General features: G+C 50.2%; 3 protein-coding genes across 5 annotated transcripts in view; 2 read left to right on the top strand and 1 right to left on the bottom strand.

The window, feature by feature from the left end:
- The window catches only part of DENND11 (DENN domain containing 11), an 18018-nt gene extending 7050 nt beyond the window's left edge, over nt 1-10968 (bottom strand). For both annotated transcript variants that reach the window (XM_038753264.1, XM_038753265.1), the window contains exons 1-5: nt 10732-10968; nt 4057-4156; nt 3430-3588; nt 2214-2367; nt 742-880 (exon numbers count right to left, since the gene is read on the bottom strand). In XM_038753264.1, the coding sequence (XP_038609192.1) occupies nt 742-880; nt 2214-2367; nt 3430-3588; nt 4057-4156; nt 10732-10957 (778 nt within the window). In that variant the 5' untranslated portion in view covers nt 10958-10968. The remainder of the gene's footprint in view (nt 1-741; nt 881-2213; nt 2368-3429; nt 3589-4056; nt 4157-10731) is intronic.
- A 7323-nt stretch (nt 10969-18291) lies between these two features.
- On the top strand, nt 18292-46407 carry WEE2 (WEE2 oocyte meiosis inhibiting kinase). The gene is made up of 11 exons (XM_038753083.1): nt 18292-18665; nt 19813-20009; nt 20890-20929; nt 24648-24820; nt 32231-32352; nt 34649-34795; nt 40682-40789; nt 41820-41905; nt 43004-43174; nt 44094-44236; nt 46134-46407. Exons 1-11 carry the CDS (start codon nt 18333-18335, stop codon nt 46297-46299), a joined length of 1686 nt encoding a protein of 561 aa, XP_038609011.1. The 5' UTR covers nt 18292-18332; the 3' UTR covers nt 46300-46407.
- A 4167-nt stretch (nt 46408-50574) lies between these two features.
- SSBP1 (single stranded DNA binding protein 1) lies at nt 50575-68413 on the top strand. 2 transcript variants are annotated; one of them, XM_038752950.1, is made up of 7 exons: nt 50575-50686; nt 58801-58868; nt 61179-61239; nt 63053-63193; nt 65667-65754; nt 67378-67466; nt 68237-68413. In XM_038752950.1, exons 2-7 carry the CDS (start codon nt 58845-58847, stop codon nt 68278-68280), a joined length of 447 nt encoding a protein of 148 aa, XP_038608878.1. In that variant the 5' UTR covers nt 50575-50686; nt 58801-58844; the 3' UTR covers nt 68281-68413. The 2 variants fall into 2 exon arrangements, with proteins under 2 accessions (XP_038608878.1, XP_038608879.1); XM_038752951.1 differs by lacking the exon at nt 50575-50686 and adding an exon at nt 52774-52859.
- Nucleotides 68414-69986: the final 1573 nt, after the last annotated feature.

Raw genomic sequence — 69986 nt, 5'->3', positions numbered from 1 at the left:
CTTAACAAATGCCATCATTATTATTATTATAGATGTCGCAGAATCCCCAGGGCTCAGATTCCCATGGACCATCGACCTTTAGCAGTCCAGGGAGGTATAAGAGGTCAGGGGCAATGATAATAATAATAATAATGGCATTTATTAAGCGCTTACTATGTGCAAAGCACCGTTCTAAGCGCTGGGGAGGTTACAAGGTGCTCAGGTTGTCCCACGGTGGGGTCACAGTCTTAGTCCCCATTTTCCAGATGAGGGAAATGAGGCCTAGAGAAGCGAAGCGACTTCCCCAAAGTCACACAGCTGACAGTTGGCGGAGCCGGGACTGAACCCATGACCTCTGACTCCAAAGCCCGGGCTCTTTCCACCGAGCCACACTGCTTCTCAGCGTGGGAGGGGGTAGAGGCGGGAGGGGGCAAGGAAGGGAAGGGTGGTTTGTGGAGCTATTCCCACCCCCTCCCGCATTTAGCTGGCACATTCCGGGCGTGCTCCGAGCCCGGATTCCCCACTCAGAGCCGGGGGAGCCCAGAAAGGCGGTGGCCCTCAGTGCCAGGAACGGAGTCTCAGGCGTCTAGCCTGGCAGTCCAGAGCTCCTGGCACCAGCCTCAACTTCCTCACCAGCTGCTGCTGCTGCTGCAGAGGCCCGGTTCCCCCTCCTCTTGGCCAGGGCCCCTGGGCTCTCCCCAGATGCCCCGTCCGGTCCCTCCCTCCCTCCCTCCCTCTGTCCGTCCAGCCGGCGGCAATCACCTCGGTAGCACACCACTCCCACGGGTGGGGGCGAGAAGATGAGGATGCGTTTGCGGAGCAGGGCAAACTTCCAGAGGACCAGGATCTGCTCCCCGAAGAACTTGATGAACTGGGACATGCAGCCGGCCGGGTGGGTGATCTGGCCAGGTAGAGGAGATTCATTCATTCATTCATTCTTATTGAGCGCTTACTGTCGGCAGAGCGCTGTACTAAGCGCTTGGGAAGTCCAAGTTGGCAACATATAGAGACGGTCCCTACCTAACAACGGGCTCATAGTCTAGAAGACGCAGGGCATCGAGCTGGGAGATCCTGCAGACTCTCCTCCAGCCCCTGCACCTCCTCCCCCCAAACCCAACACCCCCTACGCCCCACTTTGTTCTAGGCTCGGATGCACACGAGGCCGGCCGGGGCAGAAAGGTGAGCGAGAGAGCCTCAACCATCTATTTGCGGCCTACCAGCGCTTAGAACAGTGCTCTGCACGTAGTAAACACTTAGCAAATGCTATCAGTATTATTATTATGATTAGTGGAAGGAGCCTGGGCATCAGGGGACCTGGGTTCTCATCCCAGCTCCACCACTTCCCTGCGGCATGACCTCAGGCAAGTCACTTGGCTGCTCTGGGCCTCAGTACTCCCATCTATAAAATGGGAATTCGATACCTCTTCTCCCTCCCCCTTAGAACGTGAACCACATGTGGGACAGGGACTGTGTCCATCCTGATGATTTTGGATCTACCCTAGGGCTTAGAAGAGTGCTTGGCACCTAGTAAGCACCTCTCCCCCTCATCCCCCTCTCCATCCCCCCACATCTAACCTCCTTCCCTTCCCCACAGCACCTATATGTATATATGTTTGTACATATTTATTACTCTATTTATTTATTTATTTTACTTGTACATATCTATTCTATTTATTTTATTTTGTTAGTATGTTTGGTTTTGTTCTCTCTCTCCCCCTTTTAGACTGTGAGCCCACTGTTGGGTAGGGACTGTCTCTATATGTTGCCAACTTGTACTTCCCAAGCGCTTAGTACAGTGCTCTGCACACAGTAAGCGCTCAATAAATACGATTGATTGATTGATTAACAAATAGCACCACTGCTATTACTACGCTGATCCAGTCTGGTTCACGACAGACCCCAGAGGGCGGAGATAACAATAATAATAATACTAATGATGATGGCATTTGTTAAGCGCTTACTATTCGCAAGGCACTGTTCTAAGGGCTGGGGGGATACAAGGTGATCACGTTGTCCCACGTGGGGGCTCACAGTCTTAATCCCCATTTTTTACAGGTGAGGGAACTGAGGCCCAGACAAGTGAAGTGACTTGCCCGAAGTCACACAGCTGACAATTGGTGGAACCGGGATTTGAACCCACGAGCTCTGACTCCGAAGCCCGGGCTCTTTCCACTGAGCCACGCTGGAGCCTCCCCAACAGACATTCCCGGGGGCAGTGGTGACGGGACCCTCACCTTCATCTCTGGGTACATGTATCTGTGGATGGAGGGGAGCCAGTGGACGGGTTGCCGGGAGTTCAGGGCGTCCTTGCCCACGGGGAGCACGCCTTTCTTGTCTTCGTAGAAAGCGGCCAGGTGAGAGTAGTATCCGGGCGTCTCCAGCTGGTGTCTGCACAGCATACAAGGTGACAACCCCTGCCCCCGCCCCAGCCGGCCCAGTGGCCACCAGCGATCTCCGGGGCAGGGTGGGAGGCGTCCCCGGGTTCGCCCCAGGCCCTCACGGCTCTTTGGGAAGGCCGAGCCTCCTTTTTCCTGACAGTCACTGCTGGCAGGGGCAGGAGCCTGCCCAGTGGACCGTCTCTATATGTTGCCAACTTGTACTTCCCAAGCGCTTAGGACAGTGCTCTGCACACAGTAAGTGCTCAATAAATACGATTGAATGAATCAATGAAAATTGGCAGAGGGGGCAGGGGTGAAGCTTGCAGCCACCATCCTTCCCAGAAGTAACTCTGGACCTCTCAGGGGGGATGGGGACTGTGACTGTGAACCCATTGTTGGGAAGGGACCGTCTCTATATGTTGCCAACTTGTACTTCCCAAGTGCTTAGTACAGTGCTCTGCACACAGTAAGCGTTCAATTAATATGAATGAATGAATGAACGAATGGGGGCACGGACACGGATTAGCCTCACTCCTGCCAAGACCATCCCTTCCCTTCCCAGACCGGATGCTTTGGCGAGTTACCACTGCCCTAAAGCACTTAGAACGCTTAGAACAGTGCTTTGCACGCTTAATAAATGCCATCATTATTATTAAAGGACCTCCTGAAATCATCAAAACCCTGGGATGGGCAAATACCATTATTACCATTATTGCTATTATAATTATCATCATCAATAAAGACTTTCTAGCAAGTTCATGTGTCTTAAGGGACAAAGAGACCAATGGCCCCATCCCTGCCCTCAGAAGATGCCATTCCCGGGAAGAGGCCATGCCCCAATGCCCTGGGCCCAAGGGTCAGCACGGGGAGGGCTGGGCTAGCTCAAAGTGCCCTCCCAGCTGGCGACGGGAAGGGGCACCCTCAGAAACCGGAGTGGGGAGGGTGGTGGGAGACAGAGAGAGAAAGAATATCTAGAATCTGGGGAGGTGGTGACCCCAGGATGGACAAGGGGTGTCAGGTGGAGGATGGATGTGTGCCCCTGTTACACGCACAAATGCGCGAGGCTGCTTACCGAACTTGGTTCTCCAAGAAGTGCATGTAACGGTAGAGCAGGGTGTAGGAAGGAGACAGAACGCCCACAGACTTCATGCGGGCACCGCGCTCCAGCTCGCTCTCCACGGGCATGTTGGCGAAGCAGGCCAGGCCGAAGAAGGCCCCTTTTCGGAAGTATCTGGGGACCGAACCGCGGATGGTCACGAGGGGCGGGACCGTGGGATAGTCGTCGGGCCGGACACGGGGATGGGCCGGAGGAGAAGCCCCAGACAGGTGGAGGCAAGCTTCCGCAGTGGGAACGCCTCCCGGGGGCGGGAGGAAACTGCTTCCAGGGTTGCCCTGGATTGACTTCTGGCATCCCCCTGCCCCGTCTTGTCTGCCTTGAGGCCGCAGCAATTGTCCCTCCAGCACGAACTTCTGATCCAGTGCGTGGAGGAGAGGAGCAAGAGACAAGGAACAGCCCACCTCCGGCTGAAACTCCCTCTCTTCGGGACCCCCGCTTCCTCAGGTGCCCAAACCATCCCAGGGAGGTTGGCGGGGACCGGATGGGTGAAGGGCTCGGCCTTCCTTTATTCCAAGAGAATGGGAGGACATGGGGGTGGGGGAAGGGAAGAGGGGGAGCAGAGGGAGCTGAATACGTACTCACATGAAATCTGACTGGATTTTGTGGGACCCGCTGGCCATGGATTTGAACTCGACTCCTTCCAAGTCAATATCTTGGGGCAAGCACCACTCCACCATGTTGCCTGGGGGGGGAGAAGGGCCCGGCTCAGGTGGGGCCACCGTTCCCCGGGGCAGCCAGCCTGGAAAGGCCCAGGCGACGGGGGTCGGAGCGACTCCCCTGCCCCCGGTTGCCCTGGGCACGCGGTGTGGGAAGCCAAGGTGGGCAGGAGGCGGGGGCAGGTCTCTATAGCAACAGATGCTCACTGGCCGCCACAAATGGACACATGCCAGGAAAACCACAAGCCACAGCTGATGAGTCACGGGGAGCGGCGGGCAGCTGTGGCCACTGCAGTGACTGCCGCTGACCCCTCGCTGCCCCCCTCCCTGCTGCCAGCTTCACCTGCATCAGACTGCCGCTCTCCCCACCTTCAAAGCCCTCCTGAAAGGCCATCTCCTCCAGAAAGCCTTCCCTGACTAATCTCTTACTAAGTATAAGGATCTGTAATTAAGTGCTGTGTGGCTATCAGTGTCCTTGGGGGTATGGACTTAAATGCATGGGTGATGCAGAAGGGAAGGAGAGCTACTGGGAGCTCACCTCCTCCAGGAGGCTTTCCCAGACTGAGCCCCCTCCTTCCTCTCCCCCTCCCCACCCCCCAGCCCTACCTCCTTCCCCTCCCCACAGCACCTGTATATATGTTTGGGCAGATTTATTACTCTATTTTACTTGTACATATTTACTATTCTATTTATTTCATTAATAAGTTTTGTGGTCTGTTTCCCCCTTCTAGACTGTGAGCCCACTGTTGGGTAGGGACTGTCTCTATATGTTGCCAACTTGTACTTCCCAAGCGCTTAGTACAGTGCCCTGCACACAGTAAGCACTCAATAAATGATTGATTGATTGATTACTCTATTTTACTTGTACATATTTACTATTCTATTTATTTTATTAATATCTTTTGTTTTGTGGTCTGTCTCCCCCTTCTAGACTGTGAGCCTGCTGTTGGGTAGCGACCATCCCTATGTGTTGCCAACTTGTACTTCCCAAGCGCTTAGTACAGTGCTCTGCACACAGTAAGCGCTCAATAAATACGATTGATTACTCTATTTTACTTATACATATTTACTATTCTATTTATTTTATTAATATCTTTTGTGGTTTTTCTCCCCCTTCTAGACTGTGAGCCCGCTGTTGGGTAGCGACCATCCCTATGTGTTGCCAACTTGTACTTCCCAAGCGCTTAGTCCAGTGCTCTGCACACAGTAAGCGCTCAATAAATACGGTTGAATGAATGAGGGAGAACTCGGTGGGGAGGTGAGAGATTACTCACGGAAGGCTTTCTGGAGGAGAGGGCAGGTAAGTAGGGCTTTGCAGATGGGAGAATGGAGTCTGTTAGATATGAAGGGGAAGGTCGTGAGCACGGGATCGACAATAAGAGGCGAGATGGAGACATGGGGAGTAGGTTGGTATGAGAGGAGTGAAGTTTGTGGGCTGGTTTGGATGGGGAAAAGAGGCTAAGGAGGAGGGAGGAAGAGCTGATTGAATGAGAAGCAGTGCGGCCTAGTGGAAAGAGCACAAGCCTGGGGGTCAGAGGACTTAGGTTCTAATCTCTGCTTTGCCAACTGTTAACTGGCTGACCTTGGGTAAGTCACTTTTAACTTCTCTGTGCCTCAGTTACCTCACCTGTAAAACAGGAATTAAGACTGAGAGCCCTATGTAAGACAGGGACTCTGTCCATCCTGATTATCTTATATCCCCCTTCTAGACTGTGAGCCCACTGTGGGGAGGGCCCATCTCTATATGTTGCCAACTTGTACTTCCCAAGCGCTTAGTATAGTGCTCTGCACACAGTAAGTGCTCAATAAATGATTGAATGAATGAATATCTACCCCAGTGCTTACTACAGTGCCTGACACATAATAAGCGCTCGACAAATAACATAGAAAACGATGCCTCACAGCTGACGGTAAGGAGTTTCCGCTGGACGCGGAGATGGGTGTACAGCCATTGAAGGTTTTTCAGAAGCAGGGAGAAGCGGACTAAACTTTTTTTTTTATAAAAACGATTTGGGCAGCCGAGTAAAATATGGACTGGAGATGGGGAGGGCCTGGAGGCAAGGAGGCTTGATGAAGTAGTCAAGTAGACTTCTACACTGTGAGCCTGCTGTTGCGTAGGGACCGTCTCTATATGTTGCCAACTTGTACTTCCCAAGCGCTCAGTACAGTGCTCTGCACACAGTAAGTGCTCAATAAATATGAATGAATGAATGAATGAATGAATGAATGAATGAAAGAGCCCAGGCTTTGGAGTCAGAGGTCAGGGATTCAAATCCCAGCTCCGTCAACCGTCACCTGTGTGACTTTGGGCAAGTCACCTTCTCTGGGCCTCAGTGACCTCATCTGTAAAATGGGGATTAAGACTGTGAGCCCCACCGGGGACAACCTGATCACCTTGTAACCTCCCCAGCGCTTAGAACAGTGCTTTGCACATAGTAAGCGCTTAATAAATGCCATCCTCATCATCATCAAGGCTGGATATGACAGACACTCGGACTGGAGAGGAAGCAGTTGGATGGAGAAGGTCAGAGTCTGAGATGTAGTGAAGACAGAACCTACAGGATTGGGCCACTGACTTAAATATAACCTTGATTTAGGGTTCATCCTCGATTCCTCACTGCCCTTTCGCTCTCACATCCCTTTTACTGCTACGCCCTACTGGTTCTTCCTCTACAACATTCCCCACTTTCGCCCCTTCCTCACCACCCAAACAGTCACCGCTCAAGTCCGAGCTCCTGTCACACTGATTTGGCCTCCTCGCTGGTCTCCCTGCCTCCAGCCTCGTCCCGCTTCAAGCTACAGTCCCCCCTGCTCCACAAATCACCTTCGTTCAAACTACAATCTCTCCCCACCTCTCCCGTTTTGCCCCATGGCATCAGTGACCCGGATTTCAGCTCCTGGTTCCTTTGTTTATTTAATTCAAGATAAACACGGCATTCAGGTAAAGTCAAGCGACAGTTCTGGCAACCAAGTCCCCCCTAGAAAACTCTTAGCTATAAGGGGGCGGGGGTGTGTGTGGCTTTCCTGTCTGTATCAGTAGTCACAGTATTGATTATGCGCTTACTGTGGGCAAAGCGCTGTTCTAAGCGCTAGGAAAAAGTACATGGGTGTGGGATTCAGGTACCCCAAGAGGTTCGCTGTCAAAGAATAAAGGGGGAGCTTCACGGCCTCCCTCGGCCACGTGAGCATGAGCTAGTCCAGTCCTTGGGATGTTCTCCTAAATGTCTAGCCTCAACTTGTGCCCAGGCTCCAAATAAATCTGTCGGTATGTCCTGAATATATAAGCTAGTCGATTTATACGCTCCCCAGCTCAGGCTGAGACGCCCTGACTCACTTAGCGACTCCGGGGCTAGAGTCCCTCCCTCCGGGGCTCCGACTGGGGCTCCCAGTCCGGCGAGTTCAGTGGAATCCATTCATTCATTCAATAATATTTATTGAGCACTTACTGTGTGCAGAGCACTGTACTAAGCGCTTGGTAAGTCCAAGTTGGCAACATATAGATGGTCCCTACCCAACAGTGGGCTCACAGGCTAGAATCCACCGGCTCAGAGTCCGGCTGGAGCCCAGGGAAAGTGTCGCCACGCCCGAGAGACACCTGACGGGAAATAAAGTGGTGAAAGGAGAGGGCCTTGAGCAATCCAGTCATCGGGCCTTCTGGCTTCAACACTTTCAAGTAAACATCCTCATAGCCCGTCCCCTCCTCCGGACCGGGGCGGGGACCACACCGATCCTGGGGATGGGCTGGCCCCTCTGCACCTGGGAGCTCTGGTCCTGTATTATCCAACTTGTACTTCCCAAGCGCTGAGTCCAGTGCTCTGCACACAGTAAGCACTCAATACGACTGATTGATTGATTGAGAGCGGGGCGTTCTGGGAGAGATGTGTCAGTGGTGTCGCTACGGTGTCGACCGCACGAGACAACAACAACCGTGTGCAGAAGTATCATAAAACAGAGTTCTCTGTCCACAAGGAGCTTTCATGCGAGAGGGGAAGGCAGACGGCAAAATAACTTATGCATAGGTATAAAAGTGACGTGGGGCGGAGGGTGGGCTGAGTGTCAAGCGCTTAAATGGTACCCGGCTCCGCCGACTGTCAGGTGTGTGACTTTGGGCAAGTCACTTGACTTCTCTGGGCCTCAGTTACCTCATCTGGGAGATGGGGATGAAGACTGTGAGCCCCCCGTGGGACAACCTGATCACCTTGTAACCTCCCCAGCGCTTAGACCAGTGCTTTGCACATAGTAAGCGCTTAATAAATGCCATTATTATTATTATTATTATTATTATTATTATTATTCTCTGGGCCTCAAGTTACCTCATCTGTAAAAATGGGGATTGAGACTCTGAGCCCCGCATGGGACAGAGACTTAATTTGCGTGTATCCACCCCAGCGTTTAGTACAGTGCCTGGCACATAGTACGTGCTTAACAAATACCATTATTATTATTACGCCGGGGCCATCTTCCCGCTCGCTAATGAGAGCTCACATCAGTGATCTTGTCTAGCAGTCTCCCTTGGAGACCCTCAAAACCGAGTGGTTTTTTTTTTTGTTTAGTGGGGCTGATCAAGGAGACACTAAAGACCTCGGTTCTGATGGGCTGTGAGCCCGTTGTTGGGTAGGGACCGTCTCTATATGTTGCCGACTTGTACTTCCCAAGCGCTTAGTCCAGTGCTCTGCACACAGTAAGCGCTCCATAAATACGATGGAATAAATGGATGAATGAATGGCCCTGCTTTTTCTTTCTTCCCTACCCTGGGGGCTCTGGGGCTCAGAGGCCACCTGGCCTCGGTTTAGCTCCACCCAAGAGTGGGCACCCTCAGGGAGTCAACAAGCGGGCCACGCTGGGATTGGGCTCGGCCTCCCTGCTCCTGCCGGAGCCCCCCAGTCTCGGCCCAAGGGGCAGGAATGAAACTGGGAAAGGCCCTGGACTGGGTTGGAAGTCAAAGATTTGGGATTTCCCGGGGGGCAGTCTGGTTCAGGGGGCAGGAACCCGCGGGGCTGCCTGTCTGGAAGGAAGAACTTGTAGCCATGCCGAAACTTGGCGGGTGCCACTGTCTCTGTTCCGGTAATAATAATAATAATGGCATTTATTAAGCGCTTACTATGTGCAAAGCACTGTTCTAAGCGCTGGGGAGGTTACAAGGCGATCAGGTTGTCCCACAGGGGGCTCACAGTCTTCATCCCCATTTTATAGATGAGGTAACTGAGGCCCAGAGAAGTGAAGTGACTTGCCCAAAGTCACACAGCTGACAATTGGCGGAGCTGGGATTCGAACCCGTGACCTCGGACTCCAAAGCCCGGGCTCTTTCCACTGAGTCACGCTGCTTCTCTAAGGTCTGTCCGTCCCTCTTCCTGAAGCCTCCAGCCTGGGCACCGGTGGGCACGGTGAGCGCACTGGGGAGGGCAAAGGCGATGAGGAGCGGGGCCGGGCTGCTGAGAGCGATGGGATTCATTCAGTCGTATTTACTGAGCGCTTACTGTGTGCAGAGCACTGTACTAAGCGCTTGGGACGTACAAGTCGGCAACATATAGAGACGGTCCCTACCTAACAAAGGGCTCGTAACTGAATGGCCGGCCCTGGCCACCCCGGAGGGCTCACTTACACCAGACCTGCAGGGGCATTGTCCAGCCAGATCATTCATTCTTTCGATCGTATTTATTGAGCGCTTACTGTGTGCAGAGCACTGTACTAAGCGCTTGGGAAGTCCAAGTCGGCAACATAGAGAGACGGCCCCTACCCAACAACGGGCTCACAGTCTAGAAGGGGGAGACAGACAACAAAACAAAACATGTGGACAGGTGTCAAGTTGTAACTGAATGGCCGGCCCTGCCACTTACACCAGACCTGCGGGGGCATCGTCCAGCCAGATCATTCATTCATTCGATCATATTTATTGAGCACTTACTGTGTGCAGAGCACTGTACTAAGCGCTTGGGAAGTACAAGTTGGCAACATATGGGGATGGTTCCTACCCAACAGCGGGCAGTGTGCAGAGTGCTGTACTAAGTGCTTGGAAAGCAGCAGGGAGCAAAAGAGGGGCAATCCCTGCCCACACTGAGCTTACACTCTAGATGGGAGAGGGGAGACTGGCATCAAAACAAGTCAACAGGCGTCAATATAAATAAGTAGAATTACAGATCCGTAGATGGGGACCGTGACTGTGAGCCCGCTGTTGCGTAGGGACCTTCTCTATATGTTGCCAACTTGTACTTCCCAAGCGCTTAGTCCAGTGCTCTGCACACAGTAAGCGCTCAATAAATACGATTGAATGAATGGGGATGGACCCTGGCAGGCCAGCGGCCTGCGGGGCCCTAGGGGTCAGGGGGAAACAAGTGTGGCTGAGTGGAAAGAGCCCAGGCTTTGGAGTCAGAGGTCATGGGTTCGAATTCCGGCTCCGCCACCTGTCAGCTGTGTGACTTGGGGCAAGTCACTTCACTTCTCTGGGCCTCAGTGACTTCATCTGTCTGTGAGCCCCATGTGGGTCAACCTGATCACTTTGTAAGCTCCCCGGCGCCTAGAACAGTGCTTTGCACATAGTAAGCGCTGAATAGCTGCCCTCATTCTTCTGATTAGGGGTCGCTTGCGGCCGGCAGGGGCTTACCGGTGCGGGGATCGAAGGTGACGACGAAGACGGCGACGATGTGGTCCTCCTCCTCCTCGTCCTCCTGGTCCCCCCGGTCCCCCTGCTCGTCCTCCTGCTGCTCCGGGCGGCCCTCCCGGTTGCCGTGCTGGGGCTGTGCGGCACGCTGCGCGACACGCTGCGGCGGGGACACGGCGGGGCCCTCGGCCCAGCAAAGCAGCGGAGCCTCGTCTCCCTGCTCCACCATGGCGACAGAAGGCCACGGACACCAGGGACCGGGCCAGGGAGCGGGCCAGGGCCAGGCCGGCCTGCCTGCCTTCCTGCCTTCCTTTTCGGCCCCCGCACCTTCCTCCTCCGCCTTTCCCGTCCCACCTCCCTCCTTTCTCTGCCCCTTCTCCCCCGCCCCCTTCTCTCCCTTCCTCCCTTCCTCCCTCCCGCTTCCCCTTTCCCCGCCCCCGTCTTTCCTCCCTCCCTCTTCTCTTTTCTCCTCCTCCTCCAGCCCTCTTCCTCTCCGCCTTCCCCCTCCGTTAGCCCCCTTCCTCCCTCTTCTCCTTCCCCCTCCTCCTCTAGCCCCCTTCCTCCCTCCCTCTTCTTTCTCCTCCTCCTCTAGCCCTATTCCTCTGTTCCTCTCCTCCTTCCCCCTCCTCCTCTAGCCCCCTTCCCCCCCCTCCTCTAGTCCCCTTCCTCCCTCCCTCTTCTTTCTCCTCCTCCTCTAGCCCTTTTCCTCTGTTCCTCTCCTCCTTCCCCCTCCTCCTCCAGCCCCCTTCCTCCCTCTCCTCCTTCCCCCTCCTCCTCCAGCCCCCTTCCTCCCTCTTCTCCTTTCTCCTCCTCCTCTAGCCCACTTCCTCTCTTCCTCTCCTCCTTCTCCCTCCTCTAGCCTCCTTCATCTCTCCCTCTTCTCCTACCCCCTCTTCTAGCTCCCTTCCTCCCTTCCTCTCCTCCTTCTCCCTCCTCTAGCCCCCTTCCACCCTCCCTCTTCTCCTTCCCTCTCTAGCCCCCTTCCTTCCTCCCTCCCTCTTCTCCTTTCTCCTCCTCCTCTAGCCCTCTTCCTCTCCTCCTTCCCCCTCCTCTAGTCCCCTTCCTCCCTCTTCCCCTTCCCCTCCTCCTCTAGTCCCCTTCCTCCCTCTTCTCCTTCCCCCTCCTCCTCTAGCCCACTTTCTCTCTTCCTCTCCTCCTTCTCCCTCCTCTAGCCCCCTTCCTCCCTGTTCTAGCCCCCTTCATCTCTCCCTCTTCTCCTTCCCCCTCTTCTAGCTCCCTTCATCTCTCCCTCTTCTCCTTCCCCTTCCTCTAGCCCCCTTCCTCCCCCTTCCTCCTCCTCTAGCCCTCTTCCTCTTCTCCTTCCCCCACCCCTTCCTCCCTCCCTCTTCTTCCCCCTCTTCCAGCCCCCTTCATCTCTCCCTCTTCTCCTTCCCCTTCCTCTAGCCCCCTTCCTCCCCCTTCCTCCTCCTCTAGCCCTCTTCCTCTTCTCCTTCCCCCACCCCTTCCTCCCTCCCTCTTCTTCCCCCTCTTCCAGCCCCCTTCATCTCTCCCTCTTCTCCTTCCCCTACCTCTAGCCCCCTTCCACCCTCCCTCTTCTCCTTCCCCTACCTCTAGCCCCCTTCCACCCTCCCTCTTCTCCTTCCCCTTCCTCTAGCCGCCTTCCATCCTCCCTCTTCTCCTTTCCCCCCTCCAGCCCCCTTCTTCTCCCTCTTCCCCTTCCCCTAATCTGTGTTATCACTCCTCCCCTTCCCTCCCTCCCTTCATTCAGTCAATCGAGTAATGGAATCTATTGAGCGCTTACTGTGTGCAGATCACTGGACTAAACCCTGAGAGGGAACTTCTCTTTTCCCTCCCTCCCCCTTACCCATCCCCGTCCCCCAGCCAACCACCTTCCCCAGTGCCCCCTCCCCTTGCCAGGCAGGGCTGCACATCGGGAGAAACCCTAGCTGCCCAAGGTGGGGGGCATCAGGCTGGCCCTCTCTCCCCCCAAAATCCTATGTCTCCTTCCTGTCCTCGAAGGGCTGAGGGCAAATGAAATCCTCTCCAAACTGCAATCTCCAGAACCAGCCTGTCTCTAGCCCCTCCCCAATCGGATGCTGATTATTACAATTATTGTGTTATTTGTCAAGCGCTTACTAATTGATAATGTGGCAGATACATGATACGCAGACCCTGAGAGAAGCAGCGTGGCCTAGTGGGTAGAGCCTGGGCTTGGGAGTCAGAAGGACCTGGGTTCTAATCCTGCCTCTGCCACCTGTCTGCTGTGTGACCTTTGCCAAGGCACTTCGCCTCTCTGGGCCTCAGTTGCCTCATCTGTAAAATGGGGATTAAGGCTGTGAGCCCCATGAGTGACATGTTATATGTTGCCAACTTGTACTTCCCAAGCGCTTAGTACAGTGCTCTGCACACAGTAAGCGCTCAATGAATATGATTGAATGAATGAATAAATACAATTGAATGAATGAACGAATGAACATGGACTGTGTCCAACCCGATTACCTTGTATCTATTCCAGCGCTTAGCACAGTGCCTGGCACATAGTAAACACTTATCAAATACCATTAAAAAATTTTAAAAAGCCCATGAACCCCATGTGGGACAGGATCTCTGTCCAACCTGATGATCTTGCAGTGTGGCTCAGTGGAAAGAACATCGGCTTTGGAGTCAGAGGTCATGGGTTCAAATCCTGGCTCCGCCACTTAGCTGTGTGACTTTGGGCAAGTCACTTCACTTCTCTGTGCCTCAGTTACCTCATCTGGAAATTGGGATGAAGACTGTGAGCAACCCCGTGGGTCAACCTGATCACCTTGTATCCTCTCCAGCACCTAGAACAGTGCTTTTCACATGGTAAACACTATGCCATTATATATAATAAATACCATTATTATTATATTATATATAATAAATGCCATTATATTTATATATACTCCAGTACATAATTAATATAGTGCCTAGCACATAGTAGGTGCTTAAGAAATGTTGTTGTTGTCTTAAACTATCGAGTCATTTCCGACCCATAGTGACTCCACAGACACACCTCTCCCAGAACACGCCATCTCCATCTGCAATTGTTCCGGTAGTGTATCCGCGGAGTTTTCTTGCTAAAAATACAGAAGTGGTTCACCGTTGCCTTCTTCCGCTGAGTAAACTTGAATCTCCACCTTCTTTTCTCTCCCACGCCGCTGCTGCCCAGCATAGGTGAGTTTTGACTTGTAGATTGCCTTCCTTTTCATTCATTCATTCAATCGTATTTATTGAGCGCTTACTGTGTGCAGAGCACTGTACTAGGCGCTTGGGAAGTACAAGTTGGCAACATAGAGAGACGGTCTCTCGCCAGCTATTTCCCAAGCTAGGAAAATGGAATGAGCATGCCTCTACTTGACTCTTCCTCCCATAGCCGAGTGCATATAGCTCTAATTCTGTTTATTCTGACGGTTTTGACACCTGTCTACGTGTTTTGTTGTCTGTCTCCCCCTTCTAGACTGTGAGCCCGTTTTTGGGTAGGGACCGTCTCTGTATGTTGCTGACTTGTACTTCCCAAGCGCTTAGTACAGTGCTCTGCACACAGTAAGCGCTCAATAAATACGATTGAATGAATGAATGAATGGTCCCGGAAACTCTCCAGGTGCGATCCCGGGAAGGGGCTTAACAAATACCATAAGAAAATGGGACTTGAAGTCAAAGAAGAGAGAACAGGGATCGAATCCCCTTAATAATAATAATGGTATTTGTTAAGCGCTTACTATGTGCAAAGCACCGTTCTAAACGCTGGGGAGGTTACAAGGTGATCAGGTTGTCCCACGTGGGGGCTCACAGTTTTCATCCCCACTTTACAGATGAGGTCACTGAGGCCCAGAGAAGTGAAGTGACTTGCCCAAAGTCACACAGCTGACAGTTGGTGGAGCAGGGATTTGAACCCATGACCTCTGACTCCAAAGCCCGGGCTCTTTCCACTGAGCCACGCAGTCACACAACAGGCGAATCGTAGAGGGAGGATTAGAACCCAGGTCCTCTAACCCCCCCACCTGTGTTCTTTCCACTAGACCACGCTGCGATCTATGTGAGTTGCGGCTTCTTGAGAATGCAAATTCTTGAGCCTGGCCTCGTGAAACTCCTGCCCCCTATTAATTCCAGTAACTGGTTTATCTGTCAAGCAGCCTGGAAACAGAAGGTGGTGGATTGAGTGCTCATCATTATTAAATGCATTATTAATATTAGCCCTACGTGGGTTGTGGTGAGACTTTAATTAATGCATGTTTCTCCAGCCCTCTAGGGATGTTGGGAGGGGAGGCTGTGGGAAAAAGAAGAATAGTGTTATTTGTGAGCACTTACTATGTGCCAAGCACTCTACTAAGCACTAGGGGAGTTACTAATAATAATAATCATAATAATAGCATTTATTAAGCGCTTACTATGTGCAAAGCACTGTTCTAAGCGCTGGAGAGGTTACAAGGTGATGAGGTTGTCCCACGGAGGGCTCACAGTCTTCATCCCCATTTTACAGATGAGGGAACTGAGGCCCAGAGAAGTTAAGTAACATGCCCAAAGTCACCCAGCTGACAAGGGGTGGAGCCGGGATTTGAACCCATGACTTCCGACTCCAAAGCCCGGGCTCTTTCCACTGAGCCACGCTGCTTCTCTAAGCACTAGGGGAGTTAGGAGGCCTTCCCACACTGAGCCCCCTCCTTCCTCTCCCCCTCCTCCCCCTCTCCGTCCCCCCCGCCTTACCTCCTTCCCCTCCCCACAGCACCTGTATATATGTATATATGTTTGTACGGATTTATTAATCTATGTATTTATTTTATCTGTACATATCTATTCTATTTATTTTATTTTGTTAATACGTTTTGTTTTGTTCTCTGTCTCTTTTGTTCTCTGTCTCCCCCTTCTAGACCATGAGCCCGCTGTGGGGTAGGGACCGTCTCTAGATGTTGCCAACCTGGACTTCCCGAGCGCTCAGTCCAGTGCTCTGCACACAGTAAGCGCTCAATAAATACGATTGAATGAATGAATAGAAGATAAGCAGATGGGGCCCAGTCCCCATCCCACACAGGGCTGGCTGGACTGGAGAGTGGCAGCAGCTGTTTCCTCCCATAAACTAGAAAGTAATGATCCTTTTAGACTGTGAGCCCAATGTTGGGTAGGGACTGTCTCTATATGTTGCCAATTTGTACTTCCCAAGCGCTTAGTACAGTGCTCTGCACATAGTAAGCGCTCAATAAATATGATGGATTGATTGATTAATGATCACGTGAGCGAGAAGGAGGGAGAAAACCAAGTAGCCTTGGTACGGCACGAGACTTCCGCTCAAACTTTGGCAAGGAGGCAGAAAAGCGGCTAGGAGTCCAAACAGAGAGGGCGGAGAAAGGAGCCCATCCCCTGGGCCTGCTGGCCCACCAAAGATTTCTCCGTGTCACTTCCCTCAGCATGGGAAACAGAGCCCACTGTTGGGTAGGGACCATCTCTATATGTTGCCAACTTGTACTTCCCAAGCGCTTAGTCCAGTGCTCTGCACACAGTAAGCGCTCAATAAATACGATTGATTGATTGGAAAGAACACAGACCTGAGGGTCCGGAGACCTGCTATCATTATTATTATTATTCTCTGGGCCCCAGTTACCTCATCTGTAAAATGGGGATGAAGACTGGGAGCCCCCTGTGGGACAACCTGATTGCCTTGTAGCCTCCCCAGCGCTTAGAACAGTGCTTTGCACGTAGTAAGCACTTAATAAATGCCATTATTATTATTATTCTTTGTAAAATGGGGATCCAATTCTTGTTCTCCCTCCCCTTGTACTGTGATTCCCACTGTGGGACAGAGACTGTGTATGACCTGTTGATCTTGTATCTACCCCAGTGTTTAGTACAGTGCGTGGCACGGTCAGTGCTTAACCAATATTATTAGTGTTATTATTAGTATAATTATCATCCCTCTTCCCTGATTTAGGCCAGCAATGGACATTGTTCCTTCCTTGTTCCTTTGTGGTTGTTCAGTTTTCTTAGACTTTAGTGACCTGACACTTTTAGAGAACCCCAATTTCTCCGTGGCTCCCATCTATCACCACCAACGCTTTAGCCCCTGTGTGTTTGTCACTGACTAAAACTGCTCGTTTTTACCAGTTTGTCGTGGTTAGAGCACAGGCCTGTGAGTCATAATGTCCTGAGTTCTAATCCTGGCTCTGCCACCTGTCTGCTGTGTGACCTTGGGCAAGTCGCTTCACTTCTCTGTGCCTCAGTTGCCTCATTGGAAAAATATGTTTTGTTGTCCGTCTCCCCCTGTGAGCCCACTGTTGGGTAGGGACCGTCTCTATATGTTGCCGACTTGTACTTCCCAAGCGCTTAGTACGGTGCTCTGCACCCAGTAAGTGCTCAATAAATACGATTGAATGAATGAATGAATGAAAAATGGGGGTTGAAACCGTGAGCCCCACGTGGGACAGGGACTGTGTCCAACCCGATTTGCTTGTATCCACCACAGTGCTTAGTACAGTAGCGAAGCAGTGTGGTTCAGTGGCAAGAGCCCAGGCCTTCGAGTACAGACGTCAGGGGTTCGAATCCCGCTCCACCACTTGTCACCTGTGTGACCTTGGGCAAGTCACTTCACTTCTCTGTTACCTCCTCTGTAAAATGGGGATTAAGACTGTGAGCTCCACGTGGGACAACCTGATCACCTTGGAAATTCCCCAGCGCTTAGTACAGTGCTTTGCACATAGTAAGCGCTTAATACATGCCATCATTATTATTATTATTATTACAGTGCCTGGCACATAGTAAGCGCTTTACAAATACCATAATTAACCCAGGTCCCCCGACTAGACTGTGAGCCCGCTGTTGGGTAGGGACCGTCTCTATGTGTTGCCAACTTGTGCTTCCCAAGCACTTAGTAGAGTGCTCTGCACATAGTAAGCGCTCAATAAATACGATTGAAAGAATGAATGAATAATTATTATTATCTTTGTGGATCTTGCTTGCCTTTCCCCAGCCCCCAGGGGTGGAGAGAGAGAGAAGCATCGGGGGGCACAGGCAGAGCTGGTGGGGGTGGGAAGCACTAGTGGCCAAAGGGGCTGTATTGGAGACCCCTGGTCCAGGGGAATTCTGGAAAACAGAGCTCGTGCCCAGGTGATGCTCAGCTGTAATTAGAAGCTGCTCGGTGCAGAGGAGGGGCAGCTGGGGACTTATAAATGCTGTGAAGAGGCAGAGCTTCTCTGCAAGAATGGGCTTTGTGACGGAGGGTTAGGTAAAGGGGGTTTAGTCATGTGTTTATAATAATAATGATGGCATTTGTTAAGTGCTTACTATGTGCAAAGCACTGTTCTAAGTGCTGGGGAGGTTACAAGGTGATCAGGTTGTTTGGGGGAGTGGGTGTGTCGATGGAATGGGGAAGAAGTTAATTTCTGTGTCTCACTGATGTGCAGAAGGTTTAGCTTGGATGTGGGCCGAGTGGAGGGTGACCGAGTGGTTTGGGCATTTTATAAACAAAGGAGGCTTTGGGGGAGCTGGCTAGGAGGGATCACCTGAATTGAGTTGGGGACAGGGCCACCTGACTCCCTGCAGGCTAAAGCCCCGTTGTTCCCCTGTCCCTGCCTCAGAGTAAACAGGAGAGCCACTGACCGGCTTCCTTCCAACGCTCTCCGGGGACCAAGATGGATGAGAGCGCTCACCTCCAGCTGAAGTTGCAGTTTTCTGACTCCGAAGAAGAGACGGAGATGGAAGGGGAGTGTGGGAGGGAGACCCAGACGCCGGAGAAGAGCAGTGGCTTCCAGCTGTGGCGAACCCATTCCCCTCTCCTGGTGACCCCTCAGAGGGGCCACCCCGGCTCCCCTCTGGCTCCCAACCAGAGTAAGGCGCGTCCTCCTCAGAAACTGGACTTGTCCCGGAGGGCGAGTGCGAGGGCCGGGCCAGAGAGTCCCGGGACGCCGCTGCACCAGGCCACTTGGAGGAAGCTGCAGTTGTGTGACACTCCATGCACTCCCCAGGTAATGTTGGGTGTTGTGGGGAGAGCCTGTGTGGGTCTGGGGCCACTATGGTGGCATCTTCTGGGTACAGGAAGCACCTCACTGGGATTACCAGCCTGCCATGGGTGTGCCAAGCTTGATATAATAATAATAATAATGGCATTAAGGGCTTACTATGTGCAAAGCACTGTTTTAAGAGCTGGGGAGGTTACAAGGTAATCAGATTGTCCCACAGGGGGCTCACGGTCTTCATCCCCATTTTCCAGATGAGGGAACTGAGGCCCAGAGAAGTAAAGTGACTTGCCCAAAGTCACACAGCTGACAATTGGTGGAGCCGGGATTTGAACCCGTGACTCCCAAGCCTGTGCTCTTTCCACTGAGCCACGCTGCTTGAGAAAGGTGTCCAGTTGGCTTCAGGGAGCCTGCAAACCAGTGGTGTGGAATAGCTCCCAGCTGATTTTCCATGTAGTTTTTTGAAGAAATGTTCACTCCCAAGAGTCTTTGGGGGTGGGGGGAGTTGGAGAGCACTACTGAGAGGCAAGTGGGATGAGTCTGGCCTGGTCAGTGGCTCCGGAGTCCCTCCCTTTTATCGGGAGGATGGCAAACCTGAGCAAGAATGCTTACCAAGCAGCCACTTGCTGTGGTGATTGTGGAGCTACTGTATAGGCTAGTCAGGCCAACTGAAAACCGCCCAGTCCTGCCGCCTCTAGGCTCCTTCTCCATCAGCCTCCCGGGAACGGTCCATTTTCCAGACCGTCCCTCCCTCACCCCCTGAAGCCAGGCAGGGTCTGTATAGCCCCCTCCCCCCATAACGGCTTGGCTGGAATCAGGACCGGCCTTGCCCTGCTTGGGGGTCCCATTGGTGGGAGTTGGTTGGGAGGGAGCCGGCCGGGTTTTGAGGGAGGCAGAATTTCTGAGTCAGGGAGCTCACGTGAATTCGTGATTATTTCTGGGCTGGAAGAGAAGCACAGGCAGGAATTGAGGGAGACAGGCCTAAAGGAACCAAGGTGGAGGTTCAAAAAACGTTGCCTGTCTCAGGGGCGGGAAGAAACCAGTCTCCGTCGCACGGTCGCAGCTCTTTCTGCCCATCCCAGTGGACACACTGGACCTTGGCGGTGTGTGTGGGTTTGGGGGATGCACTAGCCATTGCGGCTCCTCGCCCCCGCAGGGTCTGCGGGCCAACTCGGACCGCCGCTCCGCGGAGCAGCTCCCGGCCAGAGGCCCCAGGCACCTGCGGCTCACCCCCGCCACGGACCCCGAAGACATGGCCTCCGCGTCCCTCGTCAACATCAACCCCTTCACTCCGGAGTCCTACCGCCAGCTCTTCCTCCATTCCAGCGGCAAGAGGAAAGCCAGAGGAGAGCAGTGAGTGTCTATGGGGCAGCCCCAGGAACCGCGAAGCAAAGAGGACTCAGTTTCAGAGGGGGCAGAGAAAGCGTCCTGGTGGACTCAACTTGAGAAGTGCATTTCTATTATCATTAATAATCGAATTGATAATTAGGTTTTTTTGATGGCATTTATTAAGCGCTTACTATGTGCAAAACACTGTTCTAAGCGCTTGGGAGGTTACAAGGTGATGAGGTTGTCCCACTGTGGGCTCACAGTCTTAATCCCCATTTTACAGATGAGGTAACTGAGGCCCAGAGAAGTGAAGGGACTTGCCCGAGGTCACACAGCTGACAAATGGCGGAGCTGGGATTTGAACCCGTGACCTCTGACTCCAAAGCCCGGGCTCTTTCCACTGAGCCACGCACACCACAACACTTGGGCAGGTACATGACACATACCGTCCTTCGTAGTCAAAGAAGGCACCGTGGATGGTGACGTTTGTTCATTCAATCATATCTGAGCACTTACTGTGTGCAGAGCACTGTACTAAGTGCTTGGAAAGTACAATTCAGATGTTCAGCAGTGAGCACTTGTGTAGCTGAAAGGGTCAATGAGGGACCTGTAATCAGATGGTGCACACGAAAAGCTGTCAGGTTGTAAACAGTCTCTGTCTCACATGGGGCACAGGGTCTAAGAGGGAGGAAGACTGGGGGGTTTGATCCCCCTTTTACAAATGAGGAAACTGATCCCAGAGACTTGTCTGAGGTCACATAGCAGACAAATGGCAGAGGGGGCATTAGAACCCAGATCCTCTGACTGGTGAAATATATTTAAGGGCTCATTAGGCTGCTGTCTGCGGGAGGACACTAGGCTTCTTGCTGGCCTCTGCTGAGTGTGTGTCTGTCTGTTCCTGCAGGGAAGAAGCCAGTCCGGTAGAAGCAGGCCTACCTGCTAAGGTGAGTTCAACCCCAGCCCTAAACAGCAGGAACCCAAATATTTACTTCTGCCCTTCGCTCATCTGCACTTGTCAGCATATGCAGCCCCAAAATCTAGGAAATCTACTATTTACAAATCTACAAAATCTACAAAACGAAATCTACAAAATCCCCAAATCTACTTCTAGGAAGCCCAGCTCGCCAGACCCAGGGTGGTGGAGCTTATACCTCGCTGGGGTGGAGCAGTCCTTACCTGTAATTTGATCCATCTTCCAGTCTAGGGGAAGAAAAATCTGCCATTTTCCATGTCCTGGGCTGAGTAATCCATAAAGATGGTGGATTGTGCAAATTCGTCTGCTCTCTGAGTGACTCAGTGGGGTCAGCTCGTTCTGAGCTCAGAGGGTAGAAAATTGTCTTGGTAAAATCAGGATGATGGTATCGCTTTGGGTGCTGACGGTGGCAGTGTCCCATCTGGGGTCCCTACATGGTCTGGATGTTTCCTGGGCTGGCCCTAGTTATCCTGGGGTGCGGGCCTGCTCCAGTCGGTCTATGCTGAACCAGGGGAGGGAGGGGGAGGGACCCCAGGGGTGTAGGAACAGTCTCCTGGCCAGCGTGTCTCGGGATGGGGTGCTCGGAGCCTGGCTGGATGTCCCTTTGATGTTTCAGTTGGGGCTTGTGCCCTCAATCTAGGGGATGGGGGTGTCCGGGTGGGTGATTTGGGGGTGGGGGTCTCTCCCTACTGGCCTTCAGCCAGTTGCTCCTCCTTCCATAAGACGGCAACAGATGGCTCCTGGGACGCTTCCCGCGGAGAAGATGTGCAGCGGGGTTACCGTGTTCCAGCTTCCGTGATTTGTGACACCAAAACTGGTCTGGAGTCGCTGAATGTGGCGACCACCTTCCCAGACTCTTCTCGGCTTCCCTGGCTCTCTTCCTCTCTTTATCCCCGACTTCTTGCCCTGACTGCTTTGCAGTGTCCCCTTGTTTCACTGAGCAACTTGTCCTGAAAATGGCCAACTGGAGCCCTTCTCCCCCTTGGAGAAGGGGGAGCCTTTGCTTAGCCATTTGCAGGGATTCATTCAGTCAGTCACATTTATTGAGCGCTTACTGTGTGCAAAGCACTATACTAAGCCCTTGGGAGAGCACAATATAAAAACAGACACATTCCTGCCCACTACGAGCTCACAGTCTAGAAGGGGGCATGGACGTTAACATAGATGAATTCCCCCACCTTACCTCCTTCCCCTCCCCACAGCACCTGTATATATGTATATATGTTTGTACATATTTATTTTACTTGTACATATTTATTCTATTTATTTTATTTTGTTAATATGTTTTGTTTTCTGTCTCCCCCTTCTAGACTGTGAGCCCGCTTTTGGGTAGGGACCATCTCTATGTGTTGCCAACTTGTACTTCCCAAGCACTTAGTCCAGTGCTCTGCACACAGTAGGGGCTCAATAAATATGATTGAGTGAATGACTGAAATACACATAATAATAATAATGATGGTATTTGTTAAGCGCTTACTATGTGCAAAGCACTGTTCTAAGCCCTGAGGAGGTTACAAGGTGATCAGGTTGTCCCACAGGGGGCTCACAGTTTTAATCCCCGTTTTACAGATGAGGTAACTGAGGCCCAGAGAAGTTGTGACTTGCCCAAAGTCACACAGCTGACAGTTGGCGGAGCCAGGATTTAAATCCATGACCTCTGACTCCAAAGCCTGGGCTCTTTCCACTGAGCCATGCTACTTTTTTATATATATGTATATATATAAACACACATACATACATATTGTATATATACATACATACATATTGTATATACACACATTGTGTATATACACACATACACACATTGTGTATATACACACATACACACATATTGTGTATATACACACATATACATATGTTGTGTGTATATATACACACATACACATTGTGTATATATACACACATGCACACATTGTATATATACACACATACATATTGTGTATATACACATATAGATTATATATATATATATATACACACACACACAGATCCTTTCATTCATTCAATTGTATTTATTGAGCACTTACTGTGTGCAGAACACTGTACTAAGTGCTTGGGAAGTCCAAGTTGGCAACATATAGAGACGGTCCCTACCCGACAGTGGGCTCACAGTCTCTCCTACTCTTATCAGTCTGCAGCCGTGCAAGAGTCTCTGCCCCCATTGCAGCTGGTTTGTCTGGGAAGGCTGTGAATTTCTGGTATTGGCAACAGTGGCAAGCTAACTTAGCTACCAATCTCCCTCAGCTGGGGACTGTGTAGATGCCATTTAACTTCTCCACTCTGGGAAGGGGAAGCACCAATTGAAAATGGAAGGAAGAGAAATCTAACACTGGATGACTGGGAAGGAATTTATCATACTTGGTTTTTATATTTGTGGTGGTGTCCTCCTGTTCTGATGCTCTGTACCATAATTAGCCGGCCTTCTGTGCCACCTTCCTCTTCAGTGTGTTCATTTTCCTCTCCCTGGATGGTTTTTACTAATTCGGTTTGGTGCCCAGCTGAGATCCGTTGATCGGTGGTATCTGAGTGCTTACCGTATGCCCAGCAGTACCTGTGCCTAAGCGCTTGGGAGAGTATCAGCCAAAAGAGTTGGTGGACACGTTCCCTGCCCTCAAGGAGCTTACAGTCTAGAGAGGGTAGACATTTAAATTACAGATAGGGGAAGCAGCAGAGTATAAGGACGTGGATATAGCTTTTTGGGGGAGGTGGGCATCAAAATGCTAAAAGATATGGGGATTGAATTTTTTATTCATTCAATTGCATTTATTAAGCATTTACTGTGTGCAGAGCACCATACTAAGCGCTTGGGAAGTACAAGTCGGCAACTTATAAAGACGGTCCCTAACAATGGGCTCACACAGGTTCAGGGGCATAGGTGACAAAAACAGGGAGGGGGAATTGTTGGGGAAATGACTGTCACTCAGGGAAGGTTTGAGCCCGCTGTTGGGTAGGGACCATCTCTATATGTTGCCAACATGTACTTCCCAAGCGCTTAGTACAGTGCTCTGCACACAGTAAGCGCTCAATAAATACGATTGAATGAATGGAGGAGGAAGCAGCACGGCACAGTGGACGGGCCTGGGAATCAGAGGACCTGGGTTCTAATCCCAGCTCTGCCACTCGTCTGCTGTGTGACCTTGGGTAAGTCACTTCTCTAGGCCTCTGTTACCTCATCTATAGAATGGGGATTAAGATTTTGAACCCCGAGTGGGACATGCACTGTGTCCAACCTAATTATCTTGTGTCTACCCCAGCACTTAGTACAGTGCCTGGCACACAGTCAGTGCTTAACAAATATCACAAAAAAAGAGGTATGGTGCCTCTATGTGGTTTAGCAAGGCTTTGAAGATGAGAGTGGTGGTTTGCTGGCTAGGAAGGGGGAGGGAGCTCTGGGACGGAGGCAGGACACGAGCAAGTTGATGTAGGTGAGACAGATGAGATGGGTTCAGGGGAAGCGTGGGCATCTTTCATCAGATGCTCTGCTCTGATTTTATAGTGCAGCGTTGTCCACGGTAACCAGCCGGGCGGACCGCTGCTCACCTCCCCACAGTGGGTCCTTGATGCCTGGCTCTGCCTCCCCTCCCTCCTCGGTCTGGGGGGCCGGGGAGGGGCAGACTGTCTGACCCCAGGCAGCTCCCAGGGTCCCGCTATCTGTAAGGAACACTCACCGGGCCCTCCTTCCCTCTCAGAGAAGCGTCTTGCGCGAGAGCAACATGGTCTCCCGCTACGACACAGAATTCCTGGAGCTGGAGAAGATTGGGGTCGGAGAGTTCGGCTCCGTATTCAAGTGCATCAAAAGATTGGACGGGTGCATCTATGCCATCAAACGCTCCACGAGGCCTCTGGCGGGATCCTTAAATGAGTGAGTTGGGGGCACGGCGGGTCGGGGGTGAGGGAGTGGGGGCACAGGGATGTCCAGTCTGTTGTTAACTGTGCCCAAGTGGGTAACCCGTTTCCGCTTGAAAACTGTCACTCTGCCTTCCTCCAACCTTCCCTCACACTCTGCTTTTCAGGTAGCATTTATCCAGCACCATCCGAAGCGCTTGGGAGAGTACAATATCCCTCCCCTCAAGGAGTTTGTTCTAGCTCTATATCAGTGTGTAATTGTACTTGTACTTCCCAAGCGTTTAGTACAGTGCCCTGCACACAGTAAGCGCTCAATAAATACGATTGATTAATTGGTGCCTTTGTATCGATTCATTCACTCGTATTTATTGAGCGCTTACTGTGTGCAGAGCACTGTACTAAGCACTTAGCAGAGTACAGTACAATAATAAGTGGACATATTCCCTGCCCACAACGAGCTTATAGTCTAGAGCGGGGGAGACAGACATCAATAGAAATAGAGTGTGTGTCCATCCTTCAGACTAGAAGACTGTGCCCCACCCATTTTAACCCTGAAAACCATGATTTGAGCTCTTAATGGTGGTGTGATTTAAGCACCTCCTTTGTGGGAGAGTACAATATCCCTCCCTCAAAGAGTTTGTTCTAGCTCTATATCAATGTGTAATTGGTGCCTTTGTATCGATTCATTCAATCGTATTTATTGAGCACTTACTGTGTGCAGAGCACTGTACTAAGCACTTAGCAGAGTACAGTACAACAATAAGCGGACATATTCCCTGCCCACAACGAGCTTATAGTCTAGAGCAGGGGAGACAGACATCAATAGAAATAGAGTGTGTGTCCATCCTTCAGACTAGAAGACTGTGCCCCACCCATTTTAACCCTGAAAACCATGATTTGAGTTCTTAATGATGGTGTGATTTAAGCACCTCCTTTGTGGGAGAGTACAATTTCCCTGCCCTCAAGGAGTTTGTTCTAGCTTTATATCAGTGTGTAATTGGTGCCTTTGTATCGATTCATTCAATTGTATTTATTGAGCACTGACTGTGTGCAGAGCACTGTACTAAGCACTTAGCAGAGTACAGTACAATAATCGGACATATTCCCTGCCCACAACGAGCTTATAGTCTAGAGCGGGGGAGACAGACATCAATAGAAATAGAGTGTGTGTCCGTCCTTCAAACTAGAAGACGTTACTGTGCCCCACCCATTTGAACCCTGAAAACCATGATTTGAGTTCTTAATGATGGTGTGATTTAAGCACCTCCTTTGTGGGAGAGTACAATATCCCTGCCCTCAAGGAGTTTGTTCTAGCTCTATATCAATGTGTAATTGGTGCCTTTGTATCGATTCATTCAATCGTATTTATTGAGCACTTACTGTGTGCAGAGCACTGTACTAAGCACTTAGTAAAGTACAGTACAATAATAAGCGGACAAATTCCCTGGCCACAGCGAGCTTATAGTCTAGAGCGGGGGAGACAGACATCAATAGAAATAGTGTGTCTGTCCTCCAGACTAGAAGATGTTACTGTGCCCCAGCCATTTTAACCCTGAAAACCATGATTTGAGTTCTTAATGATGGTGTGATTTAAGCACCTCCTTTGTGCCCTAGTGCTAGAGTAAATGCAGATGACCAGATCATACACAGTCTCTGTTCCACCCTGGGCTCATGATCTAAGAGGCTGGTAGCATCTTAGGGCGATGGCATCTGCCTGCCTGTAAAGTTTGGGGAGCTGGGATTTTTAAATTTTTGTTGGTTTTGTTTTTCTCTTTTCAGAAGTTGAAACGGAGCCCAGTGTCTAGGGCTAGTTGTGGACAGGGAATGTCTGCCAAATTTATTATATTGCGCTTAGTACAGTGCTCTGCCTACAGTAAGCGCTCAGTAAATGTCACTGATGAATTGATGGAGAGATTGAGGCCTTTTGTAGAACTCAAAGCGGCCAGCGATCTCAGGACCTGTGGCCAACAGACGACTTGTACTTGCCTTGTACTTCCCTTCCCTTCCCTTGTACTTCCCAAGCGCTTAGTACAGTGCTCTGCACACAGTAAGCGCTCAATAAATACGATTGATTGATTGACTTCCACTGGGTTCTCAAGGTTTACAAGCCCTCGTTTTATTGTCTACCCTCGGCCAGCTCACTGGCTATCCCTCTAGGGCATCCACACAATGTCAGCAGGGCTTTTGGTCATCTTCATAGCTAAGTTGGTGTCTGACCAGGAAGATTGATCGTATTTGAGTGCTCACTGTGTACAGAGCATTATACTAAGCGTTTGGAAGAGTACCATGTAACAGAGTTAGTAGACACATTCCCTGCCCAAATTGAGTTTATGGTGTAGAGGAGGGGACAGATAATAATATACATTAACTTAGGGCTACCTACATAAGTCCTATGGGGCTGAGGGAGGGGTGAATAAAAAGGTGCAAATCCTAGTGTAAGGGCAATACAGAAAGGAGTGGGAAAAGATTAAATGAGAAGCAGCATGGCTCAGTAGCAAGAGCCCGGGCTTTGGAGTCAGAAGTCATGGGTTCAAATCCCGGCTCCCCCAACCGTCAGCTGTGTGACTTTGGACAAGTCACTTCACTTCTCTGGGCCTCAGTTCCCTCATCTGTAAAATGGGGATTAAGACTGTGAGCCCCCCGTGGGACAACCTGTTCACCTTGTAACCTCCCCAGTGCTTAGAACAGTGCTTTGCACATAGTAAGTGCTTAATAAATGCCACCATTATTATTATTATAAGTCACTTAACTTCTCTGGGCCTCAGTTCCCTCATCTGTAAAATGGGGATGAAGACTGTGAGCCCCCCGTGGGACAACCTGTTCATCTTGTAACCTCCCCAGTGCTTAGAACAGTGCTTTACACATAGTAAGTGCTTAATAAATGCCATCATTATTATTCTTATGTCACTTCTCTGGGCCTCAGTTCCCTCATCTGTAAAATGGGGATGAAGACTGTGAGCCCCCCGTGGGACAACCTGATCACCCTGTAACCGCCTCAGCACTTAGAACAGTGCTTTGCACATAGTAAGCGCTTAATAAATGCCATCATCATTATTATTATTATTATTATTATTAAATGAGGGCCTTGGGGAAGGCCTCTTGGAGAAAATGTGCTTTTGATAAGGCTTTGAATAGGGGGAAGAGTGATAGGAAGAGAGAGGGAATTGCAGGATGTGATTGAGAGGTCAGCAGTGAGATAGAGAAGATGGAGAAGATGGAGGTACAGTGTCAGGACTGGATAGTAGTAGGAAGTCAGGGGGTAAGGTAAGAGTGCTTTAGCTTGGGTGTCATACAACTAGAAACTAAGCCTGACGAGTAATAATAATGGCATTTATTAAGTGCTTACTATGTGCAAAACACTGTTCTTGTGACCTGCCCAGCAGTTGGAGTGGTGCTTTGCACATGGTGGGTGCTTAACAAATACCATTATTATTATTATTTGTACTATTTATTTTATTTGTACATATTTATTCTATTTATTTTATTTTGTTAATATGTTTTGTTGTCCATCTCCCCCTTTCAGACTGTGAGCCCGCTGTTCGGTCGGGAACGAACCTGATTACCTTGCAACCTCCCCAGCGCTTAGAACAGTGCTTTGCACATAGTAAGCGCTTAACAAATACCATTATTATTATTATTCTAAGCGCTGAGCACTGTTCTAAGAGTAGGGTGGACAAGGGAGTCTGTTATATTGTACTCTCTCAAATGCTTAGTACAGTGCCCTGCACGCAGTAAGCACTCAAATATGATCGTGAGTAGGGGTTGCTGTTGACTTGCCGACTAATCTTTCTTCTCCCTGGACTGTAATAAGAATTGTGGTATTTCCAGTCTTTCTTCTCCCTGGACTGTAATAAAAAATTGTGGTATTTAAGCGCTTTGCGCTGAGCACCATACTAAGGGCTGGTGAAGAGGCAAGATTATCAGGTCAGCTCCTATCCCACATGGGGCTTCTGTTCTCCATTTTTCGGATGAGGAATCAGAGGCCCAGAAAATCAATCAATCAATCGTATTTATTGAGTGCTTACTGTGTGCAGAGCACTGTACTAAGCGCTTGCGAAGTACAAGCTGGCAACATATAGAGACAGTCCCTACCCAACAGTGGACTCACAGTCTAGAAGGGGGAGACAGAGAACAAAACCAAACATACTAACAAAATAAAATAAATAGAATAGATAGGTACAAGTAAAATAAATAGGGTAATATGTACAAACATATATACATATATAATAATGATGGCATTTATTAAGCGCTTACTATGTGCCAAGCACTGTTCTAAGCGCTGGGGACGTTACAAGGTGATCAGGTTGTCCCCCGGGGGGGCTCGCAGTCTTTAATCCCCATTTTCCAGATGAGGTAACTGAGGCACAGAGAAGTGATTTGCCCAAAGTCACACAGCTGACAATTGGCGGAGCCAGGATTTGAACCCATGACCTCTGACGCCAAAGCCCGGGCTCTTTCCACTGAGCCGAAAAGTGAAAGGATTTGCCCATGGTCCCACAGAAGGCAAGTGGCAGAGCTGGGGTTAGAAACCAGATCTCGACGCCCAAACCTATGTGCTCTCCATTAGACCACACTGCTAGCGGTGGTATTTGTTGGGCACTGACTGTACCAAGCACTGTACTAAGCGCTAACACAAGAGATAATCAGGTGGAACACAGTGTCTGTCCCCCACGGGGTTCATAGTTTAAGAGGTCCAGCTTTGGTTTCTGGGGCTCGGGTGGTTGGGTGGGAAAAGAAGTCTGCCTCCCCCCTGCATCTTGTTACCACACTACTCTCTGCCCCCTCCATTGTCCTCTTTAATCAGAACTCAACTCCTTTTTTTTTTTGTTTTTTATTGTTTTTTCTCTTTTGTATCCGTGTCGCCTGGTTCTGCCCTCCCACCTCTGATCCAGGGCAGTGTGGCCTAGTGGATAGAGCATGGGCTTGGCAGTCAGTCAGGACCTTGGTTCTAATCCTGGCTCCATCACTTGTCTGCTGGGTGACCTTGGGCAAGTCATTAACTTATCTGTGCCTCAGTTCCCTCCTCTATAAAATGGGGATGAAGACTGAGCCCCACGCGGGACAGGGACTGTGTCCAACCTGACTAGATTGTATCTACCCTAGTTCTTAGTTGGTTCTAATCCTGGCTCCATCACCTGTCTGCTGGGTGACCTTGGGCAAGTCATTAACTTATCTGTGCCTCAGTTACCTCCTCTATAAAATGGGGATTAAGACTGAGCCCCACGCGGGACAGGGACTGTGTCCAACCTGACTAGATTGTATCTACCCTAGTTCTTAGTTGGTTCTAATCCTGGCTCCATCACTTGTCTGCTGGGTGATCTTGGGCAAGTCATTAACTTATCTGTGCCTCAGTTACCACCTCTATAAAATGGGGATTAAGACTGAGCCCCACGCGGAACAGGGACTGTGTCCAACCTGACTAGATTGTATCTACCCTAGTTCTTAGAACAGTGCCTGACACCTAGCACTTAACAAATACCATTATTATTTATTATTTTTCCCCTAAGCTCGCTGCATCCCAGAGAGGCCCTACGGATGGGTGAGAGGGAGGGAAGGGGGAGGGTAGAGTTCATTTCTCAAGATAGAGTGGGTTTCCCAGAAGTGTGTGTGTGTGCTTTTTGTGCTTCAGGAGTCCTCAAGAGGCCCAAAGTGTTCCTTGTGGCTCTCTCGTGAGTCAGTGATATTTACTACTACGACTACGTGGGACAACCTGATCACCTTGTATCCCCCCAGCGCTTAGAACAGTGCTTTGCACATAGTAAGCGCTTAACAAATGCCATTATTATTACTACTACTACTACTAATGATGGCATTTAGTAAGCGCTTACTATGTTCTAAGCACTGGGGAGGTTACAAGGTGATCAGGTTGTCCCACGTGGGGCTCACAGTCTTAATCCCCATTTTACAGATGAGGGAACTGAGGCCCAGAGAAGTGAAGTGACCTGCCCAAAGTCACACAGCTGACAGTTGGTGGAACCGGGATTTGAACTCATGACCGCTGACTCCAAAGCCCGGGCTCTTTCCACTGAGCCACGCTGCTTTACTGAGTGCTTACTATATGCAGAACACTACTAAACCCTTGAGGGAGTACAATGAGTTGGTAGACATGCTCCTTGCCCACAAGAAGCTTACCTTCTAACGAAAGTCACAAACAGGGCCTGCTCACAGCCTAGGGAATGCGATAATCCACCAGTGATATTTATTGAGTACTTGCTGGGCACAGGAAATCTCCAGTGGCTGCCAGTCAACCTACGCACCAAGCAAAAACTCCTCACTCTCGGCTTCAAGGCTGTCCATCCATCCCCTCGCCCCCTCCTACCTCACCTCCCTTCTCTCCTTGTCCAGCCCAGCCCGCACCCTCCGCTCCTCTGCCGCTAACCTCCTCACCGTTAGGCCTCGTTCTCGCCTGTCCCACCATCGACCCCCGGCCCACATCCTCCCCCTGGCCTGGAATGCCGTCCCTCCGCCCATCCGCCAAGCTAGCTCTCTTCCTCCCTTCAAGGCCCTACTGAGAACTCACCTCCTCCAGGAGGCCTTCCCACACTGAGCCTCCTTTTTCCTCTCCCCCTCCCCATCCCCTCTGCCCTACCTCCTTCCCCTCCCCACAGCACCTGTCTATATGTTTGTACAGATTGATTACTCCATTTATTTTACTTGTACATATTTACTATTGTATTTATTTTGTTAATGATGTGCATCTAGCTTTATTTCTGTTTATTCTGATGACTTGACACCTGTCCACATGTTTTGCTGTCTGTCTCCCCCTTCTAGACTGTGAGTCTGTTGTCGGGTAGGTACCGTCTCTATGTGTTGCCGACTTGTCCTTCCCAAGCACTTAGTACAGTGCTCTGCACACAGTAAGTGCTCAATAAATATGAATGAATACTAAGTGCTTAGTACAGTGCTCTGCACACAGTAAGCGCTCAAATACGATTGAATAATACTAAGCGCTTGGGGAGTAGGATATAGCAGAGTTGGTAGGTTCATTCCCTGCCCATGAGGAGCCTCTGTGTCTCTCCTGTCTAGAGAAGCAGCGTGGCTCAGTGGAAAGAGCCCGGGCTTTGGAGTCAGAGGTCATGGATTCAAATCCCGGCTCCACCAATTGTCAGCTGTGTGACTTTGGGCAAGTCACTTCACTTCTCTGTGCCTCAGTTCCCTCATCTGTAAAATGGGGAGTAAGACTGTGAGCCCCACGTGGGACAACCTGATCACCTTTTATCCCCCCAGTGCTTAGAACAGTGCTTTGCACATAGTAAGCGCTTAACTTCTCTGTGCCTCAGTTCCCTCATCTGTAAAATGAGGATTAAGACTGTGAGCCCCACATGGGACAACCTGATCACCTTGTATCCCCCCCCCCAGTGCTTAGAACAGTGCTTTGCACATAGTAAGCGCTTAACAAATACCATCATTATTGTTATTATTACAGGCTCGCCGCCCTGCGAGAAGTGTATGCCCACGCCGTGCTAGGACATCACCCCCACGTGGTGCGTTACTACTCTGCTTGGGCAGAGGATGATCACATAATCATCCAGAACGAGCACTGCAATGGTGAGCTCTGGGGGCGTCAGGGCTCTAGCTGCGGTGGCCAGTTATCTGGTTTTCAGGCGACAACTGGTCTCCGGCCCCGGGGTGGATTGGGCGTCCCACTGGGGCTGAGTCCAAGGGCTGGGGTTCTAACCTGGCCATGACAGAGTCCCTCCCTACCGATCGGACTGTCAGGTCTGGGTATCGAGAGAAGCAGCGGGGCTCAGTGGAAAGAGCCCGGGCTTTGGAGTCAGAGGTCATGGGTTCAAATCCCAGCTCCGCCGCTTGGCAGCTGGGTGACTTTGGGCAAGTCACTTCACTTCTCTGGCCCTCAGTTCCCTCATCTGTAAAATGGGGATGAAGACTGTGAGCCCCACATAGGACAACCTGATCACCTTGTATCTTCCCCAGTGCTTAGAACATAGTAACTGCTTAACAAATACCAAAATGATTATTATTATCAGTGGTATCTATTGAGAGCTTCCTGTGTGTAGAGCACTGTACTAAGCTCTCGGGAGAGTGCAATTTAATAGACAACATAGATACCTTCCTTGCCCACAGGGAGTTTACAGGGTGGGACCGTGGGGTGATCTTGCACTTTCACTGCAATTTAAACCCTAGTAATGATTTGCATTGCTGTTTTCTGGGCTTTGCAAAGATTTCAGCAGGGAGGAGGATCCGAAGCAGGAAGAAAGACTAAGGGGATTAAAAGGGGGCCAGAGTAGTAAGCTCTCTGAGGGCAGGGATGATGTCTAACAACTATATTATACTCTCCCAAGTACTTAATGCACCACTCGGCCCACAGGAAACGCTCAGTAAATACCACTGGTTGGTTGGGGTTCTCAGTTTCCATTTCATCATCATCATCATCAATCGTATTTATTGAGCGCTTACTGTGTGCAGAGCACTGTACTAAGCGCTTGGGAAGTCCAAGTTGGCAACATATAGAGACAGTCCCTACCCAACAGTGGGCTCACAGCCTGAAAGGGGGAGACAGAGAACAAAACCAAACATACTAACAAAATAAAATAAATAGAATAGATATGTACAAGTAAAATAGAGTAATAAATATGTTCAAACATATATACATATATAGAGGGAGGAAGTCAGGTGTGTGAGACTTTTCTCTGACTATAAGACATGTCATTTGGATATATTTTTTAATGGTATTTGCTAGGCGCTTACTATGTACCAGGCACTTTACTGAGTACTGCGCTACATACAAGCTAATCAGGTTGGACACAGACCTTGTCCACTGTAGGGCTCACAGTCTTAATCCCCATTTTACTGATGAGGCGACTGAGCCACAGAGAAGTAAAGTGACTTGCCCAAGGTCACCCAGCCGGCAAGTGGCGGAGCCAGGATTTGAAACTAGGTTCCCTGACTCCCAGGCTGGCAGAAGTTGCGGATCCAACTTGGGAGACCTTTTATTCTTATCCTATAATTGTCTTGAGTAAGAGCCCAGGTGACAATCTGAGCCTTTCTAATGGTCCCCAGAACCGTAGGTGAGGAGGATTCATTTCTTCTTCCCCTGGGGGCCCATTTTAGTTCTCCGGGCCACAGAGGAAATCATCATCATCATCATCAATCGTATTTATTGAGCGCTTACTGCATGCAGAGCACTGTACTAAGCACTTGGGAAGTACAAATTGGCAACATATAGAGACAGTCCCTACCCAACAGTGGGCTCACAGTCTAAAAGGGGGAGACAGAGAACAAAACCAAACATACTAACAAAATAAAATAAATAGAATAGATATGTACAAGTAAAATAAATAAATAGAGTAATAAATATGTACAAACATATATACAGGTGCTGTGGGGAAGGGAAGGAGGTAAGATGGGGGATGGAGAGGGGGACGAGGGGGAGAGGAAGGAAGGGGCTCAGTCTGGGAAGGCCTCCTGGAGGAGGTGAGCTCTCAGTAGGGCCTTGAAGGGAGGAAGAGAGCTAGCTTGGCGGATGGGCAGAGGGAGGGCATTCCAGGCCCGGGGGAGGACGTGGGCCGGGGGTCGATGGTGGGACAGGCGAGAACGAGGTACGGTGAGGAGATTAGCGGCAGAGGAGCGGAGGGTGCGGGCTGGGCTGGAGAAGGACAGAAGGGAGGTGAGGTAGGAGGGGGCGAGGGGATGGACAGCCTTGAAGCCCAGGGTGAGGAGTTTCTGCCTGATGCACAGATTGATTGGTAGCCACTGGAGATTTTTGAGGATGGGGGCTCTGGGGTTGGGGGGGACAGGATGGGTGGGCTGGAGAGGGTGGGAGGGTTCTATTGGATTCTCGTCCTTGTCCCCACTGACCGTTGGGACTCTTACCTGTTGCTAGGTGGGAGCCTGCAGGATTTGGTGCTGGCAAGCAAGAGGAGCGGCCAGCTCCTTCTGGAGGCTGAGCTCAAGAACATCCTGCTGCAGGTCTCCCTGGGCCTTCGGGGGATCCACAACTCTGATCTAGTGCACCTGGACATCAAACCCAGTCAGTACCTGAAGCCCCCCACCCCTCCCTCCCTTTCCAGCTTGCTCTGCCCAGGGCATCCCCTCTCCCCCACTGTGGTTCTTCTTGGGTTGGGCATGTTTGTGTCTGGTTTGCTTTTATTGTTCATCGGTTTGTTTTTATCATCATCATCATCATCAATTGTATTTATTGAGCGCTTACTATGTGCATAGCACTGTACTAAGCGCTTGGGAAGTACAAATTGGCAACATATAGAGACAGTCCCTACCCAACAGTGGGCTCACAGTCTAAAAGAATAGAATCTTTATTCTATTCTATAGAAAGAACAGTCTAAAAGAATAGTTTATGGAACTATTCTAATCAATCAATCAATCGTATTTATTGAGCACTTACTGTGTGCAGAGCACTGTACTAAGCACTTGGGAAGTACAAGTTGGCAACATAGAGAGACGGTCCTGCTGGGGTAGATGCAAGTTAATTAGGACACACACAGTCCCCGTCCCACCCGGGGCTCCCTGTTTAAGAAAGAGGGAGGACAGGTATTTAATCCCCATTTTATAGTTGAGGTAATGGAGGCAGAGAATAATAATAATAATAATGGTGCTTGTTAAGTGCTTACTATTCATTCCTTCATCCATTCAGTGGTATTGAGCGCTTACTGTGTGCAGAGCACTGTACTAAGCCCTTAGGAAGTACGAGTTGGCAACATAGAGAGACGATCCCTCCCCAGCGACGGGCTCACAGTCTAGAAGGGGGAGACGGACAACAAAACAAAACATGTGGACAGGTGTCAAGTCGTAAGAATAAGTAGAATTATAGCTAAATGCACATCACATTACTATTTTGCCAAGCACTGGGGTAGATACAAGGTAATCAGGTTGGACACAGTGCCTGTCCCACCTGGGGTTCCCAGCCTTAATCCCATTTTACAAATGGGAAGCAGCGTGGCTCAGTGGAAAGAGCCTGGGCTTTGGAGTCAGAGGTCACGGGTTCAAATCCTGGCTCCGCCAATTGCCTGCTGTGTGACCTTGGGCAAGTCACTTAACTTCTCTGTGCTTCAGTTCCTTCATCTGTAAAATGGGGGTTAAGACTGTGAGCCCCGTGGGACAACCTGATCACCTTGTAATCTCCCCAGCGCTTAGAACGGTGATTTGCACATAGTAAGCGCTTAACAAATATCACCATTATCATTATTATTATTATTGTCTGGGCCTCAGTTAACTCATCTGTAAAATGGGGATTAAGACTGTGAGCCCCCCGTGGGACAACCTGATCACCTTGGAACCTCCCCAGTGCTTAGAACAGTGCTTTGCACATAGTAAGCGCTTAATAAATGCCATGATTATTATTATTAAATGAGGTAACAGGCCCAGAGAAGTTGTGACCCGCCGCAGGTCACACAGCAAGCATTTGGCAGAGCAAATGGAGGAGCCTCGATTAGAGCCCTGGCCTTCTGACTGCTGAGCCTCGGCTCTTTTTCCTCTCGGCCCGGCTCCTTCTCACGGCTGGGTCCGTGATCCGCGTCGGTAGGCTTGTCTGGTAGGCACTGCACCCCTCCAGCTTGGTCCTGCGTGGGCAGAGACCGCAACGAATGCAGTAGTTGACACTCGCTCTACTGCTTCGCCTTCTGAGAGGCTGGCAGTGCCCCAGAGGGGGCTTTAACCGTCCTCCTAGACTGTGAGCCCACTGTTGGGTAGGAACTGTCTCTATATATTGCCAGCTTGTACTTCCCAAGCGCTTAGTACAGTGCTCTGCACACAGTAAGCGCTCAATAAATACAATTGATTAACGTGTCTGGGCTTCAGGCCGGGAAGCAGACGAAGGCACTTCCTATTTGTGCCACTGAAGCATGGGTCCTATCCAGTCAAGATGGGGCACCTTGTCTAAGCCCGCTGTTGGGTAGGGACCGTCTCTATATGTTGCCAACTTGTCCTTCCCAAGTGCTTAGTACAGTGCTCTGCACACAGTAAGCGCTCAATAAACACGATTGATTGATTAACATGTCTGGGCTTCAGGCCGGGAAGCGGACGAAGGCGCTTCCTATTTGTGCCACTGAAGCGTGGGTCCTATCCAGTCAAGATGGGGCACCTTGTCTGAGCCCGCTGTTGGGTAGGGGCCGTCTCTATATGTTGCCAACTTGGACTTCCCAAGCGCTTAGTACAGTGCTCTGCACACAGTAAGCGCTCAAATACAATTGATTAACGTGTCTGGGCTTCAGGCCGGGAAGCAGATGAAGGCGCTCCCTATTTGTGCCACTGAAGCGTGGGTCCTATCCAGTCAAGATGGGGCACCTTGTCTAAGCCCGCTGTTGGGTAGGGACCGTCTCTATATGTTGCCAACTTGTCCTTCCCAAGCGCTTAGTACAGTGCTCTGCACACAGTAAGCGCTCAAATACAATTGATTAACGTGTCTGGGCTTCAGGCCGGGAAGCGGACGAAGGCGCTTCCTATTTGTGCCACTGAAGCGTGGGTCCTATCCAGTCAAGATGGGGCACCGTGTCTAAGCCCACTGTTGGGTAGGGACCGTCTCTATATGTTGCCAACTTGTCCTTCCCAAGCGCTTAGTACAGTGCTCTGCACACAGTAAGCGCCCAATAAATACGATTGATTAGTGTCTTTGTGTCTCCATGCTTCCCCCACAGTCTCTGCTTGGGCCACCGAGTTCTGTGGCTCCGAAGCGGTGCCTGTGTTCTTGGGGACCTGGGATGGGGAAACACGGAGGCTCTGAAGTGAAGGGCCCGTTGTTGGGTAGGGACCGTCTCTATATGTTGCCAACTTGTACAGCACCTGTATATATGGATATATGTTTGTATGTAGTATTTTATTTGTACCTATTTATTCTATTTATTTTATTTTGTTAACATGTTTTGTTCTCTGTCTCCCCCTTCCAGACTGTGAGCTCACTGTTGGGTAGGGACCATCTCTATATGTTGCCAGCTTGTACTTCCCAAGCGCTTAGTACAGTGCTCTGCACACAGTAAGCGCTCAATAGTCAATCAATCGTATTTATTGTGTGCTTACTGTGTGCAGAGCACTGTACTAAGCGCTTGGGAAGTACAAGTTGGCAACACATAGGGACAGTCCCTACCCAACAGTGGGCTCACAGTCTAGAAGACTGTGAATAAATACGATTGAATGAGTGAATGTACTTCCCAAGCACATAGTACAGTGCTCCGCACACAGTAAGCACTCAATAAATATGATTGAATGAAGGGTGGGGTGGAAGAGGGGAGGGAGTCCGGAGAAATGCTCAAGGTTCGTTCATTCATTCATTCGATCGTATTTATTGAGCGCTTACTGTGTGCAGAGCACTGTACTGAGCGCTTGGGAAGTCCAAGTTGGCAACATATAGAGACGGTCCCTACCCAACAGTGGGTTCACAGTCTAGAAAGGGGAGACGAGAACAAAACATATTGACAAAATAAAATAAATAGAATAAATATGTACTAATAAAATAGAGTAATAAATTCATACAAAGGTTCACATGTGCTTCCACAGGACAGCCCCAGTGACATCACAGCAGTGTGGCTCAGTGGAAAGAGCCCGGGCTTGGGAGCCGGAGGTTGTGGGTTCAAATCCTGGCTCTGCCGTTTGTCAGCTGTGTGACTTTGGGCATGTCACTTCTTCTCTGGGCCTCAGGTACCTCATCCGGAAAACGGGGATGAAGACTGAGTCCCACTTGGGACAACCTGATCCCCTTGTATCATCCCCAGCGCTTAGAACGGTGCTTTGCACATAGTAAGCACTTAACAACTGCTATTATTATTATTACTATTATTATTATTATTATCATTATTATTATTATTATTGTTATCACACGGTGGGGCCCAACCCTGGCTCTGGAGCACTGGCAGTGGCCTCCTTGTGTGGGAGGGTGGAGAGGAGTGATGAGGAGGACTTCTTTCCTCTCCGTCCCATTTTGTCTTTGCTTCCTATTCTTATTTCCTCCTCTCTTGCTCCCTGTTGATGGGTCATCAGCCTGGGATCTACTTGGAGAAGCAGCGTGGCTCAGTGGAAAGAGCCCGGGCTTTGGAGTCAGAGGTCATGGGTTCAAATCCCGGCTCCACCATTTGTCAGCTGTGTGACTTTGGGCAAGGCACTTCACTTCTCTGGGCCTCAGTTACCTCATCTGTAAAAGCTGTGTGACTTTGGGCAAGTCACTTCACTCCTCTGGGCCTCAGTTATCTCATCTGTAAAATGGGGATGAAGACTGTGAGCCCCCCGTGGGACAACCTGATCACCTTGTAACCTCTCTGGCGCTTAGAACGGTGCTTTGCACATAGTAAGTGCTTAATAAATGCTATTATTATGATTATTATTACTCGCTCTGCACTTCCTTTCCACACCTGCTCATCCAGCTCCAGGCTCCATGTGACCGTAGGCTGGTGTGGTCTCCCGTGATCCCTTACTGCCAGGTTTCCACGCTGCAGCGGTACCCTGATGGACCTCGCCTGCTTTATCAGGCTGCTGCGTGGGGAGGCCTGACTCCTTGAGGCAGGGGAATAGGCAAGTTGGGGCGGACTCACTTCTCCCGGCTATAGGATGGTCGATGGGAACTTTCCCGGGATCCATATGACTCAGCCAAAGGCTGCTTCAGGATCAGGGCTGACCGAAAGGAGAAAGTAATCTGGGCAGCTTTGACCGGCTGACCTGAGGTCACCTCTCTGGGCCTTCTGGTCAGTGAGGGTGGAGCTGCTCGGGAGAAGTTGGGGAGGGGAATTGGGAGCGTGGGCTGGAAGCCATAATAATAATAATAATTACAGTATTTAAGTGCTTACTATGTGCAGGCACTGTACTAAGCTCTGGGGTTGGACGCAGTGCCTCGTGGGGCTCTCTGTCTTGATCCCCATTTTACAGATGAGGTAACTGAGGCACAGAGAAGTGAGGCGACTTGCCCAAGGTCACACAGCGGACAAGTGGCCGTGTCAGGATTAGAATCCATGATCTTCTGATGCCCAGCCACGCTGCTTCTCCTGTGCCAGCTGTGGGAGAGAGGAGAAGGGTGCCACCCAGCTGGGCCACCAGTCGCCCACCCTCTGGACCCCCGGCACAGCTGGCGCTCCTCTCAGTGGATGGTAGTGCCCGATGAGGTGGTGTTCCCTGGCCTGCCCATCCCGCTTCTGACTTCTGCCTCTTCCTCAATCTAATAATTATTAATAATGATTATGGTACTTGTTAAGCACTTCCTATGTGCCAAGCGCTGGGGTAGATGCGAGTTAATCCATTTGGACACACTCCCTGTCTCACGTGGGGTTCAAACTCTTAGCCCAGCTTGGCTCAGTGGAAAGAGCCCGGGCTTTGGACTCCGAGGTCATGGATTCGAATCCCGGCTCCGCCACATGTCTGCTGTGTGACCTTGGGCAAGTCACTTAACTTCTCGGAGACTCAGTTACCTCATCTGTAAAAGGGGGATGAAGAGTGTGAGCCCTACGTGCGACAACCTGATCACCTTGTATCCCCCCCAGCGCTTAGAACAGTGCTTTGCACGTAGTAAGCGCTTAACAAATGCCATTATTATCATTATTATTAGCCCCATTTTACAGATGAGGTAACTGAAGCACAGAGAAATGACTTGCCTAAGGTCACCCAGCAGATATGTGGCGAAGCCGGGATTAGAACCCAGGTTCTTGTGACTCTCAGGACCGTTCTCTATCAATCTGGACTGTGATAAGAACCAGGCCTAGGATCCTGGCCTGGGCCGGCCTCCAGCTGGTGATTCTCAGGTGGAAAAATTGACCGGGCCATGAGGAGAGACTCCACCAAGGGGCATGAAGGAGCGGGAATGACGGGAGGCGTAGGACGTGCGAAGAGGCACCCTGTCCACATGGAGATGGGTGCCCGCTGGCTCGGAGCAAAGCCGAGGGGGTGGGCAGAGATGGGGGCAAACCCCAGTTGCGCTCCTTCTCAGGTAATATCTTCATCTGCCGTAAGCTGACCGGCGAATTCCCCGCTGTTCTGGAGGAGGGAGAGACCGAGGATGACTGCTTCCTGTCTGCCAGCGTGATGTACAAAATCGGTAAGTTCTCCTCCCGCCAGTCAGCCAGCTCTTGGGTCAATCGATCGATGTTACTGAGCACTGACACTCAGCGCTTTGTCTTATGCCATCATTCATTCATTCAATCGTATTTATTGAGCACTTACTGTGTGCAGAGCACTGTACTAAGCGCTTGGGCAGTACAACTCTCCTGATAACCATAATGGACTTACACACCCAAATAGTGGAATGCCAGTCAACTAACATTTATTATCTACTATATACTTAGCACTGAACTAGGCTCAACAGGTAAAACGACGCTAACCCTGCTTGCAGAGTTTGCGATCTAAAGGCAGAAGGGAAAGAGTATGTGCAGGACTTTGACGTTTCTGAATCCAGCTATTGACGGTTGTATTGCATTTGCTCACATAATTGCCCCACCTGAAGAAATGATTGATTTTTTTCTACCACTTAACTGTAAGCAGTGATGGTTGTGTACGAGAGGAGAAGCAGAAGGGTGGGAACTTGGAGAGAGGTAACTCTTTAGGACTGTCCCCACCAAGGTCGAGTCATTTCCACCCCATAGCAACACCACGGATGTATCTCTCCCGGAGCGCCCCGCTCCCCGTCTGCAATCATTCTGGTAGTGGATCCGTAGTTTCCTTGGTAAAAATCCAGAAGTGATTTACCATCACCTCCTTCCGTGCCGTAAACTTGAGTCTCAGCCCTCGACTCTCTCCCGGGCCACTGCTGCCCAACACAGAGGCGTTTTGACTTGTTGGAGATTGCCTTCCACCGACCAAGCTAGGAACGGAATGGGTAGGCCTCTGCTTGACTCTCCCTCCCTTAATTGAGACTGGAAGAGGACTGGAAACTCTCCAGGTGTGACCCTGAGAGGGAACTAAGCGCTCAGGAAAGAACGATACAATAGCGGGCAGACACGATCCCTGCCCGCGAGGAACTTACAGTCTAGGAGTCCAACGGGTCTAGCTGGACCGCTGAGGGATGGGGAGGGATTGGTACAATTGTGCTGCTCAGGGTCCCTTGCTGCAGGTGTGTCTCCTCTGAGCAGGTGACCTGGGCCACGTGACTTCCATCAAAGACCCCCAAGTGGAGGAAGGAGACAGCCGGTTCTTGGCCAAGGAGATTCTGCAGGAGGTACAGCTGGGAGAGGAGGGAGGGCAGGGTAGGAGGCCTCTTCTCTGCCAGCCGGCACCTGTCCCCTACAAGTGGGAAATGGAAATGTTGGTGGTGTTCCCAGGCTTGGGGGGGCGACCCTATTAGGGAAGGAGTGTGGACTCTTCCCTCCAACTCTGCCAGGGCCTACTCCCGCCTCCCAGCCGTTGTCCCCCTGGACTCCTGTGACCAGAAACCTGTTTGGAGGTTCACACGGACTCTTCCCTGGGCAGAGGGGGAAGATCAGAAGAAGGATTCGAGATTGAGATTCTTCATCATGAGAATAATAATAATAATGATGGCATTTGTTAAGCTCTTACTATATGCCAAGCACCGTTTTAAGCTCCCGGGGGGGATACAAGGTGATCAGGTTGTCCCACGTGGGACTCACAGTCTTCATCCCCATTTTGCATATGAGGTAACGGAGGCTCAGAGAAGTGAATTGACTTGCCCAAAGTCACACAGCTGACTTCTAGGCTGTGAGCCCACTGTTGGGTAGGGACCGTCTCTCTATGTTGCCAACTGGTACTTCCCAAGCGCTTAGTCCAGTGCTCTGCACACAGTAAGCGCTCAATAAATACGACTGAATGAATGAAGTGGCTGAGCCAGGATTGGAACCCTTGACCACGATCCTCTATTAATCTCTGAAGTGGGCATAAGAGAATCAGACCTAACGTGGTCAATCAGTCCCTCACGGAGCTCTCACTGTAAAAGGGGAGCGTGTCTTCTCCCCATTTTACAGATGAAAGAACTGAGGTCCAGGGAGGGTAAGTGACTTCCCCCAAGGTCACCCAGCAAGTGAGGGGCAGAGCTGGGGCTGGAATCGTGATCTCACTCAGGCCTGGGCTCTCTGCAGCAGGCCATGCCGCCTCACAGGGATTTCATGGTAAAGACACTTCCCCAGGCCTTCCCCGAACCCGCCGTGGATCTCTGGGTCCCGAGAGCCATCAAAGGGGTCGGCGCCTCCCCTGAAGGCACAGGGCTCCCCGAGGACCCAAATCCCACCCCCCTCCCGGAGCGAGCGCTCGGCCCAACTCCGCTTGGCCACCTCCTAACTGGTCGCCTGCCTTCCCTCCGAAGGAGTATCGCTTCCTACCCAAGGCCGACGTGTTTGCCCTGGGGCTCACCATCGCCGTGGCCGCCGGAGCGGAGGACTTGCCGCTCAACGGGGCCTCGTGGCATCACATCCGCCAGGGCAACCTGCCCACCATCCCTCAGCAGCTTTCTGAAGATTTCTACAACCTGCTGAAGGTGTGTGGGGTGTCTGGAAAGGGCCGAGTGGAAGAGAAGGGGAGGGCTGAAGCGGCAGCAGATCCGCAACGCGCCTTATCGCTTCGATTCTCAAATGTCGAGCGCCGTTCTAAGCTTTACAGATGAAAGAACCGAGGTCCAGGGAGGGTAAGTGACTTCCCTGAGGTCACCCAGCAAGTGAGGGGCAGAGCTGGGGCTGGAACCCCTCCTACCTCCCCTCCCCTCCTACCTCACCTCCCCTCCTACCTCACCTCCCTTCTCTCCTTCTCCAGCCCAGCCCGCAACCTCCGCTCCTCCACCGCTAATCTCCTCACTGTACCTCGTTCTCGCCTGTCCCGCCGTCGACCCCCGGCCCACGTCCTCCCCCGGGCCTGGAATGCCCTCCCTCTGCCCCTCCGCCAAGCTAGCTCTCTTCCTCCCTTCAAGGCCCTGCTGAGAGCTCACCTCCTCCAGGAGGCCTTCCCAGGCTGAGCCCCTTCCTTCGTCTCCCCCTCGTCCCCCTCTCCATCCCCCCATCTTACCTCCTTCCCTTCCCCACAGCACCTGTATATATGTATATATGGTTGTACATATTTATTACTCTATTTATTTATTTATTTATTTTACTTGTACATTTCTATCCTATTTATTTTATTTTGTTGGTATGTTTGGTTCTGTTCTCTGTCTCCCCCTTTTAGACTGTGAGCCCACTGTTGGGTAGGGACTGTCTCTATGTGTTGCCAATTTGTACTTCCCAAGCGCTTAGTACAGTGCTCTGCACATAGTAAGCGCTCAATAAATACAATTGATTGATTGATTGATTGATTGGAATCCTGATCTCTCCCAGGCCTGGGCTCTCTGCACCAGGCCATACCTGGTGAGCCGGGCAGGCTCGGACTCGGCTCTCTGAGGCTTACGGTCTTTGGGGTCCCTCCCCCAGCTCATGATTGACCCCGACCCGGCGGCGAGACCCACGGCGGCGGCTCTGACCAGGCACCCCGTGCTCCGGCCCTCGCTGGGGCGAGCGGAGGAGCTCCGCCAGCAGCTGGACATCGAGAAGGTGCGGACCGCCAAGCTGGAGAGGTAGGGAGGAGGGGAGGTCGCTCGCTCAGAGCCAAGGGGGATAGAATGGGATGGGACGATTGTGGTCAAGGGCTGGGTCCTTACTGGTGACCCAGTATGGCGGGAGTCCTGTCCGACTCTGTTCTGACCGGTTGAAGAACGTAGTAAGCAGAATGACCTGTCCTGCGGCAGGGAATGTGTCTGTTTATATTGTTATCGTACCCTCCAAGGCGCTTAACCCAGTGCTCTGCACACAGTTCGTGTTCAGTAAATACGACTGACTGACTGAGAGGATCGATTGTACCAAGGGGACCGCTGCTGACCTCCTTTGACTCACCCTGGGGTTTTTCATTCTAGTCGGCTTCTCCCCTCTGCCCATATGCCCATGAGAAACAGCGTGGCTCAGTGGAAATCAATCAATCAATCGTATTTATTGAGCACTTACTGTGTGCAGAGCACTGTACTAAGTGCTTGGGAAGTACAAGTTGGCAACATATGGAGACGGTCCCTACCCAACAATGGGTTCACAGTCTAGAAGGGGGAGACAGAGAACAAAACAAAACATACTAACAAAATAAAATAAATAGAATAGATGTGTACAAGTAAAATAGAGTAATAAATCTGTACAAACATATATACATACATACAGGTGCTGTGGGGAAGGGAAGGAGGTAATGTGGTGGGGGGGTGGAGAGGGGGAGGAGGGGGAGAGGAAGGAGGGGACTCAGTCTGGGAAGGCCTGGGAAAGAGCCCGGGCTTTGGAGTCAGAGGTCATGGGTTCAAATCCCAGCTCCGCCAACTGTCAGCTGTGTGACTTGGGGCAAGTCACTTCACTTCTCTGGGCCTCAGTTACCTCATATGTAAAATGGGGATTAAAACCGTGAGCCCCACATGGGACAACCTGATGACTTTATAAGCTCCCCAGTGCTTAGAACAGTGCTTTGCACATAGTAAGTGCTTAACAAATACCATTATTATTATTATTATTATTATATGCAGGTGCTGGAGGGACTATTGGGCCTCAGAGACAGAGGCCGGCAGGTGCCGGGCCGGAGGGGCTCTGAATAGACTTGATGGGCCTCAAACTAGGGCCTTGTTTCTGCCTTCCAAATGGGAAGTGTTCATTTTCTTCTCCAACTGGGGTTTTCCTCATGCGTGTGATTTGGGTATTGAATCAATCAGTGGTGTTTATTGAACACTTACTGTGCAGAGCACTGTACTGAGTGCTTGGGAGAGTACAAAAGAACAGAGAATAATAATAATGATGGCATTTATTAAGCACTTACTATGTGCAAAGCACTGTTCTAAGCACTGGGGAGGTTACAAGGTGATCGGGTTGTCCCACGGGGGGGCTCACGGTTTTAATCCCCATTTGACAGACGAGGTAACTGAGGCACAGAGAAGTAAAGTGACTTGCCCAAAGTCCCACAGCTGACAATCGGCGGAGCTGGAATTTGAACCTCTGACGCCAAAGCCCGGGCTCTTTCCGCTGAGCCGCGCTGCTTCAGAGATGGTAGACATATTCCCTGCCCACAACGAGCGAACACGGGGCCTGTCCTGGGCATACCGCAACTTGATTGTGTCCCCCTCGGCCACCTGGATGACTTTGCTGTTGGGGGGAGGGAGGATGGACGGAGCTGCTACTGGACAGTCCTCCAGGCTAATCTCTGCCTTCCTCTGAAGTAGGGGAGAGCCGGAGCCGGGAAGGTCTCACAGGCATTTCCTGCCGCAGCTACAGGCCCAATTCCCTGTAGTCTAGCTGGTCTGCTGTGGCAGGGCATCTAGGGCTAGGAAGACGCCCTCAGAGAATGGTGGCAGTAATGGCGTGTGCCCACTCGGGTCACCGACAGGCTGGCTAGGCCCCGCCAATGCTCCAAACCCTCCGTGTTTTCTTTTTTTCTCTCCGTTTCTCTCTCAGCGAACTCCGAGCCACCCGGATGCTCGAGAGCCTCAAGCAAGATCTCCGCCAAGGGGGCTCCAGGCCTTCTGCCCCCAGAGCTGCCCCGCCCCGACCCAAGGGCTCGCGGCGCTTGGTGGGAGGGAAGAACGCCCGCTCTCTGAGCCTCACCTTCATGGGCTACTGATCTGCCACCGGGCCTTCTCCCGCTGCCCTGAAATAGAGGAAGGACCAGTCTGTTTTCCCCGCACCTCAAGCCCTACCCTCTGACTCTGTCATTCCAAGATCCCTGAAGCATACCGGCCTCTGATTAGAGTGACGGCTAGAACCTTCGCCTGCGTCTGCACATTTGAGGCTGGGGTCCTCTCATGTCATCCATGCTGAGGAGTCGTCCACGGAGCAAGCAGGCCCTGGAGGGTAGCACAGGCTCCTGTCTCCTCCTCTTCTTCTTCCTCCTCCTCCCCGCAATGGCTCCCAGCAGTCAGCAGCAGTTTGGAGAAGGAGTCTGCTCAGGTCCAGACTGCAGCTGCTTATTGCAGTTCCTTCCTCCTCTTCGTAGACTCTGTGCCCCCCAGGACAGCCCTGGTCTCTCTGTCCAGGCTGTGCCCCCACACACCCCTCCCATCTAACTTGTTTCTCACTTCTGATTCCTCGATGGTGTGCTTGTGTGGATGGCGATGGGCTTTCTTTTAGCTTCAGATGGATTTTATAACTTCAGGCCTTTTAACATTTTTTTAAAACTTAAAAAAAAAAATCCCTCCCTCCCCTGCCCCTTCATCCCCTCTAAAAAGGAATGGAAAAATGTAAATAAAGTTCTTCTTTTTTTACAAAAACAAAAAAAAAGGCCTGTCAGAGAAAAGGGGGAAACGTTCCTCTTTGTAGACTCTGCGGCCCCCAGCACAGTCCCGGTCTCTCTGTCCAGGCTGTGCCCCCCACGCACGCCCCCCTCATCTAACTTGTTTCCCAGTTCTGATTCCTCGATGGTGTGCTTGTGTGGATGGCGATGGGCTTTCTTTTAGCTTCAGATGGATTTTATAACTTCAGGCCTTTTAACATTTTTTTTAAAACTTTTTAAAAAAAATCCCTCCCTCCCCTGCCCCTTCATCCCCTCTAAAAAGGAATGGAAAAATGTAAATAAAGTTCTTTTTTTACAAAAACAAAAAAAGGCCTGTCTGAGAAAAGGGGGAAACATTCACCTCTGAACAAGGCTTTCATCCCCCTTTACCCCCACTTGCAACCACCCTTAACTTGATTACGGAAAGGTAGGGACGGCGGATGAATTTTTGTTCCCATCTAAACATTCCTGGGGAAGGGAGATGGGAGTCTTGATGGGATAAGAATGATGGCATTTGTTAAGTACTTACTATGTGCAAAGCACTGGGGAGGATCCAGGGTGATCAGATTCCCATGAGGGGCTCACATTCTTCATCCCCATTTTACAGATGAGGTGACTGAGGCACAGAGAAGTTGAGACTTGCCCAAAGTCACACAGCTGACAGCAGAGCAGGGATTTGAACCCACCACCTGTGACTCCCAAGCCTGTGACTGAACTAGGGTGGGTTCAAAAGCTTAATTGACGGTCGGGCAGTCTTCTGACTGGTAGCTTAATGATAATCATTGTGGTGGGTATTCAGATGCTGTTGGGACAAGAAGTGGCCTAAATGCTATTATCAAAGTCATTTACTCAGTGGAATTTATTGAGTGCTTCTAGACTGTGAGCCCACTGTTGGGTAGGGACCGTCTCTAAACGTTTTTTTTTTTTATGATGGCATTTGTTAAGTGCTTACTATATGCAAAGCACTGTTCTAAGCGCTGGCAGGGATACAAGGTGATCAGGCTGCCCCACGTGGGGCTCACCGTCTTCATCCCCATTTTACAGATGAGGTAACTGAGGCTCCGAGAAGTTAAGTGATTTGCCCCAGGTCACACAGCAGACATGTGGTGGAGCTGGGATTTGAACCCATGACCTCTGACTCTAAAGCCCGGGCTCTTTCCACTGAGCCACGCTGCTTCCCTCTGTTCATTCATTCATTCAATCATATTTATTGGGCGCTTACTGTGTGCAGAGCACTGTACTAAGTGCTTGGGAAGTATAAGTTGGCGACATATAGAGACGGTCCCTACCCAACAGTGGGCTCACAGTCTAGAAGGGGGAGACAGAGAACAAACATATTAACAAAATAAAATAGAATAAATATGTACAAATAAAATAGAGTAATGAATACATACAAACATATATACATTCATTCATTCAATCATATTGGGCGCTTACTGTGTGCAGAGCACTGTACTAAGCGCTTGGGAATCAATCATATTGAGCACTTACTGTGTGCAGAGCACTGTACTAAGCGCTTGGGAAGTACAAGTTGGCCACATATAGAGATGGCCCCTACCCAACAGTGGGCTTACAGTCTAGAAGGGGGAGACAGAGAACAAACATATTAACAAAATAAAATAGAATAAATATGTACAAATAAGAGTAATAAATTCATACAAACATATGTACATTCATTCATTCAATCATACTGAGCGCTTACTGTGTGCAGAGCACTGTACTAAGTGCTTGGGAATCAATCGTATTGAGCGCTTACTGTGTGCAGAGCACTGTACTAAGCGCTTGGGAAATATAAGTTGGCGACAGAGACGGTCCCTACCCAACAGTGGGTTCACAGTCTAGAAGCGGGAAACAGAGAACAAACATTTTAACAAAATAAAATAGAATAAATATGTACAAATAAAAGAGTAATAAATACATACAAATATATACATTCATTCATTCAATCATATTGAGTGCTTACTGTGTGCACAGCACTGTACTAAGCACTTGGGAATCAATCGTATTGAGCGCTTACTGTGTGCAGAGCACTGTACTAAGCGCTTGGGAAGTCCTCCCAAGCGCTTAGTACAGTGCTCTGCACACAGTAAGCGCTCAATAAATATCACTGAATGAATGAATAAGTGCTTACTGTGTGCAGAGCACTGTACTAAGCACAGTTCCGCTGGGGGCTAATAGTCAAAGGGGAAGAACAGGTGTTGGAAGCTTCATTTTTTACCAATGAGGACACAGAGCTTAACTGACTTGTAGGAGGTCTCGCAGGAGGCAGGATTAGAACCCAGGTCTCCTGGCTCCCGCTTGTGTGCCCTTTCCACTCGCCCGTGCTGCTTCTCAGCTTGTGGGCTTAGGGCACTGAACTCATTCCTTCATTCAATCGTATTTATTGAGCGCTTACTGTGTGCAGAGCACTGTACTAAGCGCTTGGGAGTCCCAAGCGCTTAGTACAGTGCTCTGCACACAGTAAGCGCTCAATACGATTGATTCCCAACGCTTTATTGAGCGTTGTTTTGTTGTTGTTTTGTTGTCTGTCTCCCCCTTCTAATAACAATAATAATAATGATGGCATTTATTAAGCGCTTACTATGTGCAAAGCACTGTTCTAAGCGCTGGGGAGGTTACAAGGTGATCAGGTTGTCCCATGGGGGGGCTCACGGTCTTCATTCCCATTTGACAGATGAGGTAACTGAGGCACAGAGAAGTTAAGTGACCTGCCCACAGTCACACAGCTGACAATTGGAGGAGCTGGGATTTGAACCCATGATCTCTGACTCCAAAGCCCGGGCTCTTTCCATTGAGCCACGCTGCTTCTATCGTCATCATCATCAATTGTATTTATTGAGCGCTTACTATGTGCAGAGCACTGTACTAAGCGCTTGGGAAGTACAAATTGGCAACATAGAGAGACAGTCCCTACCCAACAGTGGGCTCACAGTCTAAAAGGGGGAGACAGCGAACAAAACCAAACATACTAACAAAATAAAATAAATAAATAGAATAGATATGTAGACTGTGAGCCCGCTGTTGGGTAGGGACCGTCTCTAGATGTTGCCAACTTGGACTTCCCAAGCGCTTAGTGCAGTGCTGTGCACACAGTAAGCGCTCAATAAATACGATTGATTGATTGATTGATTCTTACCTCCTTCCCTTCCCCACAGCACCTGTATATATGTATATATGTTTGTACATATTTTTTACTCTATTTTATTTGTACATATCTATTCTATTTATTTTATTTTGTTAGTATGTTTGGTTTTGTTCTCTGTCTCCCCCTTCTAGACTGTGAGCCCACTGTTGGGTAGGGACCGTCTCTATATGTTGCCAATTTGTACTTCCCAAGCGCTTAGTACAGTGCTCTGCACATAGTAAGCGCTCAATAAATACGATTGATGATGATGATGCTGATTCTCGCCTCCAAGGCCCTGTGGAGGCGGGGGCCCTTTGGGAGCGGGGGGCCCTTTGAGTGCGGGGACGCGGGGCTCCGGGGGAGCGCGTTTCCGGTGGAACCGGCGGCCATCTTTGGGGGCCGGGCCGCAGGCCAATGGGGCCAACCGGAAACGGGCCTGCCCCGAGCGGCTCGGTCCGGCGCCCAAAGGAGGCCGTGCGGCTTCCGGTTCCGGTTGGCCCCGTCCACGTGGGGCCCGGCCTGCCCAGGAGGACGAGGAGGCGGCGGCGGCCGCGGTCATCTGACCTTTGACCTCCGACCTCCGACCCCAGGCCTGTCCGCCGCGGCGGGATTGAGGTTGGCTCCCAATTAATTCATTCACTCATTGCATCGTATTTATTGAGCGCCTCCTCTGTGCAGAGCACCGTACTAAGCGCTTGGGAAGGACAAGTCTGGGAGCTCACCTCCTCCAGGAGGCCTTCCCACACTGAGCCCCCTCCTTCCCCTCCCCACAGCACCTGTATATATGGGTGGATGTTTGGACTTTTTTATTACTCTTTATTTTACTTGCACTTATTTATTCTATTTATTTTACTTTGTTAATATGTTTTGTTTTGTTGCCTGTCTCCCCCTTCTAGCCTGTGAGCCTGCTGTTGGGTAGGGACCGTCTCTATATGTTGCCAACTTGGACTACCCAAGCGCTTAGTCCAGTGCTCTGCACACAGTAAGCGCTCAATAAATATGACTGAATGAACGAATTACTCTATTTTACTTGTACATATTTATTCTATTTATTTTACTTCGTTAATATGTTTTGTTTTGTTGTCTGTCTACCCCTTCTAGACTGTGAGCCCGCTGTTGGGTAGGGACCGTCTCTAGATGTTGCCAACTTGGACTTCCCAAGCGCTTAGTCCAGTGCTGTGCACACAGTAAGCGCTCAATAAATACGATTGATTGATTCCTCTCCCCCTCCTCCCCCTCCCCACCCCCCCTTCCCCTCCCCACAGCACCTATATGTATGTATATATGTTTGTACCGATTTGTTACTGTATTTTTTGTACATATTTATTCTATTTATTTTGTTTTGTTAATATGTTTTGTTTTGTTGTCTGTCCCCCCCTTCTAGACTGTGAGCCCGCTGTTTCGTAGGGACCGTCTCTAGATGTTGCCAACTTGAACTTCCCAAGCGCTTAGTAAAGTGCTCTGCACACAATAAGCGCTCAATAAATACGATTGAATGAATAGGGGCCGTCTCTATATGTTGCCAACTTGAACTTCCCAAGCGCTTAGTCCAGTGCTCTGCACACAATAAGCGCTCAATAATGCGATTGAATGAATGACTGAATAGGGGCCGTCTCTATATGTTGCCAACTTGGACTTCCCAAGCGCTTAGTCCAGTGCTCTGCACACAGTAAGCGCTCAATAAATATGATGGAATGAATGAATGCATATATGTTTGTACATACTTATTACTGTATTTTACTTGTATATATTTATTCTATTTATTTTGTTTTGTTAATATGTTTTGTTTTGTTGTCTGTCTCCCCCTTCTAGCCTGTGAGCCCGCTGTCGGGTAGAGACCGTCTCTAGATGTTGCCAACCTGTACTTCCCAAGAGCTTAGTCCAGTGCTCTGCACACAGTAAGCGCTCAATAAATATGATTGAATGAATGTATGTATGTTTGTACATACTTATCACTGTATTTATTTTACTTGTACATATTTATTTTATAGTGTTAATATGTTTTGTTTTGTCGTCCGTCTCCCCCTCCTAGCCTGTGAGCCCGCTGTTGGGTAGGGACCGGCTCTAGACGTTGCCCACTTGGACTTCCCAAGAGCTTAGGCCAGTGCTCTGCACACAGTAAGCACTCAGTAAATACGATTGAAGGAATGAATGAATGGATGGATACAACACCCAGTTGTTGCTGCACACTCCCACAAACACTACCATCCGCACGGATGCTCACTTGGGTCAGATTTGGGGCTGAGCCTGGGGTCGGGATCGAAGCAGCGCCCGCTTGGTTGGGTGGCCCGGCCCGCGATCCCTCTCCTCCTTCCCCACCTTTTCCCCTTCCCCTTGTCCTTCCTCCCCCTCTACCCTGTCTGGTCTGTCGGCCTCTCCCAAGCGCCTAGTTTTTTTTTTTTGTTTGTTTGTTTGTTTTTGTTGTTTTTTTTTTTTTGTCTTTTGTCTTTGGAGAGGATCCGCAGACGAGTTGGCACAGGGAGCGTGGAGTGAAACTGTGCCGAGTGTTTTGTTAATTGTACCGCTCCAGCACCCTGCGGTTGAACAGGTGCTCCGAGTGCAAATATCAATCAATCGTATTTATTGAGCGCTTACTGTGTGCAGAGCACTGGACTAAGCGCTTGGGAAGTACAAGCTGGCAACATCTCGAGACGGTCCCTACCCAACAGCGGGCTCACAGTCTAGAAGGGGAAGACAGACAACAAAACAAAACATATTAACCAAATAAAACAGGTGCTCCGAGTGACCTGATCGTTCACATCCAACTCATCTTGGTCTGGATCTCTGGGTGAGAGGCACAGCTTTTTTTCCCATAGAAAAATATCAACATGTATGTTCAGTTTCATAAAACTGAAAACATAAAAGTCTCCCCCTTCTAGACTGTGAGCCCACTGTTGGGTAGGGACTGTCTCTATATGTTGCCAACTTGGACTTCCCAAGCGCTTAGTACAGTGCTCTTCACACAGTAATAATTACGATTGATTGATAGTACAGTGTCCCGCACATATAACACAAGATTTACAGTGTTTATTTACCTTATGGTTTAGCTTGTCTTGGACCAACTGAAGTCTGGAGCCTGGCTTCCGAATTTTGGCAGGAAAGGGAAACAGTTTTAACGTGGTAGTGCAGCAATAATTATGGAATATTTCTATGCTCCATGTCTTGAGGAGGAGACATATCCCCATGGAATGGCCTGGCACGGCCCGCAGCATTTGGGCCTGAAAAAGAGATGCTTCCCCTCTTCCAGTTCTCTCCTACTCCTCCAGCCATCTGGCCATGAGAGGGCTGAATTAGGTTTTGGGGTTTGTTTTTGTTTGTTTCTTAATGGTACTTCATCATCGTCATCATCAATCGTATTTATTGAGCGCTTACTATGTGCAGAGCACTGTACTAAGCGCTTGGGAAGTCCAAATTGGCAACATATAGAGACAGTCCCTACCCAACAGTGGGCTCACAGTCTAAAAGCGTTTACTGCGTTCCAGGCATTTTACTATGCGCTGGGGTAGATATAAGATAATCAGGTTGGAAACAGTCCCTGTCCCACATGGGGCTCACAGTCATCATCATCATCATCATCATCAATCGTATTTATTGAGCGCTCACTATGTGCAGAGCACTGTACTAAGCGCTTGGGAAGTACAAATTGGCAACATATAGAGACAGTCCCTACCCAACAGTGGGCTCACAGTCTAAAAGGATAAGCATGGGGGAAGGAAACTGATGGTCAGGAGTTTCCGTTGGAAGCAGAGATAGATAAGTAACCCTCGGAGGTGATTGAGGGAGGGGGAGATCAATCAATCAATCAATCCATCGTATTTACTGAGCGCTTACTGTGTGCAGAGCACAGTCTTCACTGTGGCTCAGTGGAAAGAGCCCAGGCTTGGGAGTCAGAGGTCCTGGGTTCTAATCCCAGCTCCACCACATGTCTGCTGGGTGATCTTGGGCAAGTAACTTCTCTGAGCCTCAGTTACCTCGTCTGGAAAATGGGGATTAAGGCTGTGAGCCCCCCCGTGGGACAACCTGATCACCTTGTATCCCCCCAGCGCTTAGAACAGTGCTGGGCACATAGTAAGCGCTTAACAAATGCCATCATCATCATCGTATAAGCACCACCCCGTGCGTCCCGGACAAACCGCAACCACGAGCAGGTGGAGAAATCAGGAGCCACCCCACCATCCTGGGAATAAGTATCCTCCGGGCTGGAGGCTCCGCTCAGCCGAGGGCGGGAATACCGTCTACCAACTCTATGGCAAGCTCTCAGTACGACGCACAGAGGGAGTGCTCAGTATATAGCCTTGATTGACAGCCGACCCAATCCGTGCCCTCAACGAACCTCTAGGCCAGGCCGACTGTGCCCGACTTGACTGACACCTCCCGACCTGCCAGAGTCCCAGATCAACCACCTGGTTGCAATTATAATAATAATAACAGCATTTATTAAGCACTTACTATGTGCAAAGCACTGTTCTAAGCGCCGGAGAGGTTACAAGGTGATGTGGTTGTCCCACGGGGGGCTCCCGGTCTTAATCCCCATTTTACAGATGAGGGAACTGAGGCACAGAGAAGTGACTTGCCCAAAGTCACCCAGCTGACAATCGGCAGGGCCGGGATTAGTGGAAAGAGCCCAGGCTTTGGAGTCATCATCATCAATCGTATTTATTGAGCACTTACTGTGTGCAGAGCGCTGTACTAAGCGCTTGGGAAGTACAAATTTGGCAATTTGGAGTCAGAGGTCATGGGTTCAAATGCCGGCTCTGCCAATTGTCAGCTGGGTGACTTTGGGCAAGGCACTTCACTTCTCTGTGCTTCAGTTCCCTCATCTGTAAATAAAATGGGGGTGAAGACTGGGAGCCCCACGTGGGACAACCTGATTAGCTTGTATCTCCCCCAGCGCTTAGAACAGTGCTTGGCACATAGTAAGCGCTTAACAAATACCCCCAAAAAACCCCCAAATGACCCATGACCTCTGAACTCCAAAGCCTGGGCTCTTTCCACTGAGCCACGCTGCTTCTCTGAGAGAAAACCGTGAGACCGTGACAGGCCGGTTGTGGCCGAGGTTGGCTGGTCATCATCATCATCATCATCAATCGTATTTATTGAGCGCTTACTATGTGCAGAGCACTGTACTAAGCGCTTGGGAAGTACAAATTGGCAACATATAGAGACAGTCCCTACCCAACAGTGGGCTCACAGTCTAAAAGGGGGACTGGCCTGTGTCCCCGGCGGGCTGACCCATCTGCTGACCGGCAATCTTGACCGTCGCTGTCGGCCTGAGGGTGTCTATTAAGCTCTCCCTGCCTGTGTGGCCCGGGCCGCCCTCTCTCAGATCACCATTCCCCGATAAGTTGACGTGGGTCCGTGGCTGATGTCATCGTAATTGCAACAGTGAAAGTGAACAGTGAAAGAGCCTGATTCCTGAAATAATAATAATTACGGTATTTTTTAAGTACTTACTATGTGCCAGGCACTGTACTAAGCGCAGCAACTGTACTAGTATTTGTTAAATGCTTTCTATAATAATGATAGCATTTATTAAGAACTTACTGTTTGCAAAGCACTGTTCTAAGCACTGGACTGTGAGCCCACTGTTGGGTAGGGACCGTCTCTATACGTTGCCAACTTGGACTTCCCAAGCGCTTAGTACAGTGCTCTGCACGCAGTAAGCGCTCAATAAATACGATTGATTGGGGAGGTTACAAAGTGATCAGGTTGTCCCATGGGGGCTCACAGTCTCCATCCCCATTTTACAGATGAGGGAACTGAGGCCCAGAGTAGTTGTGACTTGCCCAAAGCCACACGGCTGAGGATTGGCAGAGCTGGGATTTGAACCCATGGCCTCTGACTCTAATTATGGTATTTAAGTACTTACTATGTGCCAGGCACTGTTCTAAGCGCAGCAACTGTACTAGTATTTGTTAAACATTTTCTGTAATAATAATAATAATAATAATAATGATTATGCCATTTGTTAAGTGCTTACTATATGCAAAGCACTGTTCTAAGCGCTGGGGAGGATACAAGGGGATCAGGTTGTCCCACATGGGGCTCAATCTTAATCCCCATTTTACAGATGAGGTCACTGAGGCCCAGAGTAGTTAAGTGACTTGTCCAAGGTCACGCAGCTGACAATTGGTGAAGCTGGGATTTGAACCCCTGACCTCTGACTCTAATTATGGTATTTAAGTACTTACTATGTGCCAGGCACTGTACTAAGTGCAGCAACTGTACTAGTATTTGTTAAACGCTTTCTATAATAATAATAATAGTGATGATGATGGCATTTGTTAAGTGCTTACTACAAGCAAAGCACTGTTCTAAGCGCTGGGGAGGATACAAGGTGATCAGGTTGTCCCACATGGGACTCAATCTTAATCCCCATTTTACAGATGAGGTAACTGAGGCCCAGAGTAGTTAAGTGACTTGTCCAAAGTCACACAGCTGACAGTTGGTGCAGCTGGGATTTGAACCCCTGACCTCTGACTCTAATTATGGTATTTAAGTACTTACTATGTGCCAGGCACTGTACTAAGCATAGCAACTGTACTAGTATTTGTTAAATGCTTTCTATAATAATAATAATAATAATAGTGATGATGATGGCATTTGTTAAGTGCTTACTATGTGCAAAGCACTGTTCTAAGCACTGGGGAGGATACAAAGTGATCAGGTTGTCCCATGTGAGGCTCACAGTCTTAATCCCCATTTTACAGATGAGGTAACTGAGGCCCAGAGTAGTTAAGTGACTTGTCCAAAGTCACACAGCTGACAGTTGGTGCAGCTGGGATTTGAACCCCTGACCTCTGACTCTAATTATGGTATTTAAGTACTTACTATGTGCCAGGCACTGTACTAAGCGCAGCAACTGTAACTAGTATTTGTTAAATGCTTTCTATAATAATAATAATAATAATAGTGATGATGATGGCATTTGTTAAGTGCTTACTACATGCAGAGCACTGTTCTAAGCACTGGGGAGGATACAAAGTGATCAGGTTGTCCCACGTGAGGCTCACAGTCTTAATCCCCATTTTACAGATGAGGGAACTGAGGCACGGAGAAGTTAAGTGACATGCCCAAAGTCACACAGCTGACAAGTGGTGGAGCCGGGATTTGAACCCATGGCCTCTGTCTCCCAAACCTGGGCTCTTTCCACTGAGCCATGCCTATGCGCTAAGCACTGTACTAAGCCCTGGAGTAGGTACAAGGTAGCTAGGTCTCCCGGCTCAGCCTCCATCCCCATTTTACAGGTGAGGTAACTGAGGCACAGAGAAGTGAAGTGCCGTGCCCAAGGTCACACAGCAGACAAGTGGTGGATTAGATGGGATTAGCACCCTGGTCCTCCGATTCCCAGGCCCGTGTTTTACCCGCTAGATCAGGAATGTGATCATCATCATCAATCGTATTTATTGAGCGCTTACTATGTGCAGAGCACTGTACTAAGTGCTTGGGAAGTACAAATTGGCAACATATAGAGACAGTCCCTACCCAACAGTGGGCTCACAGTCTAAAAGGGGGAGACAGAGAACAAAACCAAACATACTAACAAAATAAAATAAATAGAATAGATATGTACAAGTAAAATAAATAAATAAATAAATAGAGTAATAAATATGTACACACATATATACATATCTACAGGTGCTGTGGGGAAGGGAAGGAGGTAAGATGGGGGGATGGAGAGGGGGACGAGGGGAAGAGGAAGGAAGGGGCTCAGTCTGGGAAGGCCTCCTGGAGGAGGTGAGCTCTCAGCAGGGCCTTGAAGGGAGGAAGAGAGCTAGCTTGGCGGATGGGCAGAGGGACTGGGGGCATTCCGGGCCCGGGGGATGACGTGGGCCGGGGGTCGATGGCGGGACAGGCGAGAACGAGGTACAATGAGGAGATTAGCGGCGGAGAAGCGGAGGGTGCGGGCTGGGCTGGAGAAGGAAGGAAGGGAGGTGAGGTAGGAGGGGGCGACGTGATGGACAGCCTTGAAGCCGAGAGTGAGGAGTTTCTGCCTGATGCGTAGGTTGATTGGTAGCCACTGGAGATGTTTGAGGAGGGGAGTGACATGCCCAGAGCGTTTCTGGACAAAGGCAATCCGGGCAGCGGCATGAAGTATGGATCGAAGTGGGGAGAGACACGAGGATGGGAGATCAGAGAGGAGGCTGATGCAGTAGACCAGACGGGATAGGATGACAGCTTGAACGAGCAGGGTAGCGGTTGGAATGGAGAGGAAAGGGCGGATCTTGGCAATGTTGCAGAGCTGAGACCGGCAGGTTTTGGTGACGGGTTGGATGTGAGGGGTGAATGAGAGAGCGGAGTCGAGGATGACACCAAGGTTGTGGGCTTGTGAGACGGGAAGGATGGTAGTGCCGTCAACAGAGATGGGAAAGTCAGGGAGAGGGCAGGGTTTGGGAGGGAAGACAAGGAGTTCAGTCTTCGACATGTTGAGCTTTAGGTGGCGGGCAGACATCCAAATGGAGATGTCCTGAAGGCAGGAGGAGATGCGAGCCTGGAGAGAGGGGCAGAGAGCAGGGGCAGAGATGTAGATTTGGGTGTCATCAGCGTAGAGGTGATAGTTGAAGCCGTGGGAGCGAATGAGGTCACCAAGGGAGTGCGTGTAGATTGAGAACAGAAGGGGACCAAGCACTGAACCTTGGGGAGCCCCCACAGTAAGAGGGGGTGATAGAATGTGATGATAGAACTTGATTTTCTCGGGTAATGGTTTAACTGTATTTTCTTTTCTCCAGGGGTAAAAAGCACAGACCTGAGGGGACGGGAAAGAACCAAAGCCATGTTGCGAAAACCAGTGTTTCAGGTAATCCTTTTTTTTGTTTTTAACAATATCGGCTAAGTGCTTGCTCTATGTGTGCCATATATTGTATTAAGCAAGGAGTAGATACAAGCTAAATCAGGTTGGACGCCGTCCACGATCTACATATTCACTCCTTCAGTCATATTTATTGAGCACTTCCTGTCTGCAGAGCACTGGACTAAGCGCTTGGGAAGTCCAAGTCGGCAACATAGAGAGACGGCCCCTACCCAACAACGGGCTCACAGTCTAGAAGGGGGGAGACAGGCAACAAAACAAAACATGTGGACAGGTGTCAAGTCATCAGAATAAATAGAAGGATGGATGCTAGCATTTATTAAGCTTTTAGACTGTGAGCCCACTGTTGGGTAGGGACCGTCTCTATATGTTGCCAACTTGTACTTCCCAAGCGCTTAGTACAGTGCTCTGCACACAGTAAGCGCTCAGTAAAGACGATTGAATGAATGAATGAATGATTGTTTCCCGTAAGGAGCAAGAGTCAGGACATTGTCATCTTGACTTTTCCGTGGCCTCTCAGCTCGTTGCGGGCAGGGAATTTGCCCACCAACTCTGTTGTATCGTATTCTCCCAAGCGCTTAGTACAGTGCTCGGCACACAGATCGATCTTAAATTGTTATTCAAATGGGAAAAACATCCCCCAGACCACTCGGTCCCTTGTTGGCGGCCCCGGCGTCGGGATGAGTGGGAAGGCGTATTCTAGACTGTGAGCCCACTGTTGGGTAGGGACCATCTCTATATGTTGCCAACTTGGACTTCCCAAGCGCTTAGTACAGTGCTCTACACATAGTAAGTGCTCAATAAATACGATTGATTGATTGATTGATGAAAGGTAGACCCTCGGGCCGGAGAACCAAGTGGCCGTCCCCTTAGGGTTGTCAGGGTGCTGACCCCACTAGCCCGCTTCTCCCCGCTTGTAGAAGAGAGAGGGGGCTCACTGGATTCCTGGAATTCCCGGAAGTCAGAGGTGGATAGATGGTGGTCCTGCTTCCCAAGCGAGCCCACCGGGAAGCGGGATCCGGGTCCTAGGGATGCAGAGTCAGAAAGGGCACCGCTCCAGGCCTCCCGCCTCTTCCAATTCTCCCAGAGCCTCAAGGGTCAGGAGGAGAGGCGGGCACACTGGATTCCCAGGGGATTGTTAGCCCACTGTTGGGTAGGGACCGCCTCTATGTGTTGCCAACTTGTACTTCCCAAGCGCTTAGTACAGTGCTCTGCACACAGTAAGAACTCAATAAATACGATTGACTGATTGATTGTTACTTGGAAGGGTTTGGTCAGTCAAAAAATCATGATTTGGGGGCTGGTTTCTTTTCACGGTTTTTGTACAACGAAGTTTAAAATCACGTGAATGTGTCCTCTTGCAGAGGCCACAGCATCCTTTTCACCATCATCATCAATCGTATTTATTGAGCGCTTACTGTGTGCAGAGCACTGTACTAAGCGCTTGGGAAGTACAAGTTGGCAACATATAGAGACGGTCCCTACCCGACAGTGGGCTCACAGTCTAAAAGGGGGAGACAAAACCAAACATACTAACAAAATAAAATAAATAGAATAGATATGTACAAAATAAATAAATAGAGTAATAAATATGTACAAACATATATGCATATATACAGGTGCTGTGGGGAAGGGAAGGAGGTAAGATGGGGGGGATGGAGAGGGGGGCGAGGGGGAGAGGAAGGAAGGGGCTCAGTCTGGGAAGGCCTCCTTTTGTTTAAAGACCTGAAAAGATATAATCCGAGAGGCAGCCAGCCCCGCCGTCCTAAAGGTAACCGTGTTACTTCCACCACGCTTTGAGGTTGGAATTTGGGGCTGGCCGATCACGGGCTCACCTGCCCTAGTAATAATACCAATTATGGTATTTGTTAAGTGCTTAAAGCGTGCCAAGCAATGTACTAAGCGCTGGTTAGACATGATTAACCTGATATAGTGCTCTGCACACAGTAAGTGCTCAATAAATACGATTGATTGATATAGGGCTCCCAGTCTTAATAGAACGGAGAGCAGGTATTGAATCCCCATTTTTCCGAGGAGATCGTTGAGGCACAGAGAAGTTGAGACATGGCTATTGTCACACAGCAGGCAAGTGGCAGAGTCAGGATTAGAACCCAGGCCCGGGCTCTTTCTACTAGGCCACGCTACTTCTCGTTCTCTGACCCTTTCTAGACTCTAAGCTCGTGATGGGCAGGGAACGTGTCTGCACACTCTGTCGCGTTGTCCTCTCCCATGCGCTTAGTACAGGACTCTGCGCATAGTAGGCGTTCAATAAATACCACTGATTCTCCTCCCTTTTAGGTGCTTCGGCAGTTTGTGAGGCCCAACTCGGATACAGCCAACAACCTCATCCTGGAGCGTTGTAAGTACCATCCGTAGGGCGAAGGAGAAGGCGCGTGCGGATTATTTTGTGAAAGTTTAGTGCCGGCGAGGAGGGCTTTGGTGGGGCGGCCCTTGGGTAGGGAACATCTGTCCTTGTCTAAAAAGGGCAGGCCCAGAGCCTGGGACTTCCTGCTGCCCCCCAAAACAGGGTTTTGAATCATGCCAGCCCCCCCAGGTTTTGATCTTGGGGGTCTGCAAGGAAAAGGCTTACAGGGTCACGGGTTAGGAGGGATCTTAGCTGTATTTATGATGATGATGGTAGTTGTTAAGCGCTTACTATGTGCAAAGCACTGTTCTAAGCGCTGGGGAGGTTGCAAGGTGATCAGGTTGTCCTGCGGGGGGCTCACAGATGAGGTAACTGAGGCCCAGAGAAGTGAAGTGACATGCCCAAAGTCACACAGCTGACAGTTGGCGGAGCTGGAATTTGAACCCATGACCTCTGACTCCAAAGCCCGGGCTCTTTCCACTGAGCCACGCTGCTTTGCTAGCCACGTCGTCAAGCTAGCTCTCTTCCTCCCTTCAAGGCCCTACCGAGAGCTCACCTCCTCCAGTAGGCCTTCCCACACTGAGCCCCCTCCTTCCTCTCCCCCACCCTCCCGCCTTACCTCCTTCCCCTCCCCTCAGCACCTGTATATATGTACATATGTTTGTACGGATTTATTACTCTATTTTATTTGTACGTGTTTATTCTAATTATTTTATTGTGTTAATGTGTTTCGTTCTGTTCTCTGTCTCCCCCTTCTAGACTGTGAGCCCACTGTTGGGTAGGGACCGTCTCTAGATGTTGCCAACTTGGACAGCCAAGCGCTTAGTACAGTGCTCTGCACACAGTAAGCGCTCAATAAATACGATTGAATGAATGCTTTATGGAGTGCTAACTGTGGGCAGAGCGCTGCACTAGGCTCTTGGGAAAGTTCAGTATAACAGAGTTGGTAGACAGTTTCTGTGCCCACCAGGAACTTACAGTCTACTTGGGGAGGCAGGGTTCAGGGTTCTCCCCCTTTTAGACTGTGAGCCCACTGTTGGGTAGGGACTGTCTCTATATGTTGCCAACTTGTACTTCCCAAGCGCTTAGTACAGTGCTCTGCACACAGTAAGCGCTCAGTAAAAAAAAAAAAAAATATCCCTTCTCCACCACTTGTCAGCTGGGTGACTTGGGGCCAGTCACTTAACTTCTCTGTGCCTCAGTTCCCTCATCTGTAAAATGGGGGTGAAGACTGTGAGCCCCCCGTGGGACAACCTGATCACCTTGTATCCTCCCCAGCGCTTAGAACAGTGATTTGCACATAGTAAGCGCTTAACAGATGCCATTATTATTATTATTAAAATCGGTTTGATATAGGGGAAACGGCAGAGCTTTAAGGATATGGACACAAGTGCTGCGGGGTTTGGCGCGGGGGTGACTACCAAGTGTTGAGCGGGTTCAGATCCAGGTTGGGTCTGAGAAATGGGCAGGGGCCAGCCGCTGGCTTCAAGAGGGCCGTCAGATCCCACCGTAGCCGGACACCACCGGCTCTGGGACTCAGTTTCCCTGCAGAAAAACAGTTTCCTGCCAGGCGGTTACTGAGCATTTGGACTTCTGCTAAGGGACAGCTTTGGTACTCGGGATCCCACCCAAGGAGATCTCTTTTTTGGTCAGAAGCCTGGACTGTGAGTCGGTGCGAATCCGTGAGAAGGTATTCTCCTAGTTGTTTTAGAGGGAAATTGAGAACCAGTGGGATGTGACAGTCGACGGTGTGGGGGGAGACATCCGTATCTCAATGCGGCGTTTTCCTCGCGCCCTTTCGTTTCAGCCCTGAACCGTGTCCAGTTGCTGGGTCGAGTGGGCCAGGACCCGGTCATGAGGCAGGCGGAGGGGAAAAACCCGGTCACCATCTTCTCCCTGGCCACCAATGAGATGTGGCGGTCAGGGGAGAGCGAGACCTTCCAAACGGGTAAGTAGTCGAGGCCGGGGGTTGGGGGGCCCTCCGGGAGGGGTGCCGAGGGACCTGTGTTTGGAAAAGATCCAGGAGGGCTCTTCTTTGAGGTCCCCCCTCAAAACAGCGTGGCTCAGTGGAAAGAGCCCGGGCTTTGGAGTCAGAGGTCATGGGTTCAAATCCCGGCTCCGCCAATTATTAGCTGTGTGACTCTGGGCAAGTCACTTAACTTCTCTACGCCTCAGTTACCTCATCTGTAAAATGGGGATTAAAGACTGTGAGCCCCCCGTGGGACACCCTGATCACCCTAGAACAGTGCTTTGCACATAGTAAGCGCTTAATAAATGCCATTATTATTATTATTATTATTTCTTGTTGACCGAGGGGAAGGGGGCCTGAAATTTTGCAACGGAAGCAGCGTGGCCTAGTGGGAAGAGCCTGGGCCTGGGAGCTCTGCCACTCGTCTGCTGGGTGACCTTGGGAAAGTCACTTCCCTTCTCTGGGCCTCAGTTCCCTCATCGGTAAAATGGGGGTTCATCATCAATCGTATTTATTGAGCGCTTACTGTGTGCAGAGCACTGTACTAAGCGCTACCGTACCTATTCTCCCACCTACTTAGACTGTGAGCCCCATGGGGAACCTGATGGTCTGCTATCTACCCTACATCTACTATAGTTCTTGGCAAATAGTAAGCACTTAACAGATACCACAGCGTTGATTAATATGACGGTATTTATTGCGAGAGCGATCAAAATCAGTAATTGAGTGAGTCCCCACCTGTACGGGAGGGCCGAGGGGAGAGTGAGGAAGTGCCCAAGTGGTAGGGTTCATTCATTCATCCAGTCGTATTTATTGAGCGCTTACTGCGTGCAGAGCACTGTACTAAGCGCTTGGGAAGTACAAGTCGGCAACATATAGAGACGGTCCTGACCCAACAGTGGATGCCAGAGGAATGCAGGGAAGAAAGGACAGCTTATTGGAGAAGGTGGGCTTTCCAGAGGGCTTTGACTGTTAGCGGGGGCGGTTTTTTAGCTTTTCATGAGGACCATATTTGTACCTGAGTCAATCGAGAGTATGAATCGAACGCCTGATGTGTGCAGAGCATTGTACCAAATGCTTGGATCCGTACCCTATAGGAACTTGATATTCACCTCAGCCCACACCACTTAGGTCCATATCCCCAATTTATTTCTGTTAACATCTGTCTTCATCCTCTAGACTGTGAGCTCCCTGTGGGCAGGGAACATAATAATAATAATGATGATGGTATTTGTTAAGCGCTTACTATGTGCGAAGCACCGTTCTAAGCGCTGGGGGGATACGAGGTGATCAGGTTGTCCCACGGGGGGCTCACAGTCACCATTTTTCAGATGAGGGAACTGAGGCACTGAGAAGTGAAGTGACTTGCCCCAACGTCACACAGCTGACAAGCGGTGGAGCCGGGATTAGAACCCACGACCTCCGACTCCCAAGCCCGGGCCCTTTCCACTGAGCCACATGTCTACTGACTCTGTTGTAGCGTACTCTCCCGTGCGCTTAGTACAGTGCTCTGCAGGCGGCACTCAATAGATACCACTGATTGACTGGAATCAGAGAGTTAGTGGGCACGATCTCTGACCTTGGGGAGCAGACAGTCTAGCGGGGAAGACTGACGTGAAAATAAATTACTGGTGGGAGAGGCGACTGAGTTTTAAGTTGGGTGTGCAACTGTTTAGGGGGTACAGACTCAGGCGCCTTGGTGTGACACAGTGGGAGGAGGAATCAGTGTTCACGCTGCGTGTACGTGTTGTGTGTGTTATATAATTTGCCCAAAGGACCCAGTATTCATTCATTCAGTCAGTCAGCCAGTTGTATTTATTGAGCGCTTACTGTGTGCAGAGCATGGCAGTCAGAAAGTCATCGTACTCACTGTACGTAGTCACTGTACCTCGTTCTCGCCTGTCCCGCCATCGACCCCCGGCCCACGTCATCCCCCGGGCCTGGAATGCCCTCCCTCTGCCCCTCCGCCAAGCACGCTCTCTTCCTCCCTTCAAGGCCCTGCTGAGAGCTCACCTCCTCCAGGACGCCTTCCCAGACTGAGCCCCTTCCTTCCTCTCCCCCTCGCCCCCCTCTCCATCCCCCCATCTTACCTCCTTCCCTTCCCCACAGCACCTGTATATATGTATATATGGTTGTACATATTTATTACTCTATTTATTTATTTATTTATTTATTTTACTTGTACATTTCTATCCTATTTATTTTATTTTGTTGGTATGTTTGGTTCTGTTCTCTGTCTCCCCCTTTTAGACTGTGAGCCCACTGTTGGGTAGGGACTGTCTCTATGTGTTGCCAATTTGTACTTCCCAAGTGCTTAGTACAGTGCTCTGCACAGAGTATGCGCTCAATAAATACGATTGATTGATTGATTGATCGTACGCCGTTGTGCTAGCAGTTGGCAGCTGTGTCCCCCGGTGACCCCCTTGACCTCTTTTCCTTCTGCCCTTTACAGGCGACGTCAGCCAGAAGACTACGTGGCACAGGATTTCCGTCTTCAGGCCGGGCCTCAGGGATGTAGCCTATCAGTACGTGAAAAAGGGGTAAGTTAAGAGAAGAGGGAGCTCCGTGGATGGATTTCATCAAGTGATGGGATGGAGGAGAGTAATTATCAGTGAAAGAGGAGATGCATTTCACTCTAATTGTCAGCACGACGTACCTATTGGCAACTCGTGAATACTTGGAAGCAGTAATTCGGAGGGCCATGAAATATCCCAGGGTTCGCGAGACTGTTCTAAAGACAGACGTCAGGATATTTGTCAGTCTCCCATCGCCTGTGTTCGGTGGCAGCATTGGGATACTTTCCCCTCAGAAGGCGGCTTGCGGCTGAGGGGTAGATTGAGCTGTAGGAGGTGGGACTCGGCGTGAGACTGAATACAAGACGAGTGATTTCCTGAGTTGTTTCAGAGTACGGGTTTAAAAAAAAAAAAAGTCAGTTGGCAGAAATCGGACCCAAATGATGGTCGCAGAATCAATTTTCGGTCTCCTCTCCCATTTATTGTGGCATCAAAGCCCTTTTCTCTAGCCCACTGGCATTCCGGGCCCCTCTGGGTGGCTCCGCTTTGGGTTCCATTGCCCTCCATTTATTCCCCCGTGGGACACTAGAAATGTATCGCCGAGCAGCCGCGGGCTCGAGCCGGGCCTCCGCCTCTAATATCGGGGCTTTGAAGGTAGTGCCCTGTGAGGACGCTGGGAGCCAGTGGAACCTTTTTCCGGGGCTTTCCCGGGACATCTCTGCTCTTTCCTCGTTGGAAGCTGCTCCCTCGTGAGAACTGTGTGGATGCTGGCGGCAGAGAGAAGTCAGGGCCTTGTGGAGTGGGCCGATTTTCATTCCCTGATAGCTCCCGGTTGGCTGCGCGTCTTCTATGGCAGCATGGGGCCGGGACCTCACGGTGGTTGCGTTTGGGCTGAGCCTGGGGCCTTTTTATTCCTCAAATCCCCCCCGCCCCCATGAAAAGCATCCGCAAGAGTCATTCCCATTTAGATTTTCAAAAACAGGCTCTTTTATCGTAATCATCCACGGGAAAAGATTCTGGTGATTATTGCCCTTTCCAACTGCTGCGTTTCCACCCCTGTGGGGCATCCTGAGCTCCTGGGAGCCTGGGTTGTTGACAGGGGAGGTCCAGGGCAAGGTTTCATGGAGGCCAAGTCGCCGCCCTTCCCCTTTGGGACCCCATCTAGGGCCTCAGTCGTCTGGGGACAGCTTTGTTTGTGGGCGAACCAACTCCTTCCCGTTTTGACAGTCCCAGGAATTGGAGACGGGGGATGTGTCTGCTCTTGGGGGCTTCGAAGCTAAACTGACGGGTTGCATTGGAAGCATGCAGGTCTGGACCGACACCAGCAATTTAGCGTTCCTTTTCTTAGGCGTCAGTCGTGCCACCGAGTTACCTTGGGGCCTGACTGAAAGCGGGGCCGCTCTCGAGAGAGCCTGTTCCCTTGAGGGGTCTCATACTCCAGGAACGGCCCCCACTAGATCCCCGAGGAAGCACGGGGGACGTTTGGGAATATTTTTGCCCCGTGCTGTCCCCCTCACCTAATGGGATCCGTGTCAGAGGGGATCGGTGTTCCATTCCTTGCTTAACGCTCCCTCCCCTTCCCGTCCTTCCGGGGGAGGCCGACACATTCGTCCACCTTCCCCGGTGACTTTTCGCATCGTGTTTTCCCAGTGCGCGCGTCTTCGTGGAAGGAAAAGTGGACTACGGCGAATACACAGATAAAAATAACGTGAGGCGACAGGCCACCTCCATCATAGCTGGTGAGGAGGCTGGGCGGGGGCATCCGAGGGCCTGGAGTCCAGGGGAGGGAAGGAGGCCGGGGCGGAAAGGGGAGTCTCTCAAGTACTTTCTCCCACCCCCCTTCGGCCCAGTTTGGCTGGGCTCCGTGACTTGGGACCCTGGGGCCAGGTGGGAATAAGGGTCTATGGAGGGTCATTGCTAGAAAATGTCTAGGCATGATATTTACCAGGCGCTTAGTACAGTGCTCTGCACACAGTAAGCGCTCAATAAATACGATTGAATGAATGAATGAATTTGCCTGCTGTGCGCCTCGCGGCCTCAGTTTCCTCATCGGTACAATGGGAATAAAATCCCTGTTCTCCCTTTCCCTTAGACAGCGAGCCCCGTGAGGGTTGGGGACTGTCTCTGATGTGATGATCTTATATCTACCTCTGCACTTAGTACAGTAGTTACCCCATAGCGAGCCCTGAATAAAGACAATTGCTGTTGTTTTGGGGGGATATTTATTGATCGCCCATTGAGGGTCGGGGCAATTAGTCAATCAATCGTATTTATTGAGCGCTTACTGTGTGCAGAGCACTTCCAATACGGCACTGTATTGGAAGCATGTTTAAAACCTCTCCTGTACCTGGGAAAAATGAAGACATTCCCTGTGCATTCTTCATGGGGAGAAGTGTCTGCTAGCGAGGGGTCACTCAGTCCAGGAGGGGGATGAAGCAGGATGAAGCGGTGGGGGAGCTGGGGAAGGAGAGCCGAAAATAAACTGAATTTATTCTCTTCTTCCTTCCAGATAACATTATATTTCTAAGTGATCATTCAAAGGACAAAGAGTAAGCTTAGTCCTCCAGCGTGTTTAACTAACTAGTCTAGTCCCATCAGTGTTAAATGAATCCTTATTTCAAAATCATGTATAGTTTATCTTTGTAGTTTTTTTGCACACAAATTAAAATGCCCTTTTTATAAAGGAGGCAGCAGAACTGAGTTTTTTTATTTGGTTTGTTGTTTTGTTTAATGTTTTATTTTAGTATCTTGCACCACAGACCTGGGATATCTGATTGTGTTTGTGCCTCACTTCTCTAGGTGACTGAATCACTGCTTTCTAGTTTTCACAGATACGTAGGTACCGTTCCCTGGAGTTGGGGGGCAGGGGGGTTCCTCTCCTCTAATTCCTCATCGCTTGACGTTACTCATTTTCTTTCTTGTGTTGGGGTCGGAAATCCTGAAATAAGGGCTGGGCCTATCAATCAGCGGTATTCATTGAGTGCTGGGCTATGTGCAGAGCATTCATTCATTCATTCATTCAGTCGTATTTATTGAGTGCCTAGTGTGTGCAGAACACTGTACTAAGCACTTGGGAAGTCCAAGTTGGCAACATGTAGAGACGGTCCCTACCCAACGGCGGGCTCACAGTCTAGAAGGGAGAGACAGACAACAAAACAAAACGTGTGGACAGGTGTCAAGTCATCAGAATAAATAGAAATAAAGCTAGATGCACATCATTAACAAAATAAATAGAATAGTAAATATGTACAAGTAAAAGAAATAGAGTAATAAATCTGTACAAACATATATACAGGGGCTGTGGGGAGGGGAAGGAGCACTGTACTAACCACCTGGGAGAGTACAAAGAGAGTTAGTTTGTAGACACGATCCCTGCCCTCAATGAGTTAGTAGTTCAGTGGAGGAGACAGACATTAAAATAAAATTAAAGACTGGGGAAGGAGCAAAGTATGAGGCTACGTATTAAGACTGTGAGCCCCATGTGGGACAGGGACTGTGTCCAACCCGATTAGCTTGTATCTACCGTGGCGCTTAGAACAGTGCTTGACACATAGTAAGTGCTTAACAAATACCCTCCTGTTAATATAATGACTGGGGGTGGAGTGAATATCAGAGTGCTTGTGGGTTACAGACCCATAATAAAAATGGCATTTATTAAGCACTTACTATGTGCAAAGCCCTGTTCTAAGCACTGGAGAGGTTCCAAGGTGATCAGGTTGTCCCACGGGGGGCTCACAGTCTTAATCCCCATTTTACAGATGAGGTCACTGAGGCCGAGAGAAGTGAAGTGACTTGTCCAAAGCAGAGGTGGTATTTGAACCCATGACCTTTGACTCCAAAGCCCGGGCTTTTCCCACTGAGCCACGCTGCTTCTCTGCTTTTCTGTGACCCATGTGCATAGAAAATGCAGAAGGGAAGGCAAGTAGAGGTTAGTCGGGGAGGTTTCTTGGAGGAAATGTGGATGTACTAGGGCTAAAAGATGGGGAGAGTGGCGGTCGGTTGGATAATGAGGGGGAGGGAAGCTCCAAGCCACCCCCTTGGGCGGGGGTGAGAAAGATGAGATGGAGGTACAGAGAAAAGGTTAGTGTTCAGAGGAGCAAATCGTGCCGGCTGGGTTGTCGCAGGAGATCAGCGACATAAGGTAGGAGTTAGAGAGGGTGACTGAATACCTTCAATCCATCATTATTATTACCTGATGGTAAGGAATTTCTCTTTGCGGATGGATGGGTGTTTATTTTAGAAAAACGATTTAGGCGGAA

Source organism: Tachyglossus aculeatus, chromosome 10, assembly GCF_015852505.1.
Source record: "Tachyglossus aculeatus isolate mTacAcu1 chromosome 10, mTacAcu1.pri, whole genome shotgun sequence".
Taxonomy (NCBI): domain Eukaryota; kingdom Metazoa; phylum Chordata; class Mammalia; order Monotremata; family Tachyglossidae; genus Tachyglossus; species Tachyglossus aculeatus.
This window is presented reverse-complemented; position numbering and strand designations above follow the sequence as displayed.

Excerpts from the sequence above, each read along its gene's own strand:
- WEE2 (XM_038753083.1), top strand. The coding sequence starts at position 18,333 with ATGGATGAGAGCGCTCACCTCCAGCTGAAGTTGCAGTTTTCTGACTCC. Across the intron at positions 32,353-34,648 it reads CCAGAACGAGCACTGCAATG|GTGGGAGCCTGCAGGATTTG; the intron begins GTGAGCTCTGGG and ends ACCTGTTGCTAG. Across the intron at positions 44,237-46,133 it reads CGGACCGCCAAGCTGGAGAG|CGAACTCCGAGCCACCCGGA; the intron begins GTAGGGAGGAGG and ends TTTCTCTCTCAG.
- SSBP1 (XM_038752950.1), top strand. The coding sequence starts at position 58,845 with ATGTTGCGAAAACCAGTGTTTCAG. Across the intron at positions 58,869-61,178 it reads TGCGAAAACCAGTGTTTCAG|GTGCTTCGGCAGTTTGTGAG; the intron begins GTAATCCTTTTT and ends CCTCCCTTTTAG. Across the intron at positions 65,755-67,377 it reads TATCAGTACGTGAAAAAGGG|TGCGCGCGTCTTCGTGGAAG; the intron begins GTAAGTTAAGAG and ends GTGTTTTCCCAG.